General features: G+C 35.1%; 2 protein-coding genes, 1 long non-coding RNA gene and 1 pseudogene across 4 annotated transcripts; 2 read left to right on the forward strand and 2 right to left on the reverse strand.

Annotated features, from left to right (window-relative positions):
* Positions 1 to 11,755: 11,755 nt before the first annotated feature.
* On the reverse strand, positions 11,756 to 12,171 carry LOC132276197 (uncharacterized protein At2g24330-like). The gene has a single exon (XM_059777526.1). It carries the CDS (start codon positions 12,169 to 12,171, stop codon positions 11,782 to 11,784), a length of 390 nt encoding a protein of 129 aa, XP_059633509.1. The 3' UTR covers positions 11,756 to 11,781.
* Positions 12,172 to 16,876: 4,705 nt separating this feature from the next.
* Positions 16,877 to 20,012, reverse strand: LOC132303648 (DNA-directed RNA polymerases II and IV subunit 5A-like; annotated as a pseudogene).
* A 1,977-nt stretch (positions 20,013 to 21,989) lies between these two features.
* On the forward strand, positions 21,990 to 24,088 carry LOC132303720 (putative pentatricopeptide repeat-containing protein At5g37570). Its single transcript, XM_059801143.1, has one exon. The coding sequence runs from the start codon at positions 22,188 to 22,190 to the stop codon at positions 23,856 to 23,858; it is 1,671 nt and encodes a 556-aa protein (XP_059657126.1). The 5' UTR covers positions 21,990 to 22,187; the 3' UTR covers positions 23,859 to 24,088.
* Positions 24,089 to 24,358: 270 nt separating this feature from the next.
* Positions 24,359 to 31,166, forward strand: LOC132302987 (uncharacterized). 2 transcript variants are annotated; one of them, XR_009481031.1, is made up of 4 exons: positions 24,359 to 24,574; positions 25,691 to 26,433; positions 26,578 to 26,649; positions 30,513 to 31,166. It is a non-coding gene; the product is annotated as an uncharacterized LOC132302987 (long non-coding RNA). The 2 variants fall into 2 exon arrangements; XR_009481033.1 differs by having other exon boundaries at positions 30,524 to 31,166.
* Positions 31,167 to 72,089: the final 40,923 nt, after the last annotated feature.

Below are 72,089 nucleotides of genomic sequence, written 5' to 3' on the forward strand. Positions count from 1 at the left end.
GGGTGTGGGTTGGGAATCGATGAAAGAAGGGAGAAAAAGAGAAAGGGTGATTACCCAATTAAAACGGGTCGATTCAACTTTTTTCTTCTTATTTATTTATTTATTTATTTATTATTTTGCTGATTTTATTATTAAAGCTAATGTGTTATTTTGTTATTAAAACACATATAGGGTGAAGCTACTCAACGGTGAGTAGCTAAACATTGTCCAAAATGTAATGGTCTATAACCCTTTTAGTTTAATTTTTTTTTTTGGATAAAATGACCCAACTTTGAGTTTAATAGAACTTCTTGATGATTTGACTTTGGAGGAAAAATATCAATTGCTACTTAAAGCTTGTATGCTCAAAGTACATGAAAATTGATGATGAATTATGAGAATTTTAGTAAGAATAGGACCACCAAATTTGAATCATAACATGTTTTATTTGAGTCAATTTTTTATTGAACTGATGGGAATAAGTTGAACCCACCATAAAGTTTGTGATGACTCCATGGAAACAAAGATGTCCTTGAGAAAAACTTTATAGTTAACAAAACTTCACGAATAAGTAAATGATATGGATATTTCAAAGCAAATATCTCTTTCGGACTTGATATACTTCAATCCTGTCCAACTTTAGTCACGTCATTATCTGCTCAAAGTCTACCACTTACAAATTTAGTTGTAAGAACATCCGACGCTGAGGGCTCGTTTGGCATGCGCTTTGTTTTTGGCTAAAACAGAAATATTGTTTTTGTTGTAGAAGTGTTTTGGAAAAAAAATCAAAAACATGTTTGGGAACGATGTTTTGCTGTGGAAATGTTGAAAACAGAAACATGCAAAATATGGTTTTGGGCCATGAACAGTGGTCAAAATAAGAAAAAATAACTTTTTGGTGTTTTGGTTTTGGGCCACTGTTCACGAAGTATTTTAGCACTGTGTAAAATAAAATAAGGCCTGCACCAAACATACTTTTGATGCCAAAATCGACATTGTAATAGCCCAAAAACAAGAACAGCAGAAACAAAACGCATGCCAAACAGGACGTTAGTGTGGGATTCCACACTTATGGTCTCCACCTAATATTCAACACTCAATTCTCTCTCTCTAAAATCAAGTAGCTTATGCTACACTAGGAATGGTGGCCTTGTGCGTACTTTTAATATTTAAAATAAATAAATAAGTGTAGAATATAAATGAAGAGAGATCCACAAGAGAAATAAATCTTCAAAAAATGTGTAGACCCACGTCACTAGAATTGCTGATGTAGCACTATACTTTGTAGTGGCACACCATTTTGTGAGGTATAAAATGAGGGTGTAAATGGTGCATTTGGGGATAGTTTAACATAATTCCCAGCATGGACTTTAACCAGGTGATAATGTGGCATAATATGAACCATATGATTACAGTCTGTGGAATTCAATCACGTCATGAAAAGCAACATATATCCTTTGATCTTATGGTTTGTGGTGTAGTTTAAGACAACATGTAAGGCTAATTTAGAGAGTGAGAAAGAGAGACAAAGGGTTTGGAATTTTAAACATATAGGCCCTGTTTGGTTAGCGATATGATATTGTTTTGGGAGTTTTGTTTTTGCTAAAATGGCCTATATCATGTTTGGAGGGGTTGATATGGTTTGGAATAGTGTCAAAACTAGGGGTCCGGTGCAACTTGTGTTGGACAACTTGAACCTAACTTAAGCTTTGCCCAATTTTTTGCGGGCTTGGACAAATTATTTTTACAATTACGGTTGGACTTGGGTTAAAAAATCTCAACCCAAATTTAATTAGGGTTGGGCTTGGGATGAAGTGTTGGCAACTCGAGCCAACCCGAATTGACTTCTAATTTTATTTTTAAACATTTTTTTACTTTTAAATACATTATATATAATATTTAAACTATGATTACCTTTTTTTCTTTTTTCAACTTCATTTGTTAAATCTTTTAACTTATTGTATATTAACATTTAGGATGATTAATTTTCTAAGAAATTGTTTGTATTAAAAATCTACAAAAAGTCTTTAAATTTTTTTCTTATTTAAGTATAATTTAATAAAAAATTAATTCAAGATCATATTAAATTTTCGGTGTAAAGATTAGCCATATAAGTAATTCAGATTAACCTGAAGTTTTAACCTGAAATCTAAATCCGAATTGCAAATCCGAATTTAAAAGTAAAAGAATGAGTTGAACTCGAGTTGAGTAGTTAGAATTGACGCTAAGGTTAGAGTTGGACTGGGATTTAAAATTTTCATATGGTGGATTTGCGGCCCTAGTCAAACAAGTCCTAATGGGTCCTCATTTATTACCATTTCGCTGTATATAAGAAATGAACTAGCATTCTTGAAAAATGCTATGTTTGGTACGGTGGGAAAGAAGAGAAATGATAACATTAGTTACGAGGAAAAGAGAAGAGAATGATAATTTTAACCCCTTATCGTGTTTGGTTGATTAATGAAGGGAAAGAAAAGAAATGATAATAATGATGTTTGGAAAAAGAAAAGAAAAGAAAAAGAAAGAAAGTATTTTAACAAATTTATTATTATGCCTTTTCATATTTTAAAATATAAATTTATGTAATTTATGCAAATATAAATGATTTATGCAAAATATAAATTACAGATTTATGTAATTTATTGGTCCATGGATTATGGGCCACCAGCAAACAAAAAAAAAACGTATTTTTAGGGCAAATCATTCCACCAGCAAACAAAAAAAACGTATTTTTAGGGCAAATCATTTCAACCTCCGCCTCCATCTCTATTCTCGTTCTCAACTCTGAACTTGCCCCTCTCTGCAACTGCAAAGTACAAGAATCAGAAGTTCAAAACCCATATATTTCAGTTGATCTATCTGTCTGCAAGAATCAAAAGTTTAAAACCTATTACCTATATCAAAACCCATTACCTATATCAAAACCCATATCATTTCAGATTGTTCAAAAAATCAAAACCCATATCTTTCAGTTTCCATCGCCCGCTGTTCCAATACGGGTTCGCCGTTCGCAAGCTTCAGCCGCTGGCCCGCTGTCTCTCAACTCTCAAGCTTGCCCCCCTCCCTCTCTGCAACTGCTAACTTGTATGTATGGGTTTTGTTTTATTTTATTTTTTCTAAATCAACTAATCAAGGTCTATAATACTTGTTTTGCAAACTAAATCCTATTTGGTGAAATTTTTTATGATCTTTTTTAAATAACATTTTTTTTTTTTTTTTTACAATATTAAGTAATAAAATTTGCATTGCTAATCACCGTAATCTACATTTTATTTCTGCAAAACAAATATATATATATTTTTATTTCTGGAACTTCTATTTTTTTTTTTTGTCAATTATGCCTACAAGAAAATTTGAATCTGGGCATGAAAAAAGACAAAAAAAGAAAAAAGAATTTGGATTGGGTTGAATTGGATTAGAAATCTGCAGAGATTGAATCTGAAACAATTTTTATCAACATGCCAAGCTTTTTGAAGATGGAATTCTTTTCAGAACTAAAAAAATCATAAACAAGAACTTTGACAAGCAAAAGTACTAGGGTAAAGCTCTAAAGTTACTTCTTGAAAATTAAAATACTTACAAAAAGCATGCTTTTGAGTGAATTCCAGTGTTGGAAGGGGCTTGCCATGAACTACCTCACACTCTGCTTCCACTAGTAGATTCTCAAATAGGATTAGTAAATTGGTCAAAAGAAGAGATAGATAGTGTACTGAGTGGTGAATTGTTCAGAAATAAATTGGTAAATTTTTTTTTTTTATTAATTACCCAAATAGGATTTTCTATGCCTTAATCAGTCAATTGTGAAACATTGTTAGTTAAGTAAAATTGAATTAAACAACAGTTGATTTTGGTTGATATATTTTGATTTGGCTCACCCCATTAAGAAATCCTGAATGTTTTGTTTCACATAGAAATACAATATGTGTAATGCACGAAGGATATATTCAATCTTTCTGCAATATTTTTATTTTCAAACTTGGGTTTTTGATTTTCTTTTGTTATTAGAATGCAGAATATCAGGATATTGATTTTTTTATTTTGAAGATTATTCTTAAACTGATGCATTGTATTTTGTTATTGGATTAATTTAACACAAGAGCTGAGTATAATATGTGCTAATCACACTTATCTGTAATCACACCTCTTTTTACGGATAGGTGTCCAACATTTTGACTGAAAGCATAGTTGGGTTGGGTTGGGTTGATACATGATACAAATAGTACTTAGACGGTGGTGTTTTAATTATTATGAATGAGATTGTGAAACCTCTTCCTCACAACTTCAGTGTTTTCTTATTTTTAGGGTTAGCATCGGGCCTTAATATTTAGCAAAAAAAAGATTCAAAAACATGCCTCCTCAGTCATCAGGTAACAAACTTTTTCTAAAATTTTAATTGGCATTTTTAGCTAGTTGTTATGTTTATATATTCATGTTTTACTTACTGATTTTTTGTTTTTGTTTCTACACACACACACACATATATATATATATTGTTATGATGTGATGCTCGAACAATTTATTAATGGGAATTAAGGACTTGGAAGTTTAGTTTTCAATTTTAGAATATATGTTTTATAAGTTTATTAATGCTTTAAAAACTTTTCCTCTTTTGTCCTAATAATGTAGGTCTCTTTTCAGAAAGAAGAGAGTTGATGGGATTGGGTGGAGTGGGCAAAAAGAAAATAGGTATGTTTTTTTTGCCTAACTAATTGAATTATATAAATCCCCTTACTGTTGTAGCAGTGATGTTGGTTTCAAAATGACCAATTATGATAGGAAGTTGCTTTTCAGTTTATCTTGATCAAATGTATATCTATGTAAGAGGATTATGGACAATTCTAAATCAGGATGTTAATGTCAACATTATGAGGATGTTGATGTCAACGTTGACTCTAGGGATGACGACTGATGATGTTGATAACATTTTGATGCACTCAAATTAAGTCAAAACACTTGGAATTGAAGGAAATTTAGATTTTAAGACATACTATTGAGCATAGTGTCTAATTCTTTTAGAATAAGAAAATGAAGGGAGATAAAAGACTGGCATATGAGATCTTTATAGTTGCCTGAAAAAAAAAAAAAAAAAAAAAAAAAAAAAAAAAAAAAAAAAAAAAAAAAAGGAGTAAGAGGAAGGGCGGATGTATGGGTGGGCTTGAGCCCACTCAAAAAAATAATTTTGTTTTTGCTATACTAATTTTAGTACTGTTCAAAAAAAAAATTATTAATAGAATTAGCCCATTCAATCAAGCCCAAATCAACTCAGCCACCATACTAAAATAAAAGTCCAAGCCAAATAAGCCCAGGGCTCGGCGCATGGATGATGGGTCATCAAAACACAAAATATTTTTAGGGCAAATCATTGTAGCCTCCTTAATCGCCTCCATCTCTATTCTCGTTCTCAACTCTCTCTCTCTCTCTCCAACTGCAAACTACAAAATCTACAAGAATCAGAAGTTTAAAACTCATATATTTCAGTTTATCTATCTGTCTGCAAGAATCAAAAGTTGCGAACTACAAAATCTACAAGAATCAGAAGTTTAAAACCCATATATTTTAGTTTATCTATCTGTCTGCAAGAATCAAAAGTTCAAAACCCATATCGGCATATCATTTCAGATTGTTCAAAAAATCAAAACCCATATCTTTCAGTTTCCATCGCCGCTGTTCCAATTCGGGTTCGCTTTTTGCAAGCTTAAGCCGCTGTCCGCCGTCTCTCGCTCTCTCTGCAACTGCTAACTTGTATGTATCTGTAATTCTTGTTTTGCAAACTTGTGTAATCTTGAGGGTAAATTTGGCATCACCAAAAATACATCAAACTCTCCTTCCCTTTCCTTCCATTTCCTCCCATTTTTGGGAGGGTAAGGAAGTTACTGTTTGAGCCTTGTGCTAACTGTCCAAAACCATCCCTTTCCTTTCCTTTCCTTCCAACCATTTATGCCAAACACAAATTTTTAATCACCCTCCCATCACCTTCCCTTTCCTTTCCTCCCTTTTCCATTGCACCAAACTGACCCATAGTTTTCGAGCCCTTCCCTTTTCATCATGCAGCTGACGAGAGGGCAATTCAAAGAGCGAATCGGAAACCCTAGTTTTGTGGCTGCGCGACAAAGGCGAATGGACTGACATTCACGGTACCTGTTCTTAGCACTAGTCTATTCTTGATATGGGTTATTCATTTCATTTTTTTTTCTTCCAAAAATGCAATTTCCCCATTGAATACTTCTTTGTTCTTATTTATTTATTTATCTTTTTATTTTTTTAAAAATTAAAATACAAATATTGATTTGATTGAATTCTCAGAATGGGGGGTGTAGTGGCAAGTTTCTGCACTCTTGAGAGTTTGCTTGGTGATGGGATGGGTGGTTTTGGAGGTACGAGGCTTTTAGTGTTTTGCTGCAGTTACTCCATGGTTGCTTATAATACATGGTTGGTTGCTATATAATACATGTGAATCAGTGTTGATATGTATACCATCTATAATCTATGTGATTTTTTTTCTTTTCAAAGTCCAAACAGGTGAGGTTTGGGGATTATTCTCGTATCAAAATAGAGAAATTAGGATCTTACTTTCAGAAAAACCATATCAATAGTTAATTAATATAAAACCATATCAATATAAGGCTTTAAGATTGAATGGTGTCAAGCGTGCACCCACCAGCTCTTGCTCCATTTACATTCCATGAAATCTATTTAGAATGAAAAGCTCGTTCGAAGAATAAGAAGAAGCCTGCGCAATGCTGGCTGATTCACTAGAGTTTTGAACTTTCTAATCCTACTAAAACGGACTCATTCGCTACTTTCTCTTCTGGGAATGCCAGAATCTTGGGATCATAAGTGCCCTAATAGGATACATGCAAGGCTAAGAAGCGTAAGGTTAATAACCTATTAATCTCCCTGGGGGGTCATAAGGTGAAGTCTAATCCCCCCAATGCTTCCAATTCGCTCCCACCAGTTAATAATGCTTGAAGGGACCTTCTCTATAAAGGGGGCTTTGGCCATCCCAGCTTGTCTTTCATTTGGAAAGGGAAATGACTTTGCACCTTCTCGTCTAATGAGGAAAGAATATTTTAGCAATTGTTGCACGCCAGGGAACCCATTGAAGGGAAGTTCCTAGAGGGGCCTCAATTGGACCAAGCCTTTAGGTGGCCAGTCAGTCGTTTTCTTGCTTTCCGCCTCGTCAGGTTACATCCGACACTTCCCAATGAATAGGTTCTTATTTCTTGCTATGGGTTTTGAGTTTGTGTAAGACTTTGGTGATAGAGAGAAGTGGCAATCAGGGCTTGAAAGCCTGTGGCTAGCTAACTTGATTATAATCACATTAGGGAAGGGGGGAAGAAGGTGTCTTGTATTGATTCGTTCTTACATCCCCCAAAGACGAAGAAAACAACTGAGTTGCACATTCAACAAAGTCAACTAGATGGTTGGTGATGTGCTGGTGGAGATATTTAAAGTGTGCCAATAGTGCGATCCTTTCTTCTGAGCCCATATCCATATCAGTTGCAAAACAGCTCGCATTCGCATCTCAAATCTGTTCGAGCAGGAGATCCTGTAGAAAGAAGTATTGGTGCATGTGATGTTAGAATGCTTTTTGGTTTTCTTCCGTCGTATAGGTCTTTGTAGTGAAGTTCCTGATTTCTTGATAAGGTCAGCTCCTTCAAGGGAGGTCTTGACCTTCCGATAGAATCCATTCTTTGTCTCACTCCCCACGCAGCAAGCAAAGGTTTGAGTTTGTTGGGTAATAGACAGGTAAGCATTTCCTTTTCTCTCGGTCAGCTCACCCAACTGTGGGAATTGCATAAGAAAAGAGTCGACATCCTTTGTGTAACCTGTCTAACATACGGAATATCCCGATTGAGAAGGTTCGTGTGCAAATAGATGACCCTTGTGAACCCCTTGTCTCCCACGTAAGGTAAGTTCATCATTTGGATGAAGGCCGCTTCCTATATCCATTAGTAATCAATCAAGTCGCACATCTCAAGTGAGCCCCCCCCTTCCTTACGGCTCAGATACTTTTCCTAAGGCACTATAGGAGAAATAGAAAGAAATTATGGAATAGACTAGCTACACAAAAAAAGAGTCAACAATTGACCTTAGAGTGACATCATTCTCACTTCTAAAAGAATCAAGGAATTCGCTCGAATAGATGGAACTAGCAAGGCATATTCTTTATTGCTTCTAATGGCTAGGAAGTGGCGTAGAAGGAAGCCAAAGGCTCACCGAGGTGACTGGTTGAGGAGAATTTAGAGAAAGGGAGGGCCTAAAGAGCAATAGAACGTGCGTTACTGCGTACGAGAATGTGATTGATTATTCTAGGCCGATTCCCTAAGAAGGGAAACAGCATAGTGAACTGGCCAGTTTAGACTCCTGTAAGCAAACTGCATGTGCCCCCCATACTTGACAAGAGGACAAATCATCATTCTTGTTTCATTTTTGTAAAAAGTTGAATCTTGAGGCAATGAAATTGTCTTTGAAAATTTTCCTCACTTCATTTATGACTTTACGAAGTACTTTATTTCATTGTTGATTTTCAACCAAAGTAAACTCAATGATGAGAAATTTTAATCATTTCCTTCCTTTCAAACTTCTTACATTTAATTTAAATTTCTTACTTATATGTCGTATGTTCTTTTTTTTTCCTCTTCATAAAATTTCTTACTTGTGCATACTTATTAAGCACACGAGTTTAAAATTCTAAAAATTAAGTGGATTATATGTGTATGTATAATATTTATCACTTATTTTGCAGGATGGGGGATTATCTTAGGCAGGGTATGCATTTTTAAGGGGTATATTAGGAAAGCCTATGTATCAAAGTTAATTCCCCAGCTGGCGATTTCACCACAGTTTTTCAGGCTTGCTAAACTGAGTAGAGATTTTGATAAGTTGAAACTTCAAATTAAAGATCTCAGTGGAAGAATGAGTCAAGAGCTTGTAATTTGTAAAGAACCTGAACAGGTTATAAAGATGGATACTTCTGAGAATATAGATGTTGAGATATTAAACATATGTCAAGAACTTTTCGAAGCCACTGAGAAGAACAAAATAATTATTCTGTGGGGAAAGATAGGAGTAGGCAAAACTGCAATTCTGAAGAATCTTAATAACTAATTGGAGGGTAAAACAATGTTCGAATGGGTGCTTTGGTCGACAGCTGAACCAGAAGATGGGCAGAGCGTGATCAGAAAAATTCAATAATACATCCTCACTAGATTGAAGATAAGTGTGGGGTCGGGTAACTATAGCAGAGAACAGATAGCTTTTCGCATTACTTAAGCGTTGAGCGGCAGGAAGTACCTTCTCATCCTTGATGGTCTCTCATCATCTATAGACCTGGAGAACTGAGAAACCTCAAATTTCCAATCTCCATGGCAATACGATTAACATTTCGTTCATTCCAACATTGGTCTTTGTGACTTCCAATTCTTCGAGATTACTAAGTCTCCTCATGACGTTAGGTGGAATGTGTATTCTATCAGTCGGAGTCGTAACATCATACCGAAACACTACTCTAATGCACCTCAGGCTAAGCAGCCCGCCAACCTTATTTTAATTGATTCTTTGACAGATGAGGTTGGCGGGCTGCTTAGCCTGAGGTGCATTAGAGTAGTGTTTGTTATGACTCCTACTGATAGAATACGCATTCCACCTCATGACTTAGTATTCTCGAAGAATTGGAAGTCTCCATTGACCACAAAGACCAATGTTGGAATGAACAAAATGTTAATAGTATTGCCATGGAGATTGGAAATTTGAGGTTTCTCAGTACTCTCTCTTTTTATTTTCCAGGTGAGAGTATCAAATTTTTTTTTTGCAAATAGAGATAAATGGAAAAATGAAGCAGTTCGAATGCTGCTGCCTTGTTACGATTATCAGTCATTTTATGCCTTTAAGATCAGAGTTGTTGCGCCTCACTTGGAAAGTTCCGACAGTAATTTCAGTAATCGACTTCTGACTCTTTCTGCCAGTAGAAGCATCTGCCCAGGAATCCAAAAGATACTCAAACAAGCTACTGCTTTGGAACTGATTAGGCGCGGGGCTTTCCAAAGCCTATCAGATTTTGGAATAGAGCATATGTCCCAGTTAGAATTTTGGGTTTTTGGGCACGGGCTTTCCAAAGCCTGTCAGAGTTGGGGTTTTGGGTTTTTGGGAATGGATTTGGTTTGATTGTGTGATTATTATTATTGTTATTGTTGTTATTTTTATTATTATTGATGATGATATTCTATTCTCTATTATTGTTTCCGGATTGATATTGACGCTTGTTATTAAATTTAACTCGGGCATGTTGTGTATTGTTTTACAAATCCACCATTCTTTTACATCCTTATATGCATGTCGAATCTCTTATGTTTTTGAGATGTAGTCCAACCAACAGGTGGTTTTTACTACTCATACATTAAGTCTTATAATTCTTTTAAACGGGTGCCTCTCTCACACTCTCTCACTCCTCTAAACGGGTGCCTTTTTCACACTCTCACATGCCATGCTCTTGCTTTGTGTTTGGTCAGCTTGGGGTTATGGAGGTTGATTTTGTGTCCAATTGTATTTCAAATATTTGTATAAACTTTGCTATATGTAGGCTTCACATCCTCTGTGTAAGAAGGTTATATGCAGGTTCTTCAAACATTTTAAGATTTCTAAAACATTATTGTTTACTGCGTTACAATTTTCTTTAAAAAATTCAAAGCTAGCAAACAAAGTTATGTCGTTTGTATGTTTCTATTTATTGATAACATAACATGAAAACATGCTTATGTTTAATCTTAAATGATAAATAAGAAATGAAAACGGTAAACAAAAAGGCCCTTGATAAAATATTTTGAACACTATACTTCTTGTATATATGTCTGGAATCAGGGGCGGAGCCAGCCCTGCCTGGCCCAGTCCTATATATATATGATTTTAATTTTTATTTTTTTTTTTATTTTTTTTTACATATATATATATATATATATATATATATAGAAACTTGTATATTATGACCAAACTAAAATTATTAGTTTCCAATTTTTATTTTTTTTTAATTTTTATCATCATTTTCTCTTTAAATTTCTTTAATTACCTTTTAAAAAAGGTTAAATTCCCCTTATTTAATCATGCTCTAATTTGTTTCTTTCAAATTGATTTTTCTTCCCTTTTCTTTTTCTTCTTATTCTTATTTAAAAAAAAAAAAAAAAATTCCCACCATATCCCCTTGAATTCAAATCCTGGCTCTGCTTGTCTGGAACTCCACACATACGACAACAGCAGCTATCAAAACCCGTGGTTGCAACCATCTCATGTGATCTAAGTATAAACCATTGAGCAAAAATTCCTCAATCCAGAAAATTTGACATTACATAACCAAGCAAGAAGCAACCCATTGCAACCCCAGAACCCAAAGCTCGAAGCAATAAGAAGGTAAAGTAATTGGATCCTCATAAACAACCTTTTCAGTTCCGCCGGTGGTTTCCACGGGAGTGGTGCTGCTTGCAGGTGTTTTTGTCACTCATGGCATCACTAGCATTGTCGACAATGTTGACATCACCATTGGGGGAGATAGAACCATAAACACGTTCAAGTTGCTTTGACTGACAAAAAGGGCATTGCAGTGTGGGCAGTAGTACGTTATGTACGGAAACCCTCCTTCCTTGCAAGCCCTGCAGAAGACGAGATAATGGAAATTATTCTTTCCTACTTCCACAACACATTCTGCATGGATTCAAACAATCATTTTTTTGTTCTTTTAGTAGAGGCGAAAGTAAAAATATATAAGATTCAAGGATGTGTTGGATCCTCTCCTACAAGCAATGTTGCAATTCAAGCCATCCATCCACCATCATGCGTGGCCGATCTTGGATTATGGCGATGTTCAACAACCAGCGGATTATGCTCAGAAGTCTCAGGAACCTCATTACCCGCATGATAGAACGTTTCTTCATCAGGATGATGAATTACAGTGCTCCCTGTGCCACTGGATCTTGTATGCAATTGGTTTCGATTTCTGAGCCCATCAGATTGCGTATATTCAACATCATTGCTCTTTCCAGTAGGGGCATTGAGCTTAGACTCATTTCCCACATACACTTTCAAGCCAGAATCTGCACCCAACTTGGAAGCAAGAACAGTTGCAGCAGCTGCCTTTGCTGCTGTGTCAGGGTCATATCTCTGCGTTTGAGATATTGCAGTTAGCACATCATGCAGTTTCATATATAGAAATGTGAAGAGCACTGTTATAATAGATGCACGTATATTGTAGCAGCAAACCCCCAAAGATTATGAGGCTCAGCCTAAAAGTATAAGCAAAAATCTTATGCTTGATGACGTAGTTATGTCAAAACATTTAAACCATCAATACTTAATATTCATCAACATAATAATATCTACCAATTCATAATTCATGAAGGAAGGAAGCAAACAGGTAAATATAATATACAACAATAAATAATTTTACTAGATCGTATTCACACATATGTGAAAAATATAAGTTTAGTCTGATTTGTGTGCATGAAGTTGGAAAAAAAAAATTTAGACGATCACAATTGGAGACATTTTTTTAATAAATGATTACAACAACCGATAATTTATGACACATGTCATAACCTGATTGGGCCACATAAGACAAACTTCATCCAACCTACTGGGCTGCATATAATTTTCCCACTAAGTCACAGGTCATAATTACAACTCACAAAGCAATCTCACATCAACACTTTTATCGTATCAATATCCAAGACTTCTCGAAGCGGACAATACTTGAGATCTGAATTTGTAATAAAAGTTGCTTTGTGAGTTGTAATTATGACCTGTGAGTTAGTGGGAAAATTATATGCAGCCCAGTCCATATTCACACACAAAAAGCAAATGCCCACAGAGCCGTGTGATAAGCACAAAGCGAACTATTCTTTCGCCTTTTACTTAAAAAAAAAAAAAAAAAAAAAAAAAAAAAAAAAGCAAATGCCCGTTAGTTGTAATAAAAGCGTGTTTGTTGCAATCTAAATAGTACGAAAGTTTGGAAACGTACTCACCAAAAAAATACTGTAAAAAATATATTTTAAAATAATATTTTTAACTAATCATTTAATATTTTTTTTTTTGCCTTTCAAAATAGAAAATCAATAGTTCAAGTTTTCAAAGGAGCAAATGAGTGTATTTTTTATCTTGAAAAAAAAAATAAAAAATTAGTTATTTAATTTTTCAAATTTGCAACATTTTTTTTTAACAAACATATTTTCATGTTTTTGCTTTTAAATATTTTGCAACAAATATATGTAATGCAAATAAAAAAGAATTGTGGTTGCCAAATAATATTAAACAAATTTCAAAACAAAGACATTGCATCTGCTTAGAGTCAAAGCAAAAGCATTACACCGGTCCAATATATAACAAAATTGATTATCCAAAAAGAAAACATCACCATTAACATCTATGGAGGAAAAGATTATGGTCACGTCCATCATACATGACGACAATATTTAGGGTTAATTTCACTAACACCCTCTGAGATTAAGTTATTTTTCACCTATATGAAGATTTTGGTCTTAACTTTCACTTACACCCCCAATTTACTTTTGGACTCTGACACATGTGAATGAACCATGTTACTCTTAATTTTTTTAATACAATTTAATACAAAAAAATTCTGTAACTCTAAAAGACAAAACTACCCCTCCCATTACATACTAACACATTAGCACGCACCAAATGACACACGCCACACAACACCCAACACACCTCTCTGCATCTCTCTCCTAACCAAACTAACCCATATATAGTCAGGGAAAATATAACCCACGAAGCTCTCACTTTAAGATAAATTAGAAAGTTCTAGCAAATTTTGCGATCTTAAATCCCAAACTCATTTTGTTCAATGAATAGTGAATACTACCTGTAATAATGTAGAATATCCATTACTACGTCAAATTTATATTTTGATGAAAATGCAGAATATACATCTAATAAATTATACTCTACTGTATCCCATAATCAAGAAGACATCTCCATTGACCTGTCCATAGTTTTCTGCAGCTGATATATGATTTGTTTATGCAAGTCTATATTCATACATATGCATGTTTGTAACTTCCAAAGTACATGTATCTGAACAATTTTTTCAGTTCCAAATGTTGGGATTTATATGCCCTGGCATAGCAAATTCCTATCTGGATTGTATTGACATATGTTCCTGACATATCTGAAATATTTATGATTTATATAATTGGTGAATTCAATGTATTATGTTTCGATTCACTATGAAATTGATAGTGTCCAGTTAATTACAAGAAATATTTATATATATGTATGTGATGACAATCAATGCATGATATATAAATAGTAATTATAAATTGTTCATAGTCGGTAATTATGGATGGACTCATAATTAATTAAGACTTGAACTGGATCCGCGTTAGGTTGAGATATATTGCGAGAGCCGTCGTATGCAATTACTCCCTATCACCGTCATGGCATTTGACTCTTAAGCATGAGAAAAGTATAGACTCTTTTATTAATTAATAATTACTTTGATTTGTTCGGCGGATTCTTCGGGATCCTTAGACCGACACTTTGGGTAGTTATGTAATTAATAGTTAGAGGGTTATATTTTCAATATTTGCATCATTGCTACTTGTATTTATTTTGTATTGATTATGGTTGATCACAAAGTAAATTCGAAGGCCTTCGTGTGTTTTTAGACAAAATGATTTATTATATATTTATTTATTTAAATTATTATTTTTGTCAAACAAATGTTTTATTGTGATCGAGCCAGAAATAATCAAAGGTACCAAAATAAATATATTAATTAAGTAGTCGGATTGATGGCTATATTTATCCGATAACTAATTATGCATAGAGGGGTCAAAGTGCAATATTGACTTAGAGGTTATTTATTATTTAATTGGAGTTCAATTAATTTCTTTTAGTGGAGTATAAATTAATTTATGAATTAATTGAATTGGGTCCATGGACCGGGCCAATTATTAATTCATTGTAGCCAATAAAATAATAGGCCCCAATGGATTCTCACTCATAGCCCAACTTGATATTGGAATCATATTAGATTTGAGACATATGAATTAGAGATGGAGAAGGATTTGTTGTTTCCTTTTCTTTATTTTTATGTTGCCTATAAATATACATGGTCTATGTATATTTTAGGGGGTGATTTTTATGAGAAGGAAAAAGGAATAAATTTTCTCTCTCTAGAAAATTAGGGTTTATGTTCTCATCTAATGGAGGCTCCCACAAGCCTAGTTTTCCAAGGTCATTCATGGAGGCATATGAGTGATTCCTAAAGGCAAAACAATTACCAAAAAGATGGAGATCCAAGGAGAATGCATCTAGCAAAAGGGATCTACAATAAGTGAAACATTCACTTTAGAGGAGAGATCTGAGGTTTACTCAAACCTTGATGTAAGTATTCAATCTTTTAGTTGAATAATAAATCATATTTTATTTTATTTTTTGCATAAAACTTGTCTCTATGTGATGAATCAAGATCTATGAATTTAAATCCCTCGAAAAGTTTTTAAAACTAGCACGTTTCCCAACACCAAATACTCCTACTTTAATGTTGCAAAATAATGCAAATGTAAATATATATACTCTTTAACCTCCATATATACAAACCCATTTCAATATTCTTCTTCAACTTCCAAAACCAGCGAATCTGTAGGAGAAATAATGTTAAGGGTTGTCCAAAAGTACTTTGACAAATTGAATCAAACGCAACCAATGCCGTTAATCGATACGTTTAATCATCTATTTGGTTCTATCTCCAAGCTCAGATGCTATTTGGTAATGTTTTCGCTATATAAGAAGATGAGTTTTGCTGGAATTGAGCTTGATTTGTGTACATTGAACATTTTGATCAATTGTTATTGTCACTTGAATAATGTCAATTCTGGGTTTGGTCTTTTGGGAGATTTTGAAGAGAGGTTTGAAGCCGGATCCAATGACCGTCAATACTCTGGTTAAGGGCTTGTGTATGGAAGGTAGGGTTATGAATGCAGTCCAGTTGTTTGATGAAATGACTGAAAAAAGGGTATCCAAGGAGACGTGTTCGCATATGGAATTCTTATTAATTGGCTTTGTAAAATCCGCGAGACGGGTCTTGCTCTTGAGTTGCATAGGAAGATGTTAAAGACAAACTGCGAGGTGAATGTGTTTACATATAACATGGTCATTGATTCTCTTTGCAAGGATGTGTTGATAAGTAAGGCGATTGATATCTTCACAGAAATGATTGGCGGAGGAGTTTCTCCAGATGTTATTGTTTATAGTTCTTTGATTAATGGATTGTGTAGTGCATGCCGGTTGAAGGAAGCTGTAAGTTTTTTCGATGAAATGGTTGATCAAGGAATTCCTGCCGATGCAGTGACATACAATTCTTTGATTCATGGCTTTTGTCTGTTGGCCTTGTGGGGGTATTTTTGTCATAAAAAAATTAAAATACACTTTTTTTAAGTCAACAGATGGTCAAAAGGATAGAATAGTCATTTTATAATTAAAAAGTATTTCACTCACCTTCCAAATTGACATTTAGGGTGTAAGTGAAATACAAAATCATTCTTTCAAATATGAATATGAGTGAAAATTAAAATCAAAATCTTTATCTAGGTGAGAAATGACCTAACTTCATGGGATCTGAGTGTAATTTACCCTAATATTTAAGTATTGGAGAACTTTTTGACTATTTATCTATGATTTTATTTTAGTTATTATTATTATTTTTTTTGTGCTAGGTGCCTGCCTATAAATAGGCAATACATGTAACTCTTACCATTAGTATTAGTTGGTGATTGAAATATAAAGCCCTTATAAAGCCATTAGGTCAATGATTGGAGTCCAACTGCCAAGAAGCTCGTCGAATTAAAAATCTCAAATACTCGGTTACTTTTAAGATAATTGAGAATCAAACAACATATCGATAAGTTTTGTAATAGCCTGCAGTCTCACTTGGTAGGATAATCTTCACAACTTGCCCGTGCTTCATCCCATAATACCTTGCGATTGGATTGGTCAGTTGTGTTTGAGGTAACTGAAAACAAGACATTTTAAACTATAAGTGAAAACATGGTTCAAACATCCAAACTAGAAGGAAAGGAAAAATTAACTATGAAAAGGTAGCCTAACAAAGAGAAGCTAAGCACCTGCTTGGTTAAATTTGAAAACTGTAATGAAACTCTTAGGTTGAGATTTTCAAAAAAGACAGGTTGACGTTTAAAAAAAAATACAATTATTTTTGAGAATTGTTTTTAAGGAACTAAACAAAGCAGGCCCTAACTATCCCTCATTGTGTCGTTTACTTTAGAAACCCTAATGAATTTTGAACCCCAATAAATAAACAAAGTAGGCCCTAACTATCATTTGTAGCTTGTCATTATCCCCCGTTTTATCATCCAGACACTTAAATTGAATTTTGAACCCCAATCAAAACTTGCAGCAGCATAGTGATTTTCTTCAAGTTATCACCTAGTCTTTTCTTCTTCGGTTTTTTTTTTTTTTCGATAAATTATCACCTAATCTTCTAGTCACTAGCTAGTCAGTATGTAGAGGGGAGCCAAAAAAAAATTCCTTTACAGAGCAGGAAAAATAAATAAGTGGATTTAAAAGTCATTAACAACTTTTTCATGAAAATTTGCTAGAATCACTAGCTATATATAGTCAGTATGTAGCATTTGTCGTGCACATGCTGATGAGCAAAGTACTCAATGCCTTGCATTCTGCCTTATCATCAATGAGAACTATATTCGATCGTTGATTAATTTCTTGGAGTGTTACCTAAGTATTCGTCTTTGTTGGACATATATAGTTTTATAGATATATCAATCGCATCAGGGAAAATAAATAAATTCTACTTCTGAGAGTAACTTGCAAAAAAAAAAATCACCAACTACTTTTTTATAATATATATTCCAGATTTGGGCTATCAAGTCAGTTACATCCTACTGCAGAAAACATTCTATAATCATGCGAAATTAAAATTCAGTAGTTTGCATACATATATATAACAGAAAACAAGAAAAAGGGAAGGGAAAAAAAATTTAAATGCTGTCATACATACACATAATCTCAGAATATCGTTATACACTCGTATAAATTAAAATGTCCCACTCTAGGCTGGATTCTGCATATGGAGGCTTTAAAACCTTTACTTGGTCCACTTTCATTCACTAATATGAATCAAAGGCACTTTCATTCACTACCCTGATATGAATCAAAGAGGCTTTCATTAATTTTAACGGAAACAATGATCCCCCTCTCATCATCATTCTTGTCTTAATCCTATATGAATAGAGTCGGCCACAATAACATGCAAAACAAATAAATTTCTATAATTGGATATTAGATTATGTCTTATACCAACATAACGTGACAATATGTAAAATAAAATATAATAGTAAACAACTAAAATTATAAACATGAAACAATGATCAAGAATTAAATTATTTTAATTTAACAAAATAATCTAAACATCAAAATTGCTGATAATTGATTTACCTGTGATTCTTTCACAGCATATGTCTTCAACAAAGTCTTCGTTTCTTTGTCTGTGAGCAGCTGGTGTTCAGGAACAAGAACATGGTCTGTAATGTTGACCAACAACTCTCTCACCTGCATGATTGGAGTGGATAAACAAAGAATCATCATCCCTCCCACTCACATTTTACTGATGAATTCAAATAAAATACATATGGATACTATAAAGATTTAGCCACCAATGCCACCATGTAATAAAGATCACCAAACAATTTTGATAAACAACCAAAACTGTGTCTTGAATAAGGAAATGAAAATCAATGATTTGTTCTGTTTTGTTCTGATTTCACACACTAAGTTCAACCATGACCGCCAATTATTAAACCATCTGAGTTTAATCAATGTTAGTATTCAATATGAACAATCCATTACATGTTTTTCATTGTATTGTCTTCTAAATTGGTCTATGAATTGGCTAAAAGTAAGATGAAAAGTATATAAAACACTAAAATCACTTGGAAAATCTCTAAGTGGAAATCTTCAGATGCACATATTTGGTTTTTGCACTTAAGAACAGCGGGAGTCAGCTTCTGTTGAACGATCAACATTGCTCGAAACATATTCTCTGATTTCATACGATCAATAAAATCTTCCGTTCTCTAGATCAACCTTCTGTTCCCCTACAGAGAAGACATAAATCTGATCCGAGGAGTAGAAAACATACAATAAACGAACAAACAAAAGAATGTAAGGAAGAATAGGCACGTATCACGTGGCATAAAATCTCTGCAACCATAATTTCCATACAGAAGGAACAATTAAAATGATATAGTCCTCATTTACTTTGGGATACCGAAGAATCACAGAGAAAGTACATGTCAAAGACCATGCCTAATTGTAAATTGTGAATGACTACATGAGAAGCAAAATGCTATGGCATATTAAATTGATTGATGAACATACAGATAGGATAAGCTCTGGAATCAATATCAAAAATTCAAAATCAATTCACTAATACCAAACAAAAACAATTTAATTAAGTTTATATCATTATATGAATGAAAGGCACAATCATTACAGGCAAGCATTGCTTGTTCTGCAATTTCACTCTTTGTTAGTTCTCTATTACTCCCTCTGTCTCATTTTAATTGTCCGCCTCGTAAACTGTGACTCATAAACTGTGACTCATATATTGAGTCACAGTTTACGAGGCGGACAATTAAAATGGGACGGAGGTAGTATGTCCGTTTGGGTTTTTGAATTTCACATTTTTTTCTTCTAGCTTCTCCTAAAATAAAAAGGAACACTACTAGTTATGGTCTTGCCATGGGATGGTCCTCAAGAGGGAGGACTCATATGGTAATTAATGAACAAACCTTATCGTAGCGCTTGGATTTGTTGATGACAAGGTTCCCTCTTTCCAATTTTTCGCCATATTTCTGAACAAACTGCTGTTTAGTCATCTGTATCTCGGAGTCTTCCACCGAGTACCCCCGGTCACTCAGCATTTGCATTACCGTTCTCAGGACTTTGGGCAACCTCACTATCTTTTCTTCTGATGTAGGCATTTTTACACTGATTTGTCAAAGAAAACATGTAAAAGAGTGATTTTTATTTTTTATTTTTAATAATGAAATGTCCAGAGAAGAATGAAACATGTAATAACTAATGAATACATAAAATTTAGCAGTGCTCCACCGATTAATTTTTAAATATAAAAAGTAATTTATACAATGTGTCACAAAAAAATATAAGTGCGTTTTAGTGATGGGGTGGATTCAACCACAAAAATCCAAAACAATAAAGAAAATTTATTCCAAAAGTCAAAGCACAAAGGATATAAAGAACTCGTGACTATTATCAAGTGGGAGCTCGCTTGTGTTAACTTACTTTAGTTTTGTGTTCTATTGTATAAATTGCAAACATAGATAAATCTAACAATTAAGTTCAATTTAACCCTCAACATTTCTTTTGGTTAGAACCTCTTACTAGTGCGAACCGGTTTGCCAAACTATGAATATAGTTGTTAAAAATTATAAAAAACATCTCATTTCTTTTTAAACCGGTTCGCATTAGTAAGAATTCCTAACCAAAAGTTCTCATTCTTCTTCTTTATATATATTTTTTCCTTACAAAGTTCTTATTCTTCTTCTTTTTTCTTTCCCACTTCTTAAAATTATTATTTTTGTACTTGCCTAAGATATATGTGATTTCCTTAAAAGGTTAAATTTCTCTTCTATAATCAAATTCTATATTATTTTCCTTTCAAAGTTCATGCATTGCTTTCAAAATACAAAGAGCTGAATTCAATCAAAATATTACTAAATAGTATTTTCTTATATTGATCGAGTATTTATATTTATTAGGGTAAAGTGTATTAAACCCCCTTGAACTATTGGTCATTTGCAAGAAACCCCCCTGAATTACAAAAAACCTCCTTGAACTATGATTTTGTTGCAATTTACCCCCTTGAACTATGATTTTGTTGCAATTTGCCCCCATGACATCAGCTTCCGGCACCGAAAATTTTGAAAGACCAATTTACCCTTATAACATACTGCGTCGTTTTAACTTATACACTTCTTACTTTTTTTTTTTTTTTCTGCCAAAAGATGCTTTTCACCCAACACAACCCAAGACTGAGAGCTGGAGAGAGAGAGAGAAGAGAAAATCCGAGGTTGGCGGGATGACTCGGTCTCGGATGATGGTGGCTTGTGCGCGGAGGACTCGGCTGTGATGAGAGCTCGATTGACTCGGTCGTGAACTGTGGAGGCGGTGACTAGCTCAAGGGGGCTCGGCGGTGAATTGTGGACTGCTATGTGCTCGAAATACGGACGGCGGTGTGCTCGGCTATGGAGATGACAGAATGGGCCGGCGAGATTGGAATGGACGGTGGAATGGACCGGCGAGCAAGGTGAGTTGAATGGCGGGTAAGGCGGTGATGGCGATGGGCTGACGCAACGGTGCAGAGAAGTGCGATATATATGGCTGACGGATCTGGCGGGTGGTGCAACGGCTATGATGGAGCTATGATAGGAGACCCACCGATCCCAGTAACAAATTCCTCTGCTTCATTGTCCCTTTCAGTCAATCAATTCGCGTGGATGGAGTAAACTGCAAAAAAATATATAATTCAGGAGGATTTTTTGCAACTTTTATAGTTTAGGGGGGTTTCTTGCACATACCCCAATAGTTTAGGGGGATTTTTTGTAACTTTTATAATTCAGGGGGGTTTCTTGCACATACCCCAATAGTTCAGGGGGGTTTAATGCACTTTACCCTATTTATTATACTATTAATTAATTTAGGATATTATTTTGTAATGTTATTTTCTTTTGCTTTGCATCTTAATTTGAACGAGTTGAATTTTGTTTTCTCACTGTGCTCAAGTCAAAATCTTGACTTTTTTTTTTTTCAACCACCAATTATATTATATCACCTTAATAAAAATACTAGATCCTGTTACTACATAATAATATTTTTAATAACTTGGATATCATAGTTCATTTAAGTTTTTCTTAAATAAAGTTTAACATATTTATTTTTGTGTGTTATTGGCCGGACATTGGAATGAGCCGCGGCATTGCATGAAAAATAGGTTTCCGGTCCACATAGTACAGTACACTATAAGCGTCTCGCGCGTGATAGATTTGTCTTGCCTCTGATTCTTGCGTAGAACTATGTTTCGTTATCTACCTAGTCTCGTCACATTTTGTTACCGAAGCTAATGGGTCAGCAAAATCATGAGTCTGATCAGTCGATGCTCAAAGCTGACTGAATCATCAAGCTCTTCGTCTCCCTCAATCTTAACTCTTCTCAACGCTTGCAAAACCTTTCGAAACCTCGAACATATACACACCCAAATCATCCAACGAGGTATAGAGCAAGACCATATTATCATAAGCCGCTTTATCACTCTCTGCAACTCTCTCTCTTCCAACATCGCATATGCTACTAGTGTTTTCGACAGGGTCATTCAACCCAATATCTATCTCTGGAACACGCTCATCAAAGGCTATACAGAACACTCTTCTCTTGATGGGTCTGTTTCAATTTTTGTCCGGATGAAGCGAAATGGAACTGTTGTTCCTGATAAATTTACGTTTCCTTCGTTGCTTAAAGCTTGTTCGAATGAATTGGCGTTGAAGGTCGGGCGGGCCATTCATGGGTCGATAGTGAGGCATGGGACTGATGGTGATGTTTTTGTTGGGTCGAGTTTGATTGACTTTTACGGGAAGTGCCGAGAAATTAATTGTGCACTTAAGGTGTTCAATGCAATGAGTGTGAGAAATGTGGTTTCTTGGACCGCTATGATTGTTGGGTTTGTAAATGTTGGGGATTTGGGACAAGCAAAGAGGCTGTTTGATGAAATGCCGATTAGGAATCACGCCTCGTGGAATGCGATGATCAGTGCGGTTGTCAGATCTGGTGATTTGAGGGGTGCTAAGAAGTTGTTTGATGAAATGCCTATTAAGAATGTGGTCTCTTTTACTGTTATGATTGATGGGTATGCCAAGGCAGGTGACATGGCGATGGCGAGGTTTTTGTTTGACCAGTCGCCAAATATAGACATTGTTGCTTGGTCGGCTTTGATATCAGGTTATACACAGAATGGCAATCCTAATGAGGCTGTTAAATTATTTGTTGAAATGGATTCGAGGAATCTAAAGCCTGATGAATATATAATGGTGAACTTGATGTCTGCTTGTTCCCAAATTGGTTGTTTGGAACTGGCTAAATGGGTTGATTCTTATGTGAGCAGGAGTTCAATTAATCTCCGGCAAGCTCATGTTTCTACCACTCTATTAGACATGAATGCAAAATGTGGAAACATGGAGAGAGCTACCATCTTGTTCGAACAGATGCCTAAGCGGGACCTCGTTTCATATTGTTCCATGATACAAGGCCTGTCAATTCATGGGCATGGCGTTCAAGCTGTTGGCCTCTTTGCCAGGATGCTAAATGAAGGTCTTACCCCTGATGATGTTGCCTTTACGGTCATCCTGACAGCTTGTAGTCATGCAGGCCTTGTTGAAGAGGGCTGCCGCTATTTTGATTCCATGATACATGACTACTCTCTTGTTCCTTCTCCTGATCACTATGGATGTATTATCGATCTTCTTGCACGGTCAGGAAATGTAAAAGCAGCATATGAGCTCATAAAATCAATGCCTGTGGCCCCTCATGCTGGGGCCTGGGGTGCACTTCTTGGGGCTTGTAAGCTGCATTGCAATGTTGAGTTAGGCGAAGAAATTGCGAATCACCTTTTTCAGCTTGAGCCTTGCAATGCTGGCAATTACGTATTGTTGTCTGACATATATGCAGCAGCAGATCGGTGGTTGGACGTATCTCTTCTAAGGAACAGAATGAAGGAGAGAGGGATTAGAAAGATACCTGGCCGCAGTTGGTTATAATTCAAAATTCTTGGTCTCATGGTATCATTTCTATACAGAGCCATGGTTATTGTATGTATGTATGTGCAAATATATATATATATATATCTTTAGCAAGTATTTGTGTCATATTTTGCCAACTCTATCTTTTCAAGATTCTTGAGTTATTGGTTCCTTCTTATCATATACATGACACAAGATATCAATGGCTATGAGGTTGTATTATTATGGGCTACTAGAAACAGCATACATATGCTACCAATGTCCTCAACTTGATTCCAGTTGTTACTTCTGTGTTCTCCATAATCACAGGGTATCAAGCATGATTGAGCTCTCATCCCATACTCCCATAAAAAAACTCCTCTTGGATATATTCTAATCTGATTTAACTTGAATGCATTGTGTTCATTTATAACTTTTCAGTCTGACTACATCTATTTGCTATGTTTTCTTTCTTTTTCATTGCTATGTTTTAAGTGTATTAATATCAGTACTTTTTGCTTCATGGTTGTACGGTAGAGAACTTGGAGTCTGGGATAGCGTACAAAGGCTGGCTAAAAAAAGATTTGGGTTAATCTTGTGCGTTGCTACTTGTTGGCCTCTACAAGGGTAAAAAAAAAATTCTATATCGAGCACCATAGTACTCGTCATCATAAAAAAATATGCCCAATTGGACGCATAGCACTATATTCATAGTGTGTGGATGGGTGTCATTTGCTATGTGGTTACTTGTTCAGGTATGCAACCCATTTGACTGACCTTTTTTATAGTACCATTTTAGAAAAGCATTACACTAATCAGTGCTTCCAACACATTAAAATTAAAATGAGCATGAATGTCAAGCAGAGTCATACTACAGATTGAACATGTTTTGATAAGTGTTAAGTGTACATTTTTATTTTAGTGGGTTGAATGAGAAAAGGATCACTAGGACATTTGAAAAAGAGCAGGCTTAGTCGGCGATGCTCTCGACTTTGGATGAGATGATTGGATGCAACTCTCAGAGTTGGACACTTCCAAATGGAGCTTGTGTGTTATTGATTGTATTAATTTAGATTTATAGTCCAAGAATAGTGGATAGTTGCCTATTTAAAATCCCCTTGCATACAACTGTTGTCTATAGTTAATTTAATTGTGTTTGGGGTCTGTTTTTTTTTTTTATATTGTTAGTAACTTAATGTTATATTATGTTGTTAGTGGAATTATGAAAATATTTACTTGTCACTTTCTGTTCAATTTATTTATTTATTTTTCTCTCATCTTCTTGGTTGCTTTTTTGGCAAGCTGAGGGCTAAATTTGACTCATGTTACGTTATTCAACACCTTTTGAAGTTTAAGGAACCCTAGGATTGTAATACAAGTAAGAGGGCCTTATCATGCCCCCAGATGACCATGGAAGTGTCGAGTTTGGGCCAATCCCTCAACAGTTTGTCTTCTAAAGGCACTCATAGAAAACTACACTCCAGATTTTTACTTGCTGTTATGTGTATAAAAATAAAATAAAAAAATAAGAAAAGAAAGAAAAGAAAGGAAATAGAAAAAAAAGGATTCTTAAAAAAAGAACTCTTGGATTTCTTTTATATGGATAGTGCTGAGTACTCACTGAGTGGTAGTTTTATGTCTATTTTGACACTTAGCACCAGGGTATTATGACGTTTATTGATCCTCTCATGCCTTCTAGGAATCTCTCATCTAATTGCATCTTCCTTTAAGGGCCATTAGACCGACTTGAACAGTTGAAGTTAAATATTGTGGTCTCTTAGGTTGAGAAAAGAGGGGGAAAACCCTTCTCATCTAGGGTGGTTTGGGAGGCTTTATGAATGACAAAGGTGTGGTTGATTGGCGGTTTGCAGGTAACCTTTCTGTATATGGTCTAATCAGATGGAGAGCTTGGCTTAACATCAATGAGGAAGTGACTAACCCAGCTTACTGAGAGTTTTTCTGGAGACACCAAAGTTTTCCTTCCTGTCATGGCATCTGATCTTAATCCAGTTCTCCTCAACACATATGGAGTCATGGATAATCACGTAAAATTCAACGACCACTAGAGGGATTCTGCTGCTTGCTTGACTAATCAAACCAACTGATATCCACCATTAAACCTACTTCTGTAACAATATTTCCTCTACAAAGACCAAATCATGAACCCATCATTTCATGCTTGATTGGTGAAAACAGTCGGAACCACCTATTGCAATTTAATCCTACTAAAATTTAGTAAGACTTGGTCATTTTAGCTGCACTTTCAGAGTTCAGACCTATTTCCCAAACCATTGGACCTCTAAGAACCTATTGCTTCTCCTTCCACTGCAAACCCTGTTGTTTCCTCTGCAAATTCACCATTTGTGAGCTTTCTGTCTACTAGTGATGTCTCTTTGATTATTTTATGGCCAACATTTACTATTAACTTGTAAACGATACTTGAATGGGATGCAAGAAGTTAAATGATCACAAAAACTACATTGTGGACCTCTGAAACGCAGTGAGCGGTACAAGAACCTTTGGAACGCAGTGAGCTGTACAAGAACCTCTGCAACATATGAACGAAGAAATTGCTTGAAGACCCTGATTCTCTGGCTACACTACTATTTTCAAGGTACTGAGACTTTGAAACTCTTATGCTTTGTTGGACTTGGGTTTTGTAATGTATTTTAGAGTTTATATTTTGAAGTCTCAGGGCTTTAGAAATGAGTGATTCCATAATTTGCTTGAATTAGTAGCTCTTACACTTGCATTGCAGATGCTGTAAGGAAACATGCAAGATTGCTGACATCCCAAAGCTTTCTATGGAATGATAATGCTGACAAGGAAGGTACTTTTTATAATTTTGATGATTATGAAACTGCATCACATGCTTCTTTTGTTTAGTTGATTTTTGAATGGTGCGGGTCACAAAACTGGTTGGAGCATACGTTGCTAGATACAAACAAGATTTCACATTTCTTTCTTCCATTTGCAACTAAAATCAAATTATTATCCTCTCTCTCTGTATATATATTCTCTTAAGATGAAATTTTGAATAGAAATATGTGAATCCTCATTCTACAAAATGCATGACCTGATTCAGGTTACCATCACTTTCTTTTTCATTTTTCTGCTTGCATTTGTTAAGGAATCATGGGCTTCTCCAGGGAGCAGAAAGATTTAATCTGGAGACAAAGGAGATGTATTTATATGATTTTGTTACAACAAATGCAGCCTAGGAAGCACGGACACTCCAAAATAGGCAAAGAATCCGTGTCCGACACGTGTCGGACACGCCTCGACACGTGTCGGACACGCCAAAAAACGTGTCTGGAATTTTTTATTTTTTATTTATTTTCGGACACGGCACGGACACTCCGCGGACACGCGTCCGACACGCCAGGGGTGTGTGTCCGACACGCGTGTCTTATTTTTGGGGGTTTAAAAGATAATTTTTGAAAGAAAGTTGGGTTAAAGTATAAATATATGAAGTTATTTAATAAGTTTTACTTACTTATGTGGTCAAAACATAATAATTTTAAACTTTCAAGGTTACTATGCAATTTTAAACAAAAGATATAGATATTTAAGGCTACTCATTACACTATTACAACATGAGATTCAAAGGACGGGTTGCTCTCTCAAAGTGACGAAGCTTTGCAACTTCCTGCTGCTGATCAAAGCGACTCCCTCCAGCCTCCAGGTCAGTCTCTCTCTCTCTCTCTCCTCTTCCTCCTCTTTTCTTCCTCCTCCTTCCTCTTTTCTTTCTTTTTCTTCACAAACCCTAGTTTCTTTCTTTCTTCTACATCTTTTTTTTTTTTTTTTCCACAAACCCAGATTCTTTCTTTCTTCTTCATCTTGTTTTTTTTTCGTTTTCCTTTTTTAAAACCCCAGATTCTTTCTTTTTCTTTTCTCTCTCTCCCTTCCCCCCACCCCCACCCCCACCCTTTTTCACTAACCCCAGTTTCTTTCTTCTTCTTTATTTATTTTTTTTTTTTTTCATTTTTCACAGACCCCAAATTTCTTCTTCTTCTTTCTTTTTTTTTTTTTTTCATAAACCTGTCTTTCTTTCTTTCTTTCTTCTTCTCTGGTGTTTTTCCTTTTTCACAGACCTTAATTTCTTTCCTAAATTCTTTCTTCTTCTTCTTCTCTGTTGTCTTTATTCTTGCTTTAATTTCAGCCGGTGTGAGTCTGTGACTTATTGACCTGTAAATGAATAGGATTTCATCTTTGATTTAATTTCAGTTGTTGCATATGAATTGTGAATCTGTGATCAAATAGGAATTTATTCATTCTTTGCTGACTGTTCTTTCTTTGCTGACTGCTGTAAGTATGGATTTTTTTTCTTTTCTTTTTATGTCTAGGGAATTAGACATGTCGATGTCATTGTCTACATCAGTTGCTAGTAGTACTCCTCAATTCGAATAAGATGAGAACAAATCACTTTGGAACTATGTCACAATTAGAAAAAATTGGTGGTGGAGGAGGAAATTTTTTATTCAAATGCCACTTTTGTAATAACGAATTCAGGGGGTCTTATACAAGAGTTAAAGCCCACTTGTTGCAGAACACTGGTATGGGTATTCGTATATGCCCAAAAGTCGCATATCAGAATATTGTAGAAATGCAAAAAGCAATTGAAGAAGTCGAATTGAGAATTAAAAATTCTAAACCAAAAAAAATACTACATCATATATATATATATATATATATATATATATACACACACACTATTCGCCGTGTCCGTGTCCTAATTTTTTTGGATTTGCCGTGTCGCCGTGTCCGTGTCGTGTCGTGTCGTATCCGTGTCCCATATCCGTGTCCGTACTTTTTAGAATGCAGCGAACCTAAGAACAAATCAAGATACACGACAGAAAAGTAAACACACCACACACAAAGAACACAAAGATTTAGTGTGGTTCAGTAGAGCCTACATCACGGTGAAGATCCGGTGAAAGTTTTCACTATGCGAAAATCAGGAGATTACAAGTTTCAGCCCCAAACGCTAGCTCTCATTAGGGCTGCAACTTGGGCTGGCCCAACCTAGCCCAGTCCCAGCCCAACCTCAACCCGAATCGGGTTGGGTTGGGCTAACCCGAATTGTACTCAACATAGGTTATGGTCATAACCCAGACCGAATATTTTCGGACGGGTTGGGTTGATGGGTTGAATTTTATTTATTTATGTATTTTGGAAATTTATATATTATATATATATATAATAGAATATTATATATATAATATATATATAAAATATTTGATTATATTATTATAAAAAAACAAAATATTTTTAGGGCAAATCATTTCAGCCTCCCCTATCGGCTCTTTCTTTATTCTCTCTGAACTTCCCCCCCCCCCCCCCCCCCTCCCTCTCTCTTTCCAACTGCAAATTACAAAATCTACAAGAATTAGAAGTTCAAAAGCCATATATTTCAGATTTATCTATCTGTCTGCAAGAATCAAAAGTTCAAAACCCATATCGGCATATCATTTCAGATTGTTCAAAAAATCAAAACCCAGATTGGCATATCATTTCAGATTGTTCAAAAAATCAAAACCCAGATCTTTCAATTTCCATCGCCCGCTGTTCCAGTTCGGGTTCGCAAGCTTTAGCCGCTGTCTCTATCTCTCTCTCTTTCCATCGCAAGCTTCAGTCGCTGTCTCTCTCTCTTTCCATCGCAAGTTTCAGATCTCTCTCTCTCTTTCCATCGCAAGCTTCAGATTTCTCTCTTTCCATCGCAAGCTCTCCAAGATTGTTCAAAAAATCAAAACCCAGATCTCTCCGTCTCTCTCTTTCCATCGCAAGCTTCAGTTGCTGACTGCTAAATTGTATGTATGGGTAAAGAGAGAAAGAGTGAGAAAGATGAGAGAGGAGAGAGAAAGAAGAAAGAGAAATTTTTTTTTTTTTTCGGGTTTCGGGTTGAGCCCGAGCCCAACCCGAATATGTCTGGGTTTTGACAAAACCTAACCCGAACATGAACCCGATTTGTGAATTGTATGTCCAAATTTCAAAATCTCTGGGTTGGGGTTGGGCTGGGCTGGGTTAGCCCGCCCAAGTTGCAGACCTAGCTCTCGCTCTCACTCTCACTCTCACTCAGATTTTTGTGATTTGAGTTTCTCAATATCCCACTCCAAACCTTGAGAGTACTAATTAGGGTCTACGACCTACAAGAAAAAAACAGGTTAAATGGATAGCTGAAATAGACAACATAGAGCTTGGTTCAATTTGTAGCGAGTCTAGTGACACAGCTTTCTTGAAAAGGAAAAAAAAAATCACACTTCTTTGACATAGCTGAAATTTCTTTAAAAAAAAAAAATTAACGCGTTTGAATATATAATAATTACATAGGTAAGAGATTTAATATTTTGAGTTTGGATTAGATTTTCATGTGCTTGAAAACTTTAATGGATAAATGTGAGGAAACTACACTAAGGTTTTAGAAAATTGCAGACAATTTCACCAATATTACTTAAGAATTTTTCTTGAATTATTTTATTTGGCTGAATAAGTGGACTGACCCAGTCAAGTAAAACATATTTGGATTTTGAGGCATTGTAAGTAAAGAATCAAAAGAACAATTTGAGGTCATTGATTGGCATTCCCTTGACTAAAAATCATTTGAAGGAATTTTTATGATTTGCATAATTTCATCTTAAGTTTGAGATGAAATTAGAAATATTACTTTGGATCCTTTGACCAATCTTACCTTAGGTTGCTTTCAGGAAGGTCAAGGACGATCAATGAATGGCACTCAAGGCGTTCCCTGGGCAAGCCAAGAGATTCACCCTGCATAGAGATAGGTCAAAAGCAAAAGACTAAAGACAAGGGTCCCAGCTGAAGCGATTATAGTACAGAGGCAAATGTGGGTTCCAATCTTTCTTCTTGTACGAGACTTGGCTGGAGTAGGAAGAAAAGGGCTAGTTTGTCGACCACAAAATAGAAAGATCTATGCCTTCCTCACTAGCTCTCAAAGTGTCTTCCTTGAAGGTAATAAGGCTGGTTTACTTCTCAACTTACTGCGGGTGAAAGAACAACTGATGAAGCCAGGGGTAGAGAAGCTCATCGACATTCTCTCTAGCACAGAAGCATAGTTATGAGGAGTTCCGACGGCTTTCGAGGGAGAGTCTGACAAATCATCAACACTGCATTGTCAAATACGGCTCTGAATTTGGAGTTAGATTTATTTATTTTATTAATTTATTTGTGGATTAGTTCTTTGAACCACGACATGCTGTTTCGTGATGATACTCATTGAAGTTGCAGTTAGAAATCAGAAGACATCTGCAGTGTGATTATATGGAGGAAGACTGGCTAGAAAATATTATGGTTTGTATGTTTTAATAATTGAGCTTCTTCTTTATACTAGTAGTATCGGTTGTTTCTAACCAGTCAGACCTAAATTCCAGAAGTCTTACCAGCCTCATGTCATACTACCACTCAGAGCATTAAAATTGGTCCGGGTATACCACATTGTTCATGTTTTGATTTTTGATTTTTATGTTTTTTTGGAAAAGTCAAAAGAATTACTCCGTATATAAATAAAAAGTAATTGCATTGGGCTTCAGTTAGGCTAAAGAGACACGACCCAGTGATCAAATGAGATGCATTCATTACAAAAGAACCTTGGCCCATGGCCCAAAAACATCAGCAAATACAATTAGAAGGGTATGGAAGATCTGAGCGACTGAAATGTCCCATTTTGGTATCTCTGTGTTCTTGGCATCACTGTGCTTTCATCCACCACATATGGTGCGTAACGGTGAGGCTGAGCCACCAGTCAATCCGGTGGACGGGGAGGAGGGCGAGAGCGAGGACGAGGGCGAGTGTCAATCGGTCCGGGATCCCACTCTTTTGAGTGCAATTAGGGCTTCCATTTTAGTAGCTTGAGTTGATAATTTTGGACAAGACGTTCTGTGAAGAGGATTTGCCCTCAAACACATTGGTGTTCCGTTCTTGCCAAATGTAGTAAATACTTGCACCGAATGCCATATTCGTTAGGGAAATTTTGAAGTTTTTCTCGTCAATGGTAGGAAGTCCAAGAGATGAAGTTGTACCAATGTAACATGTTAAGTTAGAAAAGGTATATATATATATATATTTATGTGTAATTTCTCATGCCCAAAAACAGAATAATGGTCATACAGCTGATTCTTTAATTTCTTTGTTATTTTCTTTCTAGGTAGCATAACAATTCCATTGGGTGAAAACAACAGAGACAGACCCAATATATATCCCCGTATAATTTGTGTTCTATGAGAACCATTGCATGTGTTTCTAAAATTGTTGATTTTTTTTTTCTTCCATAAAATGATTGTTTCTGATCTCAAACTTACATTCTTACACTTAGCACTACAAAAGTTGTGTATTGTGGCTCATTTCAAAGCAAATGCTATGAACTTTAGTTTGGTTCGGTGATTAATTATAATGGGAGGTAGGTATCTTTAGATAATGGCTAAAAACGACAGCATTTTTGTGTTCATCCTCTGCCTTAGTGGATACCAAGCAATTAAGCACTCCAATTTTGAACATGCTCACAACACAACAGCACTTTTCTTTTCTCATCTACCAATTCTTGTGGGCTGTCTCACCTGCGTGTATGGGGAATTAATTATTCTTTCTTTAAGCTTTCAAGCTATTTTCAGATTGTTCTGTCTGTGACTATCACTTTACTTTGAGTGGGTGGTAAATTATTTATTCTTTTAACATTCAATTTTCTCAAAGGAATTAAATTTTCAAGCTTCTCAATCCTTCAATTTTTCAAGGGCTTATTCTGCAACTGCACAAAATTGAGCATCTCTTGAAAGGAAATGGCAGAAGCACTTCTGATTGAAATTGTGAAGAAGTTGGGTTCCGCTCTTCTCCAAGAGATGGGACTTGTGTGGGGAGTTAAGGGTGAACTTGAGAAACTCAGAAACACGGTTTCCACAATCGGAGCTGTACTTGCCGATGCAGAGGAGCAGCAACTCACAAACCACGTGGTTGAAGACTGGCTCGATAAACTCAATGATGCATTTCATGATGCTGATGACTTCTCCACCCAACTTCTCCGCCGTCAGGCTATGACTCACAACACAAGGCTAAAGAAGGTACGCCATTTTTTCTCTAGCTCAAACAAGCCTCCTTTCAGTATTAACTTGGCTCATGAGATTAAGGCCTTTAGGGAGAGACTAGATGCAATTGCCGAAAGAAAAAGTTCCACCTCAATGAACGGCCTATAAATCAGATGCGACTTGAGAATGTTAAGAGAGAGGAGACCTACTCTTTTGTTCGTGCAGAAAGTGTTATTGGGAGGGACGGTGATAAAATGACAATTGTACAACTTTGATTGAAAACCAACGTTCAAGATCAGAATGTGTCAGTTGTTGCAATAGTTGGAATTGGGGGACTGGGAAAGACCACACTTGCACAATTAGTATATAATGACAAGAGGGTCAATAAGCATTTTGATCTTAAGAGGTGGGTTTGTGTTTCTAACATCTTTGATGCGAAGCTCATTGCAGAAAAGATGTTAGGGGACAAAATACCTGAAAATCTTTTAATGGCTAAATTGCAAGAAAAAATTGGTGAAAAGAAATTTTTGCTTCTATTGGATGATGTGTGGAACGAGAATCGTGACAAATGGTTACAAATGATAGGTTTGCTGATGGGTGGTACGAGAGGAAGTAAGATTTTAGTAACTGCTCGTTCTGAGTTGATTGCAAATGTTACATGGTCAAATTCACCATATATTTTAAAAGGCCTGTCTGAGGACTGAGGAGTCCTGATCTTTAATTGAAAAAATGACATTTAAACAAGGGAAAGAGTCGGAGAATACACTTCAAGTAACAATCGGCAAGGAAATTGTTCAGAAGTGTAAAGGAGTCCCTCTTGCCATAAAGGCTGTAGGAAGCCTACTATACACTTAAGATACAATGGATGAGTGGTTGCTTTTTAAAAACAATGATTTGTCAAAAATAGCCGAAGAAGAAGATGTTATTTTACCAATACTGAGGTTAAGTTATGATTATCTTCCTTCGCATCTGAAGAGATGTTTTGCATTCTGTTCCTTGTATTTAAAAGATCAAATTATTGATGTTCAAAATCATGAGGGAGAGAGAGAGACATGTTTCTTGTATATTTCACACAAACCCTAATAAGCCTATGTAGGTTTATATAAAGGATACAAGACATACTTAAAAACACAAGGGCCCTACCAACTATATGTAATTACATAATGACCCAATATATATATATATATATATATATATATATATATATATATAACATTCTAACACTCCCCCTCAATCTGGAGAATATATATCAAATAATCCCAGCTTGGAACATATAGTTCTTAACCGGTTATGACCCAATACTTTTGGTAAATATATCAACTAATTGATCTTCAGACTTCACGAATGGAGTAGAGATGCTCCTACGTAATATTTTTTCTCGAATGAAGTGACAATCAACTTCAATATGTTTGGTCCTTTCATGAAACACAGGATTTGATGCAATGTGAACTGCTGCTTGATTATCACAGAACAATGGAGTAGAAGCTTCAACTGTCAACCCAAGTTCTTTTAGAAAATGTTGTATCCATATCAACTCACTAGTGGTATGGGCCATTGCCCTATACTCAGATTCAGTACTAGATCGATCTACCACCGTTTGCTTTTTACTTCGCCATGTAACAAGATTTCCTCCTACAAATGTGCAGTAGCCTGTAGTAGATCTCTTATCCGAAGGAGAACCAGCCCAGTCAGCATCTGCAAAACCTTCCACCCTGAGATTACCATTTGATTTATATGGTAACCCAAAACCTGGAGCTTGCTTGAGATATCGGATAATCTGAAGAACAACAATCCAATGTGGCATTCTAGGGGCTCCCATGAACTGACTTACAACACTAACTGCATATGAAATATCAGGACGAGTGATAGTGAGATAAATTAATTTCCCAACAAGGCGACGAAATCTGCCCGGGTCATTAAATCGATCACCCTCATCAAACACAAGTTTTGTATTTGAATCCATAGGAGCATCAACCGGATGACCACCCCATACCTGTTTCTTCTAATAAGTCCAACACATATTTTCGTTGGGACAAACTTATACCCTTCTTGGATCTAGCAACTTCAATACCCAAGAAATACCTAAGTTTACCCAAGTCTTTAGTGTGGAATCGATATTGCAGAAACAACTTCAACTTAGCAATGCATTTAGAATCATCACCTGTGATCACAATATCATCTACAAACACCACAAGAAATATGAAGCCAGCTTTAGTGCGCTGGTGAAATACTGAATGGTCGATCTGACATCTGTTTAGACCAAATTTTAATACCGCCTCATAGAATTTTCCAAACCAAGCCCGTATAGATTGTTTCAATCTATACAGGGCCTTTTTAAGGCAAAAAACAGTGTGAAGATACTCCCCCTGAGCAACAAACCTAGGTGGTTGCTCCATATAAACCTTTTATGCTAAGTCACCATGCAAAAAGGCATTTTTAACGTCTAACTGAAACAGAGGCCAATGTTTATTAGCAGTAAGAGAAATCAAAATACGAATAGAAAATTTTTTAGCAACAGGGGCAAACGTCTCATCATAGTCAATAGCATAAGTTTGGGTATAACCTTTGGCAACAAGACGTGCTTTTAAACGCTTAACGGACCTATTTGGAAGATATTTCACTGTATATACCCAGCGATAACCAACAGGTTTGGCACCTGGAGGTAATGGAACAAGAATCCACGTGCCATTCTGATATAAAGCATCCATTTCATCTTGCATTGCTTTCCTCCAGCCCAAATCAGACAAAGTAGCCTGCACAGTTTTAAGAACAAATATAGTACACAACTGAGATGAAAAACACGAGAAGGATGACGATAAAGAATTATAAGAGACATAATGAGCAATAGGATGATTAGTAACACACAAGTGAGTACCTTTATGAAGTGCAATAGGCAAGGAATCAGACACAACGGATGGTGTTGGATCCAAAGACTCTGAAGACAACAGAGGAGGCATGACAGCAGACGGCTTTGGTCTTCGAGTGTACACCTGTAACAGGGCAGGCAAAGGAGATCTAGGTTGAAGAGAAAATGAGGGAAGAAGAACCGTAGGAAGAGGCGACTCAGGAGTGATATCAAGAAGTGAATCAGTATTTGAAAAATATAGGATAGACTCACAAAAAGTTACATCTGCGCTAATAAAATACCATTGAGAAACAGGACTATAGCAACGATAACCTTTATGAGAATGAGAGTATCCAAGAAATACACACTTTGTGGCACGGGAGTCTAGTTTATCAAAACCATGACCAAGATTGTGGATATAACAAACACATCTAAAAACTTTAGGAGTAAAAGAAAACAAGGGAGAATCAGGAAATAAAATAGAATGTGGAGATATGCCATCTAATACAGAGGATGGCATACGGTTAATAAGATGACAGGCAGTAAGAATAACATCACCTCAAAAACGTTAAGGCATACGCATATGAAACAAAAGAGTACGGGTTACTTCTAAGAGGTGTCGATTCTTACGTTCTTTAACTCCATTTTGTTGAGGAGTATAAACACATGAATTTTGATGAATAATTCCTTTATCACTAAGATATGTATCAAAAGGGGTTGAAGAATATTCCTTATCATTATCAGAACGTAGAATACGAATTGGGCATCCAAACTGAGTTTTAATTTCTTTTCAAAATTTTTGAAAAATTAAAAATAACTCAGAACGATCTTTCAGTAGAAACAACCAAGTCAAGTGAGAATAATCATCCACAAATGTCACAAAATAATGAAATTTATTGATTGAAGAATAGTTTATTGGACCCCATACATCTGAATGAACCAAATGAAAAGAACTAGAGACACGATTATTAACCCTAGACTTTAAAGACACGCGATGGTGCTTACTAAGTTGACAAACTTTATATGACAAGAATTTTAAATGACTAAGACTAGGAACTTGATGCTGCAAAACTTGAAGTGACGGGTGACCAAGACGACAGTACCACTGGAATGGAGACAGAGAAGACTGAAGAGCCACAGGATAAGGTTCCAAATCCAAGTAATATAAGCCACCAGCTTTATGCCCCGTACCAATCGTTTTCTTCATCTTGAGATCCTGAAACACACAAGAAGTAGGATAAAATGTAACAGAGCACTGGAGAGATTTAGTAAGCTTACTAATAGACATTAAATTAAAGGGAAACTGAGGAACATATAAAACAAACGAGAGAGACAAGGAATCACTAAGTTGAGTTGTCCCCAAACCTGAAACCTTAGTGGATGAACCATTAACAAGAGTAACACTTTGAGAAGGAGGTACATAATTACAGTCAGAAGAAGAGAAGAACATCCAGTCATATAATTGGATGCTCCAGTGTCAATGATCCAAGGACTGCGAGTGGAAGACAATAGACATGTGTGTGCAGTACCTAACTGGGCAAAGGTAGCCGTGGAAGATGAATTAAATGCTTGCTTATAAGACAAAAACTGAGTATACTCATCACGTGGAATAGGGATCGTATTTGATTCAGCTACATGGTGAAATCTAGAAGCAACATCATTCGGAGAGGAGGAAACTTGATTTGCATAACTAGATGGTTTGCCATGAAGGTCCCAATAAAAATTTACAGTATGATTAGAAAGGCCATAATGAGTACATTTTCGTGATTCCCTGCCACGGCCACATCCTCCCTATGAATCACGACCACCATGTGTGGAGCGTCCCCCACAACCTCCACGGTAAGCATTATGTTCACCCTTTGAAACTACCAATGTTGAATGCTCACCACTCTTCCCATTATTCAAATTTGAGGTGTCACTTGCAAGTGTAGCACACTGACGTCAAGAAAACACATCAGCAAGACATAAAAGTGTGGGACTGCCCATAATCTGTGCACGAATAGGCTCATATGCTAACGACAAACCAATAAGAAAACGGACAACATTAAAGTCCTCGCGTTGTTATTACATACTTCGAACATCAGCAGTAATGGGCTGATATATATTCAGCTTCTCACAGACTCCCATAACTTTAGAATAATAATCTTCTATACTGTGATTACCTTGTTCAAGATTGAAGTACTGCTTACAAAGCTCATAAACACGAGTGATATTACCTGTCCCAGAATATAATTGCTTCAATCTGTCCCATATCTTCTTGGCAGTATCTAAATAAAGTAAAGTTGAACTGATTTGGGGTGGTTCAATACTGGTTAACATCATAGAGATTATCGAGCATCTTCCTTTTCCCATGCATCAAAAGAAGCATCAATTTCCTTGAGTTATCCTTAGTCAGATGAGTACTAAGACCTTTACCTTTGAGAAAAATTGCAACAGATTTAGCCCACAGTATGTAATTCTTCCCATTGAGTTTAACGGAAGTCATGGGATAATGAAAACTGGATGTGGGAGAAAGCAAATCTGAATTGCATGTCAAGTTGAACCCAGTAAAACAGAGGAAAAAAAAATACAGAATCTGTATTCTGGCCAAACCTGGAAAACAGGCCAGATCTAGAAAACGAACCAAATTCGGACAAACGGGTTGGATCTGTGCTATCTCGGTTTTAGTAAACCAGGGTTGGAGTAGCTATCACAAGTTTAGTAAACCAGGGTTGGAATAGCATAACCATGTAGCCAAACACTGGTCTTCTTCTTTACACCTTTACAAACGCCGGTGAACAATGTAGCGGAGACGATGGCGACCCAGTCACAAGCAACAGCTGAATCAATAAGCAGCAACCTCTGCAACTTTCAGCAAAAAAAGGCGAATCGATGAACCTCACCTCTGCAAATCAAGAAGATAGATGTCGGCGAGCTCGCTGACAACCAAAGAGGAGCTGCCGGCGACGACGAACAAGGCAGAGACGATGACGAATAAGCTTCAGATCTGACGACGACGAACAAGGCTTCAGATCTGACGACGGTGAACGAGGAGCTACAGACGACGACGGACGAGGTAGAGACACCAACACCACAATCGCGATCCCGATCTTATACAAGAACAACACAATTATAGACTCTCACACCCATGAATTCGTGTAGCTCTGATGCCATGTTCAAAATCATAAGAGAGAAAGAGACATGTTTCTTGTATATTTTACACAAACCCTAATAAGCATATGTAGGCTTAAATAAAAGATACAAGACATATTTAATAACACAAGGGCCCAACCAACTATATGGAATTACATAATGACCCAACATATATATATATAACATTCTAACATAAAAAAGAATTAATCCAATTGTGGATTGCAGAGGGATTTATTCGGGGGCCGGTGTATGAAAATCAACAGTTGGAAGATGTTAGTGACTTGTATTTTATGGATTTACTTAGGAGGTCCCTTTTTCAAGATGTCCAAAGAGATGAATGGGGTGATTTAATAAGTGCAAAATGCATGATCTTGTTCACAATCTTGCGCAATTGGTTGTGAAAGCCAAATTTTTCATGGTGATTTTGGATGTAGAAATTGTTGATGAAAAATTTCGTCACGTGTCACTTGATTCCGATGTAAATTCAACCCAATTGGTTAGAGCTAACAAGTTACGAACATGTTTTTCTCAATGCTAAAAATGTTGAAATGTTGGGTGAGTTAACTTTTGAGAACTTTCTTTTAAGTTTTAAAAAGTTACATGTATTGGATTTACATTCGTTGTGGATGCGGACACGGATGAAGATTCTTCCCTACATAAGCAAGTTAAAACATTTAAGGTATCTTGATCTCAGTGGAAATTAGGGACTGCAGACTCTGCCAAGTTCCATAACCACATTGCAAAATTTACTAACCTTAAAACTCAATGGATGTAGGTATCTTAAAGAATTGCCAAGTGGTTTTAAGAAATTGATCAGTCTTAGACATCTTGAACTTGACGACTGTGATGCAATAAGTTGCATGCCTAATGGATTGGGTGAGTTGACGTCTCTTTTGAAATTAACATTGTTTGTAGCAGAGTCAAATAACCGATTGAATGAATTGCAAAGCCCAAACAATTTACTGGGAAGGTTAAAAGTTATTGGACGATGATACTACTCATCTGGCCACAATTGTTTAAAAACAACATCAGCAAATGGCCTAAGCTGGACATTAGAGTTTGACATTTAGACGATGGTAGGAGATATTGAGTAGGGGTTATTGTTGGAAGGACTACGGCCGCACCTGAATCTAAAGAAGCTGAAATTATTTCGTTATTCGGGAGTAAGTATTCCAAATCTAATCAGAATTGATATACAAAGCTGTGGCGGATGGAAACATCTTCCACCATTTGGGTAACTTCCTTCTCTCCAATTTCTTCGGGTTAAATGGATGGGATCCCTAGAGTACGTAGACGAAGAGAAGCAACACCAACACGAAAATTCCTGCTTCTCTTCTTTACCTTCCTCATTGAGTGGAGCAGCAGCAAGAAGAAGAGAACCAAAACCAACATCAATATTCTTCCCATCACTGAAAGAACTCAAGCTCTCTAAATTGCCTAAATTGAAGGGATAGTGGATGAGTACTACTGAAGCAGAAGAAGAAGCAATAGCAACGATAACTTCTTCACCAGCCCAACAGCAATATCATTAACTCCCATCATTTCCTTCTGTTTCCAAATTAATTATCAGTCATTACCCCAATCTGGCATCAGTGCCTCTTCTGCAACCATGTCCTGAAACACTAGATATCTGTGGGTCAACAAGTATCAAGTACAACAACAGTTAATGACGATGGTGTCCCCAACAACTGTTGCAACGTCGTCCTCTTCACCTTCTTTGCTTCTTCCTCTTTCCAATTTAAAGTCTCTTTCTTTAAATTCCATTGAGGATCTAGTTACTCTACCTAAGGATTCATTTCGAAACCTGACTTCTCTCCAGAAGCTTGAGATTAGGTATTGTGGAAGACTAACCTCTCTTTCAGGAACACTGCGACATCTTACCGCACTCAATTCCTTGTCTATCTGCAAATGCAAAGCGTTTAATCTGTTAGATGATGATGACGGCATGCAATTTCAAGGCCTCAAGAGCCTGACATATCTCCATATTGGAGCTGTTCCAAAGCTGGTATCTCTTCCTGTGGGGCTTCAACATGTTACGACTTTGTAAAAACTCGACATTTTTCCATGCTTTAAAGTTTTATCTGATAGATGCCAGAAGAAACAGGGAAAGATTTGCCAAAGATTGCTCACATCGCAATTGTTTCTTTTGATCCAAATCCTTCTCTCTTCTTCTTGTTTATTGTCTCTTTCTTTATTTAAGTTCAATTGTTTGTTTTATAGGACAGAAGGACACAGACACGGACTTTGATTCGCTATCAGATAGTGATGGGCTACAATGACGAGTCATTGTAATAAGTACACAAGATTGCACATTTCATTCTACAAATTGCAACTACAACAACTTAATAATTTTCCTCTCTCTAGTCTTTTGTCTTTGTACTTCTTTCTTCCTCCTTTTCTCTTTTTGTTATTGTTCATGTTATACTTTTTAACACGTATCTTTGAATAAAATTATACCAAGTTTGAATAGAAATATTATATTTTTTTTGTTGATTTTATTTTTTCCTTTTGATCTTATCAGGGAATGTCGGCATGTGTTATGTGGCACATTTGTTTTACAGTCGTCTTCTTTTTCCTGTCCATGTGTTTAATCTCGAAGGTGAGACATTTTACTAGCTTAATTATTTTTGTGACTTTTATGAACCAATTTGTGAAATTTTTATTTTTTTCATACTCTGGTAACTTTATAATTTTAAAAACAAAATTCCATCTTTCAAAATGAAAAATGGAACTGTTGATGCGGAAATCCTCACGACTCGGAACGACGGCGTTTACCTGCAAAATAAAGGGACGTCACCTCGAATGGCACCGGCGAGGTGCCAGCCGAGGACCCTCCGACGATCAAGTTAGTACTTGTAATCGTATCACATAATAATTATGTATGTTCTCTTTAGGGTTTTTTCTCGTACCTTCTTTAACGTCTTGGTGCCCTATTTATGGCTGTCGATTAAAATCAAATTGATCCCGTTGGAGATCCGCTTGTGCAAGATCAGAGGAGATCGTTTGTTGCCAGATTTGTCGAGGATAAGATTTACTCATTTGACTTCCTCAAATTATGCCAAGGTTATCCTCACCCTGTTGAACCACATCGTCATTCATTATCCTGGATAAGAAATGTCATCATTCTTATCCGAGGAAAATCTTTATCTTTGATAACGAAATATGTCGAAGAGGTCTGGCGGCTGGTCAAGGTAAGTTATTTTTCCCTATCAGTTGCCCCCCCATTCCCAAGCTTGCTCGTCTAGCTTTGGGAATGTCAATTTTTTTTTTTTTTTTTTCTTGCCCTGGGAACAGTATCCGCGGGTACTGTTCATATGAACAGTAACAAGATTTTATTTATTTATTTATTTTTCTTGCCCTGGGAACAGTACCTGCGGGTACTGTTCATATGAATAGTAACAACATTTTTTTTTTGTTCTTTTCTCTTGGTACTTTTCCCTTGGGTAATGGTCCCCGAGGGTACTTTACCCCTAGGTACTATTTGTAGTACCCTTGGGTACTTTGCCCCTGGATATTATTTTTGGTACCCTTGGATAATCTTCCTTTGGGTACTAGTTTTAGTACCTTTGGGTACTCTGCCTCTGGGTACTATTTTTGGTACCCTTTGGTACTCTGTCCCTGGGTACTATTTTTGGTACCCTTGGGTACTCTGCCCTTAGGTACTATTTTTAGTACCCTTGGGTAATCTTCTCCTTGGGTGTTCTGCCCCTGGGTACTATTTTTAGTACCCCTGGGTAATCTTCCCTTGGTAAGGGAATAAATGTATGAGCTTCACTTAGCTCGTCACTCCTTTAAGAAGGGAATTAAATTTTACGAGCTTTACTCAGCCCGTCCCTTTAGTAAAGGACGTAGGTTTTTACGAGCTTCACTCAGCCCGTCCCTTTAGTAAGGGAATCATGTTTTATGAGCTTCACTCAACTCGTCCCTTTAGTAAGGGAATTAGGTTTTACGAGCTTCACTCAACTTGTCCCTTTAGTAAGGGAATTAGGTTTTTTTTGTTACTCCTTTGGTAAGGAGTTCGTAATATGTTCAAGCTTCACTCAGCATGCCCTATTGATAAGGGAAATAATAATACATGATACTTGTTATCATCCCTTGTAATACGGGGATATTGATTATGGGATTCTTTCGGCCCGGGTCCTTATAATACAGGACACTTATTATCATCCCTTGTAATACGGGGATATTGCAACTTTCGTGGACTTATCCTTTATGCTTGCCTTGCTTTATGGCTATGGTGGTAGTGACCCATCAAATTTGAAGTTCATATGACTAAGCTTGGTTCCAGGTTGAAAAGACTATTACTAGTGCTTGATGGTTAAAAACCTCATGGGACCACCTTGGATATGTTGGACTCATTGATTGTAGAAACTTTACTGGACTTAGAGTCCTTCCCAGTGTGTAGAGACTTTTTCAGAGGATCGGGCACTGGTCTTGGACGACTAGTTTCCCTGAGGGGTCGCTGAAGGAGAGAAGCTAAAAACCTGACTAGCTCGATGTACCAAGGTTGGTACGTCGATCTTCTAAACCTTGTCATCATATGTAGATCGACGATTGATATTATGTGATCCACTATTCTGCCCCCAATGGTGGGATCTTGGGTGATGACCCATTTTATAGACATTTATATAGCAGACGAGGTGCCTGGTGCTGCAATAATTTACAGTTGTCTAAAAATATTAGATTGTGTTAGAAATGATTACTGAAAATTAACTTGCCATGGATTATCAATCCAAAATTCTGCATAATCTGAAGTCGATAGACAATTCCTGTAAAGAAAGAGAAGTGACGACTGTCGTCTGGTAGGTGGAGGCTTTACTAGTAGGTAGAAACCCCCTTGTTGGTAGTGATCTTCTTGATGGGTAGAGACTAACTCACTTATGTAGGCGCAGAAGGACCAGGCCTTAGTCTTTAACGATCAGGCCTTGATAGTTAGTTGTTGCCAGATATGAGATAGAGTTTGGTCTTAGACGACCAAACCTTAGTAGTGAGGGGACTAAGCATCGCTAGATGGAAAACACCACATTGGACGTTTGGGCCGACGTGCTAAATTTTGATTATTATCAGCACACACTGGGTGGCATCACGTAACCCACCGTTTTGCCCCCAATATGATGGATGGGTAATCATGATGTAGAGACCCATCCTTATATAAGAACATGGAAACCCGTTGTCAACTGATGACTTTGGGATGGTTTCTATGATCGGAAACTTTCGTCTCGCCGTCTGAGCCAAGTCGCGTCAGGATTATTATTTCTTCAGAGAACTAATCGTTCCCACAGACGGCGCCAGCTGTTGATGCGGAAATCCTCACGACTCGGAACGACGGCGTTTACCTGCGAAACAAAGGGACGTCACCTCGAATGGCACCGGCGGGGTGCCAGCCGAGGACCCTCCGACGATCAAGTTAGTACTTGTAATCGTATCATATAATAATTATGTATATTCTTTTTAGGGATTTTTTTCTCGTATCTTCTTTAACGTCTCGGTGCCCTATTTATGGCTGTTGATTGGAATCAAATTGATCCCGTGGAAGATCCACTTGTGCGAGATTAGAGGAGATTGTTTGTTGCCAGATTTGTCGAGGATAAGATTTACTCCTTTGACTTCCTCAAATTGTGCCAAGGTTATCCTCACCCTGTTGAACCACATCATCATTCATTATCTTGGATAAGAAATGTCATCGTTCTTATACGAGAAAAATCTTTATCTTTGATAACGAAATATGTCGAAGAGGTCTAGCGGCTGGTCAAGGTAGGTTATTTTTTCCTATCAGGAACTATCAATTTCTCTTAATTGCTGGGAAAATATTATGCAAAATTGTGGAAGAGAAAGATAATAATTAGGTAACTGATTCAAGGCAAGGAGTAATACACTTGAAACAATATTCGCTCCAGTTTTCATGGTATGTATTAGGTTATGACAAATTTACCTATTGATATAATGAAACTAGGTCCATAGACTGTGCCTACAGGCATTATGCACTAACAAAAGCATAACATAATATTGATTAGAATAATTAAAAGATTATTATGTACTTCCATTTAATAATTTCATCTTAATTTCTACCGGAACTCACCATATCAACAACATGTAAAGGTGCATCGATAGCCTCACTCACTCTTTACTGATTTTAGGGAGTGAGTAATTGCCACTAATGTTCACTACTTAGTTTCTTCCACTTTTTTTATCCCTTCTAGGATTAAATGTAGTTGATTTGTTAGAAATGCATGTATAGCTTCATATGATATTTATGTTTTAAAGTAATATAATGAAATGTGAACTTCTAAGAAATCTGTGTATTAAATTGAATGAAATGAGTTGTTGTTTACTGTGGATATTGATATTTGGACATTTTCTGCTTCTAGAGCATCATTATTGTTTTGCTATGAAGCTTGAATGCATAGCTGAAATGTTTTTCACATGTAGGTTCTTGGAGCTTGGGGGAGGGGAAAGTCTAAGGCCGAAAAACAAAAGATAAACTGAGGCAGCATAAGGTGCGAGGGGAATGTGAACCTATGTCTATATATTAACTTTTTTTTGTCCCTAAATTATGTCTATATATTAACAAACGCTGGTTTATCAAGAACACGCAAGAAAAACAGTTTGAATTGCCACAAATGTTTGCTACTTAGTTTCTTCCACTCCAAAAGTTACTATAGTTAGCTTTCAACATATATTTCTGTGGCTATTTACTACTGGAGACTTATTGTCTCTATTGGTATTGGCAATTCCTGATTCGATTGCTACGCATTTTGTCATCCAATTTTCTGCTACATATGTTGTTGGAGAGAAGCATTGGGCTTCTCTATGGAGCAAGGATATTCAATCCAGAGAGGCAATATAAGCTGTGAGCATATGTTTATTGGTGGCTGAGTCAAGCTATGGGCAATAGCAAACAACTCTAGGATGATTACTAGTAAGAAATTTTACTAACGAACGGACTTTTAAATTGTGCTTTACAACTAAGTCTTTGGGTTGTCTTGTCCATGAGCCTTCATTTATGGGGGAAATGATTGAATAATATGGTGTCTTTTAATTGTGCTGATTTGAGTTATTTTCCTAGTTCTCAGGCTAGACTTGTAGTATTCCGAGTGGTTTGACATTATGAGTTTGTTTGGTCAGGGTGGTAATATGTTCTTTCAGCCCATTACAGAAAGGCAAGAGAAGTGCATCCAAGAATGGGAATGCTATTTTGTGCCTCATAAACTTCATAGGTAAGCTGTCAGCAACTATTATTTGGTTCTTTTATTCGTAATGTATACTAAGTTCTAAAATTGCCTTCATATATTTTTACTGCATTTGACAATTTTAATGCTCATTCACATGGTGTTCCATTAACAAGGTTGTCAGCATTCGCATTCTTGTTTCCTTATTGTGTGCTAATGCAATCTCTGGACAGGTTTTATAGCAAGTTGATGTTGAAAATTACTTGATTATTGATGTCCTATTTTCTTCCTGGCAAATTCAGTGAATGCTGCATTACTTGTGAACAATAAAATTAGGTATAAAAAATGTGCTTGACCCATAGTTTCACTACATTCCACTTGTATTTTTAGCTTTGCTAAATTACAATAAAGTCATTAACACAATTCATATGCCATGGAAGCTCATGCTGGATGCATTTTGTTAATTCATCCATAGGTAAAACAAAAAGTTTTTGGCGTAATGTTGGTATATATTGCAAGTCTATACTAATTGAAAATTCACTTGTTATTCACATTTATTCTCATTATGGTCAAAGTTCTATCATACCCCTTCTTTAGAATGCCAATGTATCTTTTTGTGAGACTCCCTCCTCCTCCTAAAACCCGCAGCATATCTCTAGGGATTCTATCTATAAAAACCATGTGAAAAATCTTTAATCATCTCTCTATATCTTTCCAATAGTATCCTTTTCAAATAGCTTCCATTGTAGAACACGTACTCCCGATATAAATTCAAATTGATTGTTCTACATTATAGTTTCACATCTTACTTGTTGGTTAATCTGTTTCAAATTTTCATAGTATGACTCATAATTTAATCCTACCATAGTTTTTTTAACTTTAAATATCACCTTTACTTTCTTATATAGGTATTGAAATACTTCTAGGCTGCTAATTTGGCACTTTTTTATGAACAATTTTGTCAACCAAGACTTGCTATCTTCACCTGAACACTTCAAGGTCTCGATAGAGATGCCATCTTGTTCTAAACTGTTTCATATTTTCTATATTGTTTTATTTTGCACACCTAAATCCTTTTGCAATCTTCCTAAAATTACCTTATTTTTCTAAACTAATCCTTTTTTTTTAATTTTATTTTATGATTTTGAATTAATATTTCTTAAAATAATGCATGCCTCCGAATGTCACTAAGTTATATGATATTGCTTTATACAGTTGAGAAAGTTATGGCAGGAACTAAAGATGTGGTCTAGTTGCAGCTGAGTTGGTTATAGTGGAATATTTGATTTTTGTGGTTAGGAGGAAACAGAACAAAGTCCAAGTTGGTTGTTACTGTAACTTTCAAGGTAGCAAAGTTGTTTGTGAATTATGTATTTTGGTTTCTTACTGAAGCCATTAGCTTATAGAAAGGGCGGTGGGCATTTTAAAATCAAATCTTTCATGAACCCAATTTTTATTTATTTATTTTTATCTTTTTGATATGCTCGGATATGATCGCATAATGACTCTTGTTGGTTTTATTTGGCGAGGATGTGATTGTGATAATAGATTGGCATCCTGGCAAAATTCTTACTGCAATCCTGTATGCAGTGTGAGGAGGCAGTAGAAACACTTTTATATCAAGACTTAAAAAGAGCTGAATTTTGCTAAATAGTGTCTGTCTTGGAGTACTTCAAAAGGATTGTTTGAACTCAAATACTTATTACCCTGGTGGAGCTGATATTGGCTCATATATGAGTAAATTTCGTAGATCAATTGATCTTTTTGAGAAAATTGCTCATTGAGCAAAGACTGAAATTGATTGAAGGTTCACAGTTTTTGTTATTTTGTATGTGTTTTAATTTAGTGTTTGATTTCATATTCAAATATGAGACTCTCTATGGCTATGATTAGTTGTTCCTTTTTTCCCCTCCTCATTGCTTTTATAAACTTCATTTTTTCCACTGGTAGTTTTAGGCACTTTAGGGTGTACGCTCAGGTTGCATGTCTCAGTTTTATAATTTTGCATTAGGTTTTGGTAAAAACTTGGTTTAGGCTTTTTAGGGTGTGCACTCAGGTTGCACATCTTGGTTTTATAAATTCTCATTAGATTTTGGTAAAAACTTGCTCCGTACAACAGAATATGCTCTGTAATGTTTCTCATTTATTCTATTTTCCATTTATGGGGATTTTTCGATTTTTCACTCGTCTCGTTTTGCGTGCTGGACACCGTGGAGTGTACTGGGTGAGTCTGAGAGTTGGTTGGGGCATTTCTTTGAGTTCGGGACTCTTAGAAATGTATCATTGATAATTTTGGCATTTTTCAGTAGGTGGAACCCGCAACCGGATTTGTCGTGTACGGGTATTATTTTTCGGGACCGTTGCATCTCATATATCATTGTTTAGTACATGTTTGTGTGGCTTTGTGGTTAATTACGTGTTGTAGCATGTGTAAATATGCGTATATGTGTGTAATAAAGACAAATAAGATATTTTGGATTAGGAGGGACCCACCTTGACTAACCCTCATGCTTATATACACCACAAAGCTGATTTCCTAATCATTCTTTGCTTCTTCAATACCGCAGTATACTCTCTCTCTCTCTCTCCACAAATTCACTCTCTCTAAAACTTACACAATTCAAGCCTTGATTTTTTCCTTCTTCACTTGGATTTCGACTTTGCCATAGAAGACAAAGTTGACGAGGTCGACGAGAGCTTCGACTTGATTGGAGGCGATCTCTATTTGGCCACCCTTGGGATTTTGAAAATTTGGGGAAATTGGGCTAGCTTTAGGCTTTTCTCTCAATATTTGAGGTAGGGGTTTCTTAATGCTTTAAACTTTGACTTTTGTTGAGCATTTGCTATGTTGTTCTTCCTAAAAATTTCAAGATGAAAGTTATATTATGAAATTATTGCTATAGAAATGCTAATGAATTGTTTGAGTACCAAAGCATGCTTCTATGATCAAATATAACATTTTATGTTGAAGTTAAGTTGTAGCATGATTATGTTGTTTTGAGTTATATGAAGAGTATGCTTATGATTGAATGTTGTAAAGATGTCATGTTCATAGATTTTACATGAAGAATGCCATGCTAATGTTATCATTTTTATATAAATGGAACTGAGGTTATGTTGATATGAGAAAGTGCATTTGCATTGCATGACGGGAAAGGGAATGAGAAAAAGGATTTTGAAATGATTTTTATGATATTGAATTGAATTTCGCTAGTCCGGTGCTAACTTGACCTAAAGAGAGTGCGTGCCAGTTTAGGACGCGTAAAGTTGATTACTATGCCCCAAATGGGCGTTGGTTTAGAGGTCAGGGATAACTAATCAATCTCGCCTTGGTAAAATCAATTAACGATTTTCGGTGTTAGTTAGGGTCGGTAGAGACCAGGATGGGGACATGGTGCATTGCATTTCATATTATGCAAGGTTTTGTCAAAATGTATTATGTGGTTGATGAAAATGCTATTCTACATTGTGAATGTTTGTGGATCCCCTACGTATGACCTTGACTCCTTCTCTATCCCCATTATGTGTTTCGTGGCTTAAGGGAGTCCAAAGTTGACGCTTTAGGGAACTTTTACTCAGCCTCCGTGCTCACCCCTTCCTTTAATGTTTTTTAGGTTACGGCAAGGAGGTACTCGACAATGTTCCTCTTAGTCGGTGTTAAAGATTCCATTATTTTTGTAACATTAATAATGGTGTATTATTTTGAAATTGTCACCATGATGATGAGTGATTAATATTTTAGATATATTTTGACGTATTTAGGGATGTAATTAAATTTAATGTTACTAAATCCTCTTGTGTATTTTATAGAACGTGTTTGTGGATTATCCTAAAATCATGTAAGTGTAAAAGTGTCTATATATATACACACGTGCAATAGTGTTATGAAAATATTTTCAGTGGTGTTTTGGTGGTGTTGGAGTGGTTTGTTACCAATGTTGGAGTAATTAAAGAACAAAAAAAAAAAAAAAAAAAATGACAGGTTTCGGTCAACGTGTGGGTAGCTGATCGTTATCTCACGTGTTTTTTGGACAGTGAGCATTTCCACTGTGGATAACCTAAATCTGAATTTCTCACACATCGACCGAATGTTCTAAACCAATTGACATGTAGTGTTCACAAATTTCCTGCTTTTTTTTTTTTTTTTGTGTGTGTGTGTTTTATTTCCCTCTTTTACCCTTTATTACACATTTAATGTTGCTGGTATTTATCATATAACCCAATAAAATACATTAATCATATTTTAACCACGAGAATGACCATATCACCTCTAGACTTCATCCTAATCGTTGGATGACTTTGGTAAATGACTATTTTACCCTTGTTGGACCTTAAAGTATTAATTTAATGGGAAATAACCATAGTATCCTTGCATGTCCTTGGGTTTGGGTAAGGACCTGGTTAGCGATTGGACCCCCGGGTTCGGATCGTTACATGCTCTCTCTCCATTAGCGAAAAAATTTGATTGGATAGATGAGGCATTTTTTACATTGCGATGATAAGTGTTAGAATGCAATTTCAAGTCCGTTTGGTGGAAAATAATGCGAAAGTTCAGTTTTGTATCGTTTTTTCTCCCATCATCACCCTTAATAAGGTAACCAGGCCTATTTTTTGTCATGTTAATGGTTTTATATCCGCACTTAATACTACATTTATTATCACTGTAAGATGGTGTAACGATCTGAACCCGGGGGTCCAAATCGCTAACTGGGTCCTTACTCGAACTCGAGGTCGTCTAAGGGCATTAAAGTCCTATCTAATGTCAATACAATATATATATATATATATATATATATATATATATATATATATATATCCCAAGACTTATACAAAAAAATGGAATTACAAATACAAGAGATGTCAAAACATTCCACTAACCCATCCAAAGTTGTGGAGGAGCGTCGTTTGCTACTTCCTTCCCATGACTTGAAAAATGTAATAATATGATGGGGTGAGCCAGCCGCTTTGTAGGAGGTGTCTAAGATACACCTCTTAATGACCCCGTGAATCCACACAAAGCATAAGGTAAAAGTAAATGGGATCATGTCAATCGAGGGAAAAACACAACAACGACAACAATATCATCAACAACTACAAAATAGGTCATCCAACCATATGAATACAATGCATGCCAATGTAATGGAATGACATGCCAATGTCGCTCCCCACTTCCGAAACAATACCGTTTCACCTTTCCAAACCGTTAGTGCAGTCCGACCCATAACGATTCCATGACGTCAGGAGAGGAGGATTGGCTAACTATCCCCAACCACATGGCAACTCCAAGGCGTCGTTAAAGGGCCTAGGTAGTTCAACCATGCCAGGGCCTCTCCCTAGTCCCCTCTACACCACACTGACGCGCTATGGACCACTAGGCACCTCCTAGGCATCCCGGTTTTCGCAAACCCTTTTCAAAACATTTTTCCCTAGATAATTTCCATTTGCTTTTCTAAACATTTTCCCCTTTTCTTTCAATGGAATGCATGAATGTTTCGTCCTTCCCAAACTACCATAATCTCATACAATTTATCCTTAACAATATTACATGCCAATTAAGAAAAAAAAATTCTTACAAATTATAGCATGCTTATTATTCACAATTTTCAGCAATTAATCACTTAGGGTAAGAACAAAATCATAATATGCTCATTATTCACAAATTTTCAACAATTAAACACCTAGGACAAGAACAAAATCATAGCATGCTCATTATTCACAAATTTTTAGTAATTAAACACATAGGATAAGAATAAAATTATATCATCCTTCTTATCTCAAATCAACAAATCATATACACACATATCACTTAAACATAAAACACACATAGAAATAAAATTCATATATATAACATCATAACAAATTTTCAAGAAATAATCACAATTAAACATAATATACATCAAATATAGGGGAATGAATCACAAAAATCAAAGAGTGTATGGATTAGAGCACCCCTACCTCAATGAAGAAGAAAAACCCCAAAACAACCCAATAATTTCGAAATTCCAAGATGCTCCAAACAAAGATCGGCTCTGATCAAAATGAGCTTCTCATCGAGCTTGTCAACTTTGCCTTCAATGACAAAGTTGAAATCCAAGTGGAAATTGAAGTAATCAAGGCTTGAAGATTGAGAAGAAAAAAGAAAACTAAAGTAACAAAGAGAGAGAGAATTAACGCAGGGAGAGAGAAAGAAAACTGACCAAGCAAATGGCTTTACAACATCGGCCTCTTACCTCCCAAAGGGAGGTCAGGGATTCAAGTCTCAGAAGAGACATGTGTGTGTGAGCACCAACTAGCAAAAAAAAAAATTAGTCAATGGTGGGCCCCACCTAGTGAACAAATATCTTATACACACACACATACATATTAACAACATTACAACCACAAAATTAATCATACAACTAAGTAAATGAGCATCAAAATAATAATGCATTAAATGCAATGATCACGAAAAATAATCCCCATGATCGACAACTCTAATAGCGGTTCCACTTAGCAACTCCCGGCCCGAAAAATTGAAAAGTACTGAAATGACAAACAATGCAGAGTTCTGAACTCAAAAAAATGCCCCAACCAACCATGGAAACTCACCCGGCACTCCCCACGATACCCGACACGCAAAATGAGGTAAGGATTAAAATAATCCAAAAAAATCAAAAAATTTCAGAAATGGAAAATAAGGAAAATGAGTAACATTACAGATGGTGTAGAGAGGTGACAAATATCACTATTACTTGCTAATATGGTTTTAACTCATGGATGAGACTATATATTCAAACTCGATGCCTGTGTTTGCAATTATTCCCTAGCAAGGGAAGTAAGTAACATATAAAGACTGGGTTCTTGAATGGTGAATTAGAGGAGAAAATTTATATGGAACAACCTGAAGGTTTTATAGTTTCAGGGAAAGAAAAGAAGGTGTGCAAACCTGTAAAATCCTTATATGGATTAAAACAAGTACCTAAACAATGATATGAAAATTTTGACAAAGTGGTCAAATGGTTTTAAAATTAATGAGTGTGATAAATGTGTATATATGAAAAACACTTAAAATGGATATGTCATTGTATGTCTATATATGGATGATATGCTAATAATGGGTAGTAATGATAATATAATCAAAACTACTAAAAAAATGTTGACCAAAAATTTCGATATAAAAAATTTAGGCATAGCTGATGTCATACTAGAAATCAAGATTTCTAGAACATCAGATGGTCTAATATTATCTCAATATCACTATATTGAGAAAACACTAGAAAGATTTAATAAAGAAGATAGTAGTCTTGTAAAGACTCATATTGATGTAAATCTTTATTTATCGAAAAATACTAGTCCTAGCATATCACAACTTGAGTATTCTTGCATTATAGGAAGCTTAATGTATTTGATAAATTGCACAAAACCAGACATAGCATTCTCAGTTAATAAATTGCGTAGATATACAAGTAATCCAAGAAAGAAACATTAGACTGCAATAAATAGGGTTCAAGGTATTTAAGATATACCATGAGTTATGGATTGCACTATTCAAGATATTCAACAGTACTTGAAGGATACAGTTATGCTAATTGGATGTCAGATATAAAGGATTCTAAATCCACAAGTGGCTATGTCTTTACTATTAGAGGAGGTGCCATATCTTAAAAATCTTCAAAACAAACTTGTATTGCTAGATCCACTATGGAATCTAAATTTATTGGTTTGGATAAAGTTGGTGAAGAAGTTGAGTGCTTCGTAATTTCTTAGAAGATAATCCAAATTGGCTTAAATTTGTGACTTTTATATGTATACATTGTGATAGTCAATCAGCAATTGGAAGGGCACAAAGTAATATGTATAATGATAAGTCTCAACATATACGTCAAAGATATAATACCGTTACTCTTAAGTGGGATAATCTCAATAGATTATATCACGTCTAAAAACAATTTAGCAGATCCGTTTATAAAAGGTTTGACAAGAGAGAAAGTGTATAGTTCATCGAGGGGAATGTGATTAAAACCGAAAGCTAACGAGTCATTAATGGAAACCTAACCTAGCTGACTGAAGATCCCAAGATTTAGGTTCAAAGGGACAACAGAAATTCTGAATGACTCAGTAGAAGTAGTGGGAAGATTTAATCTTCTATCCATTTCTATGATGAGGTAGTGCTACCAATAACTAGGATTAGGATAAGCTACGCTTTTAATGATTCTTATATCTTGAAAAAATTCAAGTGAGATATAGTATGATACTCTTAATAAGAGGTTACCTATATGAGTGTGAAGTGGGACCAGTTCTATAAGAACTTCGAAGGCTAAGTTTTCTAGAGCACTCATGTAATACCAGAAGTTGTTCAAGGCCATATGAACACAATCGTGAGAACCAACTTTGTGCGGGAAGGAACCATGTATTTGGTATTGTCTTGGTTTACATCAACAACTAAATAGTTCAAGACATCATGTTCACTGGTTAGCTAGTAAATCTGATAGCAATATATTAGGGAAGGTTCAAGGTCAAAAACTACTTATCTTGATGTAGTAACTTTCCATAAGTATTCTCTCTAATGTCTGCATTTTCATCATTTGCAATTGACGCCAATTTCCATTCATGTGGGGGATTGTTAGAAACGGAGCATACAAAACATAAACTTTGGGCAAAATTTTGAATAGGTCCCGCTAAGAATTTCTTACGGATCTATATACGAATGCGTTCCTCTTCGTAAGGAGATGAATGTGGTATATTTACTTTCTCAAATTTGTTTTCGGGTGAATGAGAAATTAGCTATAAAGTAAGGTGTTTGATAAGCTTAAATAGGTATGCAAAATATGGGAAGTGCTTGTCCCACATTTAAAATAAAGTGAACCCAATTGGAGTTTAAATAAGCTAGGTTTGGAATTTGGGTTTGGGCCAAGGGCACCCAAGTTTTTAAGAGGGGGATGACCTAGGCAAGCTTGGGTCCAAACCATTTACCACACACGGGTGCGCCTCGCCTGACCCGACCGAGGCCTAGGATTGGGATTAATTGTAAAATCCGATTAATTTTTTATTAAACAAAATTTTTGGATAGGGCCTTGTGTTTAGTTTAATTTTATTTTGGACTGGAATTACTCTAGTGGGTTTCACGAATTGGGCCTTGGTTTTTTTTGGGCAGGAATTAATCTAGTGGGCTTCATGAATGGTTATGTCTATTCCAAACCAGTGCATCCAAGGGTTGCAATTGGTATGAACCATTGCAATTGGTGTGAACCATTGCACATGTTGCGAACTAGTGCCACTGAACCATCGCGTCCATTGCGAAAAAGGCACCAAGTAGCCTATAAATATCCCCCTGGATCATTTGGCAAATTACATCGATTCAGAATCATTTTACAGATTTCTGAATTCTTCTTTTCCTCTCTTCCTTCTTCTTACTTCTTCGCATAAACATAGTATTAGAAAGTGAATTAGAGTCTGGTTCAGAGAGAGAGTAATACACCAAGCCGGTTAGCTCATTTTTTCGGTTTGCAATGCTGCTATCGAAGAAAGAAAGGTCGTTATATCTTGAGAGATAGACGCCACTGAGTCCATTAGTATCATAGCGGGGCGAATCTGTCTTAAGGAGATAGAATCCAATTCTAGACTCGACCGATTAACATGTTCTTTTATATAGTTTTATTTTATTAAATATATATAACTATATTTTATTAGAAAATTATATATATATATATATATATATATATATATATATATATATATTATTGTTGTCCAAAATGGTCTACATGTACCATATATTATAGTATTTCTATTTAAATATTATGTAAAATATAATGTGTGTATATATATATATATAATTATAAAACAATTATATATATATATATATATATATATATATATATATATATATAATGAATTTTCACTTACTGAAAAAAAAAAATTCTATATATAATGAATTTTTACTAAATTATTTGTATATTTCTAAATTGACATTTGCATGTTTGAACTGATATAGATTAAGAGATACCGTTAAAGTATTTTGCACAAAATTTAATATATATATATATATATATATATATATATATATATATATATATATATATATATATATGTTGTTTTTTTATTTTATTTATTTTGATATACACCATATGCCAAAATGCCAAGTTAAAAGTCAACTAAAAAATATTATTTTTTTAAATTTCAAGAAAGAATTATTTGATTTAGGAATGATATTTTGATATTTTAAAATAAGAGTTTGGAGGAAATGTTTGACCTAAATAATAATTTTTAATACATATATAATTATTTTATCTCTCAGTACTATATTAAAAAATTAAATTTAAAAATAAATTAATTTTTTATTTAAGACTCTTAAATCTACTTAAACATAATTTTTCTTTTATTTTATCACGCGTGACGTTGGGGCTGGCCTTGTAACTTGTAAGATGGGGAGTTTGGCGGGTTTTCCTAGGCTCATAGTCATCTACCATCATCTGTTAGAGCAATGCATGGAATATTTGCCTATTTGGCATTGCAAATAGAATAATAAAAGGTGCTTGGTAAAATATTACTTTAAAATCATGTTAATTTTTTTAAAGTACTTTTCATAATTAAAATATTTTTTAATTTGATTGATAATAATTTTTAGAGAAATAATAGGTCTTCCGATCTTAATTACCGACTCTTCTTCCAAATATATCGTGGTTGGATCACGTTGGAACTTTTAAAATTCTTTCCGTAAATATCTCTTTTTTTTCGACTCATTTCCAATCACGTTGTATTCGAAAGATGAGTCGACAATTGAGGTCGGAAGACCTATCACTTCTCTAATTTTTATCACCAATTTTATAATAATATCTTTTAATAAAATGTTACTATATTTAATAATGATTATGCATATCAAAGAAATTGTAAAATTGTCTTTATAAACAATAAAAAGTATACCGCACCTAAAATATAGAATCTGTACCCAAAAAAAGAGTTTTTAAAGCTAGAAATTTTAGCTTTAAAAGCTCTATTAAAATTGTAAATTATTACTGTACTTTCAATAGTTACCAAACACATCTAACCGTAATATAATATTTTAAATAAAATCTATATTATTATTAAAAGTACAAAGAGTTTCAGTGCATTATTGTGTTTCAATACATTAATGTGTTTAGTACATTATTTTTTAATAATAAATTTATATATTTCCTTTTACAATTCAATTTATATGTATGTTTTCTTTACAATAACACAAATTACCTATTTATTATGACTTTTATTTTAAATTTAATATAAAGTGTTTAGAAGAGTTTTTATAAGATTCAAATTACCTATTTGTTATAAGTTTTTTTTTAATAAAGAGAAATCTAATTAGATAAGAAAATATATAAAAAAAAATAAATAATTTAGTCTTTCTAAAGAATCCCAATACCAGATTTTTAAAGAAAATGCCCAAATTTACGACTGAAAGTTGATTCCATTTGAGATAATTTACATTAACTATTACCACTATTTTTTTTCTTTTATTTTTTCTTTCCTAAATTGTCCTCAATGACTCAATTTCATACTTGAATGTTTTTCCCAGTCGATTATAACATTTCTCATCGAATAATTTCAAAATCGCATGTAATCTTGATATTGAAGAATTCATAAACTCCAGTTTTTTTGTTGTAAATACGCGTTTTATTCAGTAAAAATATTGAGGTTTTGTTTGAATTTGGTAATTAAAATGATTCAATTCACAAATGATTCATCGGTGGAACTCCTACCTTTTGGAATCGCAGATTATAGGTACTTCTAAATGTGTGAAGTAGTTGGAGTACACCCAATCATTATTGGACAGCTTACTGACATAGTGTTGAACTCTGCGGCAACTTATATTGATCCAGCCAATCATTATTGGACAAGTTAACAAAAACTAAATAAATTTTATACATTTTCTAGACAATTACTTATTTGTCTAATGGTCGACCATGACAATAGAACAATTCGGGTCCAGTAATTTGCCACTTAAAAAACAAAGGTAGCATTTGTACTACCTCAACCACCATCTCGCTAATGACAATAGGACACAGTAGGTAGATTTGGCAGAGGATATATATAATATGAATGCATATTTGCTTCAATTATTATCCATTCATATTATATATTAAATATTTATTATTAAAAAAACAAGTAGGTAGAGTCTAGACAGCGTTGCATATTTGTTTTAATCAGCTTCGAATTAAATATTCGTATAGTAAAGAAATAAAATTAATAATAATTTATTAGGGACTTCTTGGTAAGGTTGTTTAAAGTCCACGAAACATTTTAAAAGTATTTCAAGTGTCCACACTAAAAAGTATCAAAATATACACTCAATATTTAATTCAAAATTCGCTCAATTTGTTGCACTCTAATTCAAACAACCCAAAATATTTGAGTAAAATTCTATCAAGATTCAAACCAGCATTTCATCTTGAGGCCTTGGAGCCCCCCAACACACATATATATATACATGAGACAGAGGAGAGGACGACAACAGCATACTAATTAATTAATTTAAAAGTGAGATGATACCTTGGCTCTGTCTAAAACTATTGATAAAATACAAAGGACATGAATGAGATGATACCTTGGACCCAGGGTCGGCTGGAGCCGATGATTTAGGGGCCGTCAATTAGAAGGTCCAAAAAATTATAAAATTTTCTTACATTAAACTCTAATCAATACAAAAAACCAATTATGTTGTAATTTAATATGTTGCATGATTGCATCTTTAATGTAAATGTATTGCGTGATTGTTCCATCATTGTTGCACATGTGATGTAATCTGTTGCATCGGTTGATTTAATAGTGCACTAGATGAGCACAGGACATGTAAGGAACAGGATAGGATACAAATCCATAAAGATACCAATTATTATTACTATTATTCATGAATATATTGTTATTCATTTGGAATATAAATATGTACTCTGTTTATCCTGATTCATGAGTCAATATGCTAGGAAACAAACAATGTTTTATGCACTTGTTAGATTATAAAATGAAATATGAAAAACCTGAAATTGGGAAAAGATTGCCCTGAAATACTAGCTGACCCCAAATATTGCTTGTACAAAATTGATTTGAACTAGTGGTTTTGGGTGAATTTTTGGTATTGAGATCCAGAAATAATCAAACAAACTAGTGTATATATAAATATGGTACTTCCCATGTGGGATGGATGCTAGAAAATTAGACAACCAATCAAGTTGTGACTTGTGAGTGATGACCATTGAAGAACTGTTTCTTTTACATTTCAGTTCATACCCTACCAGACAGCTTCTGTCCGCGTCTGCCCGCGTCTGCAAACTCCAAAGGGGTTCTCTTGTCATTTCAAAATTTAGTACCCTACTTCAAAAGGTTACAAGTACTAGCTAAATTGTTAGTACCAATTATCTCACAGTTGTTACAAGATGTATTTGTCTCACGTCCAATGAAAAATGAAATGAATATAAATAGGTGGGTGTGCAACAGAACAGTATTCACATCTTAAGCTTTTGGATAAATGGGTCAACCCTTACCGTTATGGTTAGTATTAGAGCCAAACTCAATTCTTGATCCGGTATCACGCTAAGTGTCCGACCCAAATAATATACTGGTGAGCCGCACAGGTATGTATTTATTTTATTTTATTTTTACTTGCCTGATCAATAATAATTGGCCGGAGTGATCTCAAAACCATTTAAAAATTTGAAATAACAATAAAGCAATTCTGATCCTAAGACATATACATAAACAATTCTGATAAAAGTGAAATAAAGTTGATATATTTATTTATGCATAAGTTATTTAATAATTTTTCCTTAATACATATTATATAGCTATTGACAATTAGACAGTAGGTAGGTCAATGGCTTAGGGTTTATATAATATGAATGCTTATTTCCTTCAATTATTAGGTGGAATATGCATTCATATTATTATATAGTAATAATTTGTATATTAAAAAAAATCAAGTTGGGTAGTCTGGAAAGCCTGCATTTTTGTTTTAATCAGCCTCTCCACGATTCCGAAAAATATATATATATATATATATATTTGAAGTCCACTAAACATTTTTAAAGCATTCCAAGTGTCCGCACTAAATAATAAAATTACACACACAATATTTAGTCCATTTTGTCGCCCTTAAAAAAATACTAATTGTTACCGCAGGCTATAAAGCAATTTAGAGCAAACAGAACAATTCTTGTTCAGACTGACACATAATAAATAAATGTTATCTAATTATATGAATTTGCCACTTAAAAAAGGATCATTTCTCCCACTTCAACCACTATATTGCTAATAGGTCGAGTCAATGGCTGAGGGTGTACATTTTATGGGAAAATTTTTAATTAGTCTTATTTTTTAGGAGCAGAAACTACTAAACCACTTCGGTAAATGACATATTTGAAAATTTTCAAGTGTTTATAATGCTGATCGATTGATTTTTTAGTCTTATTGTTAATGCTTTTTTAGGTTTTGGTAGTATGATTATTATCGTAATTATGTAATGAACAATATGAATATTATTCTGTCTACATTATGTTTATCCCAGATTCGATTATGGGTCGTCCAAAAGTCGCGTTGGAATGTTCAACCCGTTTTTGCATTAAATTGCTGCACAGGGTATTGTTTCCAGTAAATCGTTGACAGACGAGTAATAGAATCTCTCTTAAGCAGAAAGAAGACAGAATAGTAACTTACTGTTCACTATATAATATTATAATATTTATACTATGCGGACCTTAAAGCATTAACAATAATTAACAGACATGTTACAACCATCGTCTTCCTCCTCTTCAGGAGTACAGGACAACTAGGATTCAGAACTGGTAAAAAATACGGAAGTCGTGGAATGGACCAATGTTCAAAATAAATTGAACAGATGGACTATCCCTCCAGTAAGTGCAAAAAGCATTTACAAAATCGGAATGCTTAATTTAGCTGATCTATGGACTATCAAGACCATGGAACAGACCATGCAATTAAGCACAAAGGATACAATAATTAAGTTATTGTCTTCCCGTGACCTTCAGAGGCACATGCATAAATATAAGTACATCCATATAGGTTTAATTCAAATTGCTTTTAAACCTTTAACCTTGTTAGGAATGGATGCTTGTATTCAAGCAACCCTTAGGGATGCTCGATGTCTGAAATTTCACCCTTCTTTGATGGGTGCACTGGAAACCAGTCTATGTCATGGACCGGTTTATTTTAATGTCTATCCTAGTCTGAATTTATCTTTAACAGATAAAAATATCCATGAGGCAGTTAGTCTTAGGGTTCAGACTTATGGGTATGATTATTTACCTGGATCGGAAGTGATAAGTGTTATTTATCGCATCCATTACAAAGTACTTGATACTATGTGTCCCAATGCCATACGCAAAGACTCTAAAGGAGTAACAGCGGTATGGGATACCAATATGTACACATCAAATGTTGCCACAAAAAGGATGATTCCTTGGAGTGAGATAACATTTCCTGAACACTGGACGATTTCTAAGGCCGTTCCAACATAGCCAATTGCTAATCATAGCTTAGACTGTGTTATTCAGGACCAAGATGGTGATGTTTTTCTGAATTTCAGAAAATCCATAGATCTATCTAGATCTACATCATCTAAAGGAAGTCATCTTCCTTATCATGTTTCTTGTCCTCCTTCTCGCCATTCGATCTCGTCGGATTACCGAAAGAAAGAACTCCTTGAAGCAGTTGGTTCTAAACTCAAGTTGAAAGGAATACAACAATCTCAGAATCAAATTCCAAGAGGAGTCTACGAGAAAGCACCAATAGGTATGTCTCGTCGCCAATTTGGAATTGAATTCAGCCCAACTCCATCTGAAATGGGAATCGGAAATGAATCTGTCAAGGATCAGTTTGATGATCCCACAGACATCAATGACCCTCATGAATATTAGTTTTAATGGATTTTGTCCCAGATAGAAATGCCATTAATACTGAATTTCAACAGGATCAATATAAAGAATTCAGAAGTTGGTATTTTAAAGTTTTTGACCAAAATCAATTACAGCTTTTTAAAACCCAATTTTATGAATTTCTACAAGAACGCAAAATGGTTATACCTTTTGTTTCTTGGTTCTACATGACCAATCATTCTCTTGTTAATATAAACATATTGGATGATTTTCTCAAACCATGGACCACATCTGAAGATAAGGTTTTCCACTCTGTCCATCCTCCCCCTGAACATTTAATTCTGAAAAGAATTGACCCTGACAGTGGTTCGAAAGTGGAAACCAAGGCTTATAGCCAACCCAGAATAATTGATCCATCCTGTAATGCTACTAAAAAGGACATTTCTCATGTTTACAGGTAGAACAATTATACCAATATTTGCTTACAAACGATAGGGTCCCAGCTTGGGAGAATTGAAACAGGAATTGACACGGTATTAAATACCATTAATACTAAGTGTATTACTGTTAAAACTTCTCCTCCAAAAGCTTCCTTATCCAAGGCATTGGTGAAACCTGCAATTGAAGTTCAAGGCTTCAATCTGACACATCCTAAGAAGAATGAGGAATTTCTTACTCTTCTTACTCAGAAAATTCAAGGACTCAAAATTCAGACTTTATCCCATGATGAATCTGAACTTGGTTCTGATTCTGAAAATATGTTACCTCATATTGAGGTATTCCAAAATGACTTTACTCAGATGCCTGCGTTAAACCGAATTGTCTATGATAAGAATATCCACTCTAATACAGCCCCTGCTCCGAGTAGATATTATTATCCCAGACCCACACCTCAAGATATCTTGTATGAAGAAGATTATTTTCATACACAGAAATCTTTTCATGGCAAGACCATTTATGAATGGAACATAGATGGCAAATCTGATTATCAGATTTACGAGGTTATACATCAAATATTGATGTACAGCCAAGTTTGTAAAATCAACAACAATACTGACCCAACCATTGCTAAGTTTGTCGTTGCTGGTTTTACAGGAATCCTTAAAGGATGGTGGGATAATGTTCTCACTGACATTCTGTGATACCCCCTAATTTTGGAACACGAATTGATCAAGTCCGCGCACAAAATCAAGGGATATCAAAACAATTTAAGTATTTAACAAGCACAGAATACAAAGATGAATAATAAAGAATAAATAAACCGCTGAAGAAAACTAATAAATAAATATTACTTAATGATTCTCCAACAATTACAATTCGGAAATCCCATGACTTAAGGACCCCTTAAAACATTATCCAATAATCCAATACTATTTAAAAGTACACAAGATGAACAGACGAATGACAGTCTCCCAGCTGCGGATCCTCAACCTCGAGACTGGAACCTCTAATAACCTGAAAAATAAATCGTGGGTTAAACCCTACGAGCAAGTTCACTCTACCAGGCCTCTGAAAACCAATAAGCAGATCATCTTTGATCAAAACCAAACCTAATAAAGTTTTAACTTTAATAAAGCACGATATACATGTCTATATATAATTATATATACTATACTAATCACATCCATTAATAGGTTTATTAAATTTCCATACCTATTAAATAATTATTAAAATAATATTCATACCTAGACCAATCTACCATTTCATTTTATAAAAACTCCTTTGACCTTAATCCCATCCTAGTCAGTTGTCTAATCATTTAAACAACAAATTATAATAAAAGAAATACTCTATTTAATCCCAACCCGATAATGATTTTAATTGTTTAAATCACATATCCAAAATTCAAGTTTTGACAAATCATCCACGTCTTCCCCAATATTATTTTATTAATGTAACATAATACACTAACCAGTAAGTACTAAACTATTCTCATTTAAGAATATCTAACCTTAATCCAATCCATACATACAACAACCATAGATGATATTTTAATCATCTAACACATAACAACGTAATTATGCTTTGGCAAATCAACCATGCCATTGTAAATATTTTTATTTATATATTGGCAATTCAACCATGCCTCCATAAGTATATTTATTTATACATTGGCAATTCAACCATGCCTCCGTGTATGTATATTTATACATTGGCAATTCAACCATGCTTCCACAGGTATATTTATTCATACATTTAATTAGCAATTCATCCATGCTTTCCATATATGTATTCTATTCATACAAATATTTAGGAAATATATTTAATCATTTGACAATTCATCCATGCTCACACTTTAACCATGAATTAACTTTAAAATTAACAATACGCTAAATCATACATAGCCATCACATGCATATTATACGCATATCATTAATTTAACAACCAGCCTATTAAGATATGCCAAATAAGAATGATAATATTAATCATCTTAAATGATTTATATATATATATATACCTACACATATGTTATTTAATGTATATATGTGTTTAACACCTTCTTTAATAATCCTTGATTATTTAAAATCAATATACATACATACATACATATATATATATATTCATCCTTCCATACAACTCATAGACAAATTATATATACCCATATATAAATAATTATATATATATATATATATATATATATATATATATATACACTTCCTTCCATAACAAATTATTAATTTATTATATTTACACAAATTAGTACAACTAAATATGTCAGAAATAGTTTCCTTTAAATACTCCATACCGGTTTAAATAGTTTTCCGACACCGTCTCCCTAAAACGTAAATATCTCTTATTAGGATAAGAATCTGATAATGAAATTGGTACCATTGGAAAGAGGACGAAAAATCCTTGAATTTGAGCTCAAGAATGACCCAATTTCGATTTAAAATGACTAAGTTATGACCGTTTTAATTTCTAGTGTCGAATTAGGCCAACATAGTTTCCCACGCGCGCCCACGTGCTTACTATGCACTTGCACGCGCTGGATTCAAGCCTCCTTGTGTGCTGGTATTGGCTAAGCTCTTTCAGCTATCGTGAGCTCACCACACTGAAGCCATCACTTCCTTTATGCCGCATCCAATGGTCATAAATGAGTGCGCAAATGAACACGCTCACACTAGATTATTTTCTATTAACTATAATAGATCTAAGGTCCAGATCAGCGAGTGCACCATCTTCTCATGGTCTGCAATACACCAAATAATCCCATAGTTGACCAGACCACTTCTATGGTCCAGATACACTTGCGCACCAAACTTTTATGCGCCGCGATGCACCATATCAATTCACATAAGTTTAATTAATCAAATGGCCCTAATTGGCGTATACACCCTATTATCCTACACCGCGCTGCACTGGATCAATTCTTTATTGTGCCGCCGCTCCACATGCGCCAGTTACCTAGTATATATATATATATATATATATATATATATAATTATTTTCCTAACAAATAATAGGAAAATAAATCCTAATAAATTCCTAAAAATATCAGAAAAATTTCAGAAAATTACAGAACAATTCTAGAAAATAAAGAAACCATAATTAACTCTCTTGGGTCACAAATCCACCTATAGATTGATTTTAAAATATACATAACACATATATATATCAATTAAAATCCAATAATCTAAAAATCAAATATAATAGTTTATACTTTTTAATTATTCCGATCTAACCATAATTTTTAAACAAATAAATTTAATTAAAGCCTTGATACTCAAGGTGAAATCCTTATGAGTTCTAAGAGGAAAGTTAGAGAAAACTCGCCTGAAGGTTTCGAAACGAAACCGACGCTTTAACTTTAATTATCTCTTCCAATTCCGACGTCCTCCTTTTCAGATCCGACCTCCTCCTTGTCAGCCCTTCTTCTTCCTCTCTCTCTGTCTGTTTTATTTTTCTAACGTGTAAAACCTTTAACCCTAAAGCCTTATGTGTATTTTTATACACCTTAAATTCCAAATCCTATTCCAACTAGTATTATGAATTAAAATAATAACCTTTAAATAATTTATATCTATAAACATATATTATATATAAATATATATTCCTTCCATAATTAACTCATTAGTTAATTAAATCATATATACTTATAAATCCTATTCCAACTAGTATTATGAATTAAAGAAATAACCTTTAAATAATTTATATCTATAAACATATATTATATATAAATATATATTCCTTCCATAATTAACTCATTAGTTAATTAAATCATATATACTTATAAATATCAATAAATATATATCTATATATATATCTTTCCATAACAATTATTAATTAATTATATTTATATATAATTATATAAATATAATTGATACAAAAGTGATCATTTAAATAATTAAATAACCACGGACCTTCATTAATTAACCCAATAAGGTTTCATACAAGCCCAAGACCACATCTTTTGGTCCAACTTTCCTTAAGCCCAATCCAATTAATTTAAATAAATAAGATAATTCATTAAATACAGAAATTAAAATAACTAATTACATGAAGCACATAAACAAACAAGAATTTACAACTAAGTCATATAATACCAATAAAATCAACACACCAATAATTCAATCAATAATCAACCACACAAACAATCAATCATCATACATAATCACGAAATATAACTTAATTAAAATAAGATAATTAATCTAGCACTCAATAAAATAAAATAAATCATTGAAAAATAAAATAAAATAATTAATCCTAATTAATAAATCTTTTAAAATTATCGGGGTATTACATTCTTCCCCCCTAACAAACGGAATTCCGTCCTCGGAATTCACAAATCCATGAAATAAAAACTTTGATTATTTAATTTCAAATTTCATTATTCCTTTTATCCGTGTGGAAATTAACCCATCCACACATATTCATTATTAGCAGACACATCACGTAATTAGCTAATTCCATATTTATATAATTGATAAATATAAGTACACACTAGAGACTCTCACTGGACTAAAGCAGTTTCAACCGGATAGTGGGTATCTCATGTAAAACGCACACAAAGGTGGTTACGAGTCCTCCTTCTACCAGAGCCCACACATCCTTAAACCCAGCTACCCATCTCAATCGGCAATATACGCCTCCATCCTAACCACTGATCCTGAGACTCAAGCTTATATCATGGCCCATATATGTGTGTGTGTATGTGTATATATATATATATATATATATATATATATATATATATATATATATATAATCCATTATATCCACATAAAAGTAAACTATCCAACCATATTATTTCAATGGCATACCATCCAACTATTCCGTTGACCTGACACGAATAAGTAGGACTTAACGCTATGGTTAATCCGTTCCCTTATAAATATATAGGTAGGACTTAACTTCTTTGGTTAATCCGTCCCTGAAATGCCACCGTCCCATACCGGTGTATTAAACCATACCATTCATAAATAAATAGGTAGGACTTAACTATTCCGTTAATCCGTCCCTAAAATACCTCCATATTATTTTATTGGTGCATAAATCCATAAAACCCATACTTCAAAATTAGGGGAAGACTCAACGATTTACCAATACCTTCTAAATCGATGTCTTACCATTTTCCTGATAAGACTCAATGATTTACCATTGGGACACACTAACGGACCGAATATAGAATACAATGAATCCTAAACTTAAGCTCTAAGTAAAAGAGTACACAACGCGGAAGTCACACAACGAAAGACACCCTAGGGACACTTGAACCTGGAGTGCTCTGATACCAACTGTGATATCCCTTGATTTTGTGCGCGGACTTGATCAATCCGTGTTCCAAAATTAGGGGGTATCACACATTCAGAAAGCTGAAATCTTTTCTGCTACCAAGATTGTTAAAGATGAAGCTACTCAACAAACAGGACCTGCTCCTGATGCGGTTTACACTCTCATTACCACTATTATCCAACATTTTGTTGGCCCAGAAGGTGCTAATAGTGAACGGAGTCGTGAGCTTCTACAGAATCTAAGATGTCCATCTTTAACTCATTTCAGGTGGTATAAAGATGTATTCTTGGCAAAGGTTCTCCAACTCAATGATGCAAATCATGAGCACTGGAAAGCCAAATTTGTAGATGGTTTACCAACCTTCTTTGCTGAAAGAATCAGGAAAAAGCTTAGAGATATGAATAATGGTATCTCTATCCCTTACAGAAACTATACCTATGGTGGATTAGTGAACATTGTAATCCAGGAAGGTCTAGCTCTCTGTAATGATCTGAAGTTACAATCCCAGTTAAAATCTCAAAGATTAACTGGTAGAAGGGAAGTAGGTGAATTTTGTGATCAATTTGCCTACCAGACTCCCTTATCTTATCCTAAACCTAGGAAAAGAAATAAGGTTGAAAAACCTTATAGAAGGAAGTATTCCAGAAGAAAGAATTATTCAAAGGAAAAGGATAATTCTAAACAGTATACTAAGCCTAAAAGGAAATATATTCCTAAAGCAAAGGGTAAAGGAAAACCCAAGGCTGAGGCTAAATGTTTCAAATGTGGACGTATCGGCCACTATGCAAACAAGTGCAGAACTAAGGAGAAACTCAGTAGTCTTCAAATCGAAGAGGAACTGAGACTTCAATTAAGTAAATTGTTACTTAATACTAGTTCTTCTGAATCAGAATCATCAAGTGATTATGGGGATATTGTCATGGAATTACAGTCTTCTTCTTCCTCTGAAGCAGAGATTGAAAATCCTAGATGTTCTTGTAATCCCTCGCATGATGATTATTATAAGGCAATTGTTGAGATGAATGGGTTAAGCTTAAATGTTTTGACTTCGACTCAACAATCCTTATTGGATCTTATAGATCATATCCAGGATCTTCACATCAAGATGAAAGTCTTTGAAATAGGTTCTGCTCTGGCACGATCTAATGAGGATACGGATAATCCAGATTTTCTGCGAGCAGAGAATCATTACAGCATGAAAGAAGTTCTAAGCAGATTAGAACACCAAGGACAAAATTCTCGTCCTGCTAATCTCCCTGATCTCAGAATGGAGATTAATCTTTTAAAAGAAGAAATTCGTCAATTAAAGTCTAGTCAGACTAAGATGGATTTGGAAATTACTCTTTTAAAAGCAAAATCTGCAATTCCATCTTCATCATCCAATGATGAAGTCCCTCAATCAGAAGGTCCTAATTATCTCCAAATCTTGAATCAAGTTACTTACCAAAAATGGTATATCTCTATCAATTTGGTAATTAATCAGGAGTACACAATCACTAATGCAATCGCCTTAGTTGATAGTGGTGCAGACATGAACTGCATACAGGAAGGATTGGTTCCTACTCAATACTTTGAGAAAACCACTCAAGGTCTTACCAGTGCAAGTGGAGGTAAGATGCAGATTAAGTATAAACTTAATCATGTTTTCATTTGTAAAGAAGGAGTTTGTTTACCATCCACCTTCTTACTCATCAGGAATATGGCACAACAGGTTATTTTGGGCACCCCCTTTTTAGCTTTGATTATGCCAATTGAGAAAATTGATTCTCATGGAATATGCTCTAATTTACATGGCCAGTCAATTACTTTCCAGTTTTTGACCCCACCAGTAAATAAGCATATCAATGCTCTTAAAGATAACATTATCTTTAAGGAAAAGCAACTGAATTATTTGCAAAAGGAGGTATCCTCCTTAGCAATTAATCAAAGATTGGTACAACCCACTGAGCAACAGAAAATTGAGACACTACGACAAAATTTTCTAAAGGAAATCTGTAGTGAGATTCCTAATGCTTTTTGGACCCGAAAGAAACATATTGTTTCTTTACCCTATGAAAAGGGATTTACCGATCGCATGATTCCTTCTAAAGCTAGTCCCAGCCACATGAAAGCTGACTACTTGGAATTATGCAAAACTGAAATCAGCTCTTTAATGGCTAAGAAGCTTGTCACTACTAGCTACTCCCCCTGGAGTTGCAGAGCTTTTTATGTCAATAAAAATGCTGAAAAAGAACGAGGAATTCCTCGATTGGTTATTGATTATCGGCCACTCAATCTTGCTTTAAGTTGGATCCGATACCCAATTCCCAACATTAAAGATCTTTTAGATCGGTTACAATCTGCTGTAATCTTTTCTAAATTTGATCTTAAATCTGGATATTACCAGGTACAGATTGCCGAAGAAGACAGGTACAAAACAGCCTTTTGCGTACCTTTCGGACAGTATGAATGGACAGTGATGCCATTTGGATTAAAAAATGCCCCTTCAGAATTTCAACATATTTTGAATGACATATTTAATCCTTTTACTGAATTTTCTATTGTTTATATTGATGATATTCTCATATTTTCAAAATCAATCGATCAGCATTATAAACACTTGAAAATTTTCAAAGATGTCATTTACCGAAGTGGTTTAGTAGTTTCTGCTCCTAAACTAAAACTGTTTTTAAGTAAGGTCCGATTTCTTGGTCATGAAATTTGTGATGGGAAAATTAGACCTATTAATCGCAGTATTGAGTTTGCTTCTAAATTTCCAGATGAAATTAAGGATAAAACTCAGCTTCAAAGATTTCTGGGTAGCTTGAATTATATTCGCAATCACTACAGAGATCTTGCACAGGACACCGCAATTTTGTACACCAGGTTAAGGAAATCTCCTTCCCCATGGACTTTGGATCACACCAAGGCAGTCCAGAAGATTAAACTCAGAGCAAAACAAATTCCTTGCTTGGCTCTAGCCAATTCTTCATGGTTCAAAATTGTGGAAACAGATGCCTCCAATATTGGATACGGTGGTATTCTTAAACAGAAAAATCCCAACACAGGAATAGAGGAGCTTGTTCGCTTCACTTCAGGAACTTGGAAAAATGCACAATTAAATTATTCAACCATAAAAAAGGAAATTCTTTCTTTGGTTAAATGCATTTATAAATTCCAAGATGATTTAGTCAATCAGAAATTCTTGTTACGCATTGATTGTAGTGCTGCTAAACAAGTACTGGAAAAGGATGTAAAGAATTTAGTTTCCAAACAGATATTTGCTGGTTGGCAAGCTGATTTATCTGCTTTTGATTTTTCTATTGAATATATTAAAGGCAGTTCTAATTCTTTACCTGATTTTCTAACTCGTGAATTTTTGCAGGGTTCATGAATCAGCCCCCCCATGGGCAGGGCCGGGGTAATACTCCAAAGGCTCGTGGCAAAAACAAGGCTAAGGCCAAAGTGGTTATACCACTCACTGATGATCAGTTTCCATATTTGGAGCATGTTGCTGATCTGCTCAAAACTCCTTCTAAAGGAAGCAGCAGTACCCAGCAAAAACAACAGAAACCAACCATGAAAGAGGTTCTTGAACAAGAAACTCCATGGATACCTAATCAAAGGTATATTCAAACAGTATTGGTACTGGATTCTCAAGATGAGCAATGGATGCCAGATCCTTGGGAAGTAAAATCCAGATATTTCCAAACTCAACAATATGCTGCACCGGATGGTCGCCATAGATATATCTATGAAGCCATTCTTACTGAAACTTCCTCTGTGGAGATAAACCACACGAAGCAATTTCCGAATTCCAAAGATAGTCCTCTTACTTATAGTAAAGCTATCTTTAAGAGGCTTATACGGCCTAGTGATTGGGGATTAAATCCCAATTTGCCAAGGAAAATATCCTATGGTCACAGTTACAATTATTGGGATTATATCTCAGCTTGGACATATTCGTTCTTTTATCAAAATCCGAAGCATAGGCATTCTTGGTTCTTCAAGATATGCCCTCAATCAGTTAAGGCTGATTTCCCCAACTGGGTTATACCATGGTGGGCTATATTTGGCCTTGATCTGGATATGTTGCCCGAATCTGTCAGACAATTATACTTGCCATGGCAACAATTTCATCCTCAATTACGGGGACAGGATAATATTCCTGTAGGGAAATCCACCCTATTGTTCTTTACTGAATTTGGAATCCCTTGGATTTGGAAATGGGATTTCCAATGTGGTTATACCACTGATAAGTTACCGGTCCTCCAGAGGATCTTTTGTTACAGATGGTGGTCAGGGATGACTCAAGATCCTATCCAAGCCCTCCTCCATCAGATCAGAAAGAAAACAATGGAATACATGGATAAGATTCCAAAGTTAACTATTCCAGAACCCAAAATCTTTAACCCATTTGAACTTGTTAAAGATATGATCAGAAAACAACAACCATTAATTACTGAAGCTGATTTAATGGTTAAATGCATGGATTTTATGAGGACCAAATTTGTTAAATCCTTTGAGTCCTCCACTCCTACAGT

Source organism: Cornus florida, unplaced genomic scaffold (genome assembly GCF_030987335.1).
Source record: "Cornus florida cultivar Cherokee Brave unplaced genomic scaffold, ASM3098733v1 CherokeeBrave_3.0.0_Hap2_Chr01, whole genome shotgun sequence".
NCBI classification, from domain to species: domain Eukaryota; kingdom Viridiplantae; phylum Streptophyta; class Magnoliopsida; order Cornales; family Cornaceae; genus Cornus; species Cornus florida.

Excerpts from the sequence above, each read along its gene's own strand:
- LOC132276197 (XM_059777526.1), bottom strand. The coding sequence starts at position 12,171 with ATGAAACTGCATGATGTGCTAACTGCAATATCTCAAACGCAGAGATAT.
- LOC132303720 (XM_059801143.1), top strand. The coding sequence starts at position 22,188 with ATGAGTCTGATCAGTCGATGCTCAAAGCTGACTGAATCATCAAGCTCT.